This window comes from Anastrepha ludens, chromosome 2, assembly GCF_028408465.1.
Source record: "Anastrepha ludens isolate Willacy chromosome 2, idAnaLude1.1, whole genome shotgun sequence".
NCBI lineage: Eukaryota > Metazoa > Arthropoda > Insecta > Diptera > Tephritidae > Anastrepha > Anastrepha ludens.
Window position 1 is genome coordinate 25,099,974 of NC_071498.1, and position 72,089 is coordinate 25,172,062.

Consider the following 72,089-nt stretch of genomic DNA (forward strand, 5'->3'; position numbering starts at 1 on the left):
AGTTCTACGTTGCTGGAACGTCTCGAATTTATATCCGACCAACGACTGTCACTCCGACAGTATTCCCCATACATACCTACATACATATATGGGGAATGTTAATGCTATTACAAAAACGACCTAATAAACTGGTCAAAATAAAAAAGACCTCCGATATTCTTTTCAAAAACAGTTGATGAAAACTTTTGTGAGTCAGTATTTGTTTATATTTTTATTAATTATTGTAGGCAGATTTTTAAGTGCTTAAAGTATACAAAATATGATAGTGCCAAACTTGTAAGTGGCGAAACTTACAATTACACCAATTACAAATATTGATTACATGTTTAAAATGGGAATGCTGCGTTAGGCTACCAATGCTTATAGAGCTAAATGCAATAGTTTTTCTTACTATGTACAGGCAAATATTTATTATACAATGAAATATTAATAAATGATAGAAATGTCTCTTTTAGCTGCTAAATATATAATTAAACAACAGTGAAAGTTGTGACACACAATTTAGCAAAAAAACAAAAACAAATTCAAAAAAAGGGAAAGGAAAACCAATTATATGCACGTAAACATTTATCGCTGTCTTACAGCACTTCATAAACTAAAAGTGTGACTGTATGTGACGATATGTAATATAATAATGTAGTTTTAAAATTATTTAGCCACTTTCGCTCAATCTCTACACACCCCCCATTCACCAGCTTAACTCTTCCGGAAGCCCGCCGGGGTATTCGCCGGTCAAACAGGCCGTACAATGAGCGCCTTTACGCGGACTCGAAGATTTCTTATTCATTTCCACAGCCTTCACTAGCCCTTCTACGCTCAAATATTCTAAACTGTCAGCGCCTACGTGTCGTGCCAATTGCTCCGCATTCAAATTGTTAGCAATGAGCTCCTCTCGCGTTGGAATGTTAATGCCCATATAGCAGGGATACTGCAGAGGTGGACTGGCTATTCGGATGTGCACCTCTGCTGCGCCAGCATCGCGTAGAAGCTTGATAATGGGTCCGATGGTGTTGCCACGCACAATTGAATCGTCGATTAACACTAGCCTCTTGCCGGCCACATTCTCGGAGAGCGCACCAAACTTCTTGGCAACACCAAGTTTGCGTAGGCGCGTCGATGGTTGAATGAAAGTGCGACCCACATAACGATTCTTGCAGAGTACCTCAGCGAATGGCAAACCAGACTGGTTGGAAGAAGAGAAATATGAAATATAGTTAGTTATAAGTTAGAGTTTAATTAGAATCATATAGTAAGTTGAATTTTATTTATTGGATTTGTACGTGAACGATTCAGATCAGAAATTTCATATCTATCGTGGATATGAAGCCAAAAATTTTAATAATTAAAAAGGCTTTGTCTATTCAAAAGCCGTTATTCTAAGTATGTACGTCCATCTTTTTGGAGGGCTCGGACGAACACCTAACAAAGGATGCAGAAAAATGTGAAAATACACCCGACAGTTTCAGCCAATAATTAGAGAAGAGGGTCGATTAAAAATTTAAATATCTCAATTAAGTTGCGTGGAGTTACGGCGACCGCCGTAACCGAATGGGTTGGTGAGGGACTACCATTAGATAGTGCGTAGTTTCGAATCCCCGTGCATGAAGCAGCAAAATAATAGAAAACGTTTTTTCTAATAGCGGTCGCCCCTTGGCAGGCAATGGCAAACATCATAAAAAAACCATCCGGAGTTTGCTTAAAACTGTAGGTCTCTCCATTTGTGGAACAACACCAAGACGCACGCCACAAATAGGCGAAGGCGTTCGGCCAAACATCTAACAGAAGTGTACGCGCCAATTATTTATTTTTAGTTACGTTAAATTTAAACTAAAATAGGTGATAGCATTTAACTGTGTAACAGAATGACTCGGTTTTCCCCTGACCAAGGGCAGCCGCCCTTTTTAGCACAGCTTAACCCTGGATCCGAAGTACATATATTTCTGCTGTATTTGCCATAGAAGGCTATACCCGAATTTATCTTTGGTTAGATGCAATCAATGCAGCAGTAGGAGCCACCTTAATCCCTAGGGAACGGATTTATATGAGAAAATGTTTGCATGTGGAACGGATTTAATTTTTGGTTGCTTGGAGTAGTTTGTAACATATATAGAATTAAGATGACTTCAGATAATTAGAATTGTAAAACAAAAACACGTCATCCGCATTGTACGCTTTTATCAGCAGAAGAAATATAAAAATGTTCATACCCATTTTAGCGCGATGGACGTGACAAAAAAAACAAAAACGATTTAATTTATTATATTTTCAGTATTTCACAAATAAAAAGGTATGCGGGCTCTTATAACTATAAATTAAATTTTTACGCGTCAAACATTGTAAATACAAATTAATTTACTAAATTAACATTGTTTTTTAATATTTTCTTAAAGCTGCGGGATGAATAAATTTATTTTGATGCATATATATACATATATTGTATATTATATATATATATATATAATTGGCACGTACACCCTTTTTGGGTGTTTGACCGAGCTCCTCCTCCTATTTGTGGTGTGCGTCTTGATGTTGTTCCACAAATGGAGGGACCTACAGTTTCAAGCCGAGTCCGAACGGCAGATATTTTTATGAGGAGCTTTTTCCTGGCAGGAATACACTCGGAGGTTTGCCATTGCCTGGCGAGTGGCGACCGCTATTAGAAAAATGTTTTTCTTAATTTTGGTGTTTCACTGAGATTCGAACCTACGTTTTCTCTGTGAACTCCAAATATAAGTTACGTAACCCGTTCGGCTACGGCGGCCGCCATAATAATGATGTATATATAATAATAATAATAATATAATGATATAATAAATTGAAATGATCATATAATGTTTTAAACTTTTAACTCAACAAATATGATTGGTATATGTCGTAAATTTAAAACAAAATTTATAACCGTTATTTTTGCACAAAAAAAACATTAAAAAATTAAAAAAATATATATTACAAATTATTAAAATTTATTAAAATTCTATTTTTAAATATTTAATTTGAATTGCTTCACTGGACATTTTAATGAATTTTTTTTTTTGAGCTTATTAAAGAAATATACAATATCTTTGTACGAAAAAATAAGAAACTGGTAAATTGTAAGAAAGCCTAGTAGTCCGGGAGCCAGGGGTCATTTTGACCTCATCATTTCATGTCGATTGATTTTAATACTAAGGGCAGACGCCATCCATTGGATGACGAAACCAACCGTCAACTGGTCCAGTAGCGGTGGTTATGGGCGTAGGATGCTGCGAAACGTGTCGAAAAAATTTTTTAACAACTCATTTAATACCGGCTGACATTTTTTTTGTGTATTGTTGACATTTAGTAGAATAAAAAAAATAGTCAGCTGCGCGGTAGAGGGGGAGAAATACGTCAGCTGAACAGGCAAACGTGTAAAATACATTAAAAAGTAAAGCTACTTTATGCCGATTGAAATTTTTTTACATAATTTTGGACACATATGAAAATATAATAATGATGATTAGCTGCGTTTATAGCGGTGGGAAGACCTTCAGCCGAAGCAAGAATGTATCATTGCGGTCACACATCTCGGCGGCGCGCGGAATTTTCAATGTTTCGGCTGCCGGTCTTCCCACCGCTATAAACGCAGCTAATCATCATTATTATATTTTCATATGTGTCTAAAATGATGTAAAAAAAAATTTCAATCGGCATAAAGTAGTTTTAATTTTTAATTTATTTTACAAGTTCAGCTGACGTGTTTTCTCCCTCTACCGCGCAGTTGACTTTTTTTTATTCTACTAAATGTCAACAATACATGAAAAAAATTTCAGCCGGTATAAAATGAGTTGGTAGAAATTTTTTTTCGACACGTTTCGTACCCTCCCACAATCACACCCACCGCGGGTGCGCCGGCTGACGTTCACTTTCGTTATTCATGAAAGCTAAATCACAAGTATAGTCAAGAATTTAAGGGTATAAAAACGCAGTCCAAAGTCGACCTCTGGCTCCCGGACTATAGGGCCTAGGTAAATTGTAAGAAAGCCTCTGTTTTTCCTAATTATTATTTAAATGCCAAATCGGATTATATCTGATTATTGTCACCTTCTGTATATTTTAAGCTCTAATTTAAAAACACATTTTTTTTTTGATTTTATGACAACTAAAATGGCAATAAATAAATTAAAAATGATACATAAAACGAGTTATTTTTCGTTAAAACTTATTTTTCACTTTCAATTTGAGTGAGTTTCCAATTTAATGTAATTTTAACTTTTTTAATATTAATTTAAATTTGTTTTTTCACTCATACGTTTGTTTATCAACTTTTTGATAAAAGAATATCTAATTAACTAAAATAAATATAAAACAACGTTGAGGAAAAACTTTTTCATTTAACTCAAAGTATTTTTTTTTTTTAATATTTATAAACAAACGCGTAAAATGTAACACTCACCTCCCTGGCATAGCCGTGCGCCGCCGCTGTACCCGACTCCGGCACTGAACTCACTATATCAGCATTGATAAGCGCCTCGCGTGCCAACTGCCTACCGCACTGCATGCGTACCGAATACACCATCTGCCCCTCAAAGATTGAGTCGCCGCGCGCAAAATAAACATATTCGAAAATGCAGAACGCTATACGCTTGTAGTCTGGCAATTTTACAATATCAATGGTGCGAAAACCGTTACGCGTCAATTCTACTATTTCACCCGGTTCCACTTCGCGCACATATCGCGCTCCAATCGACAAGAAACCGCAACTCTCACTGGATACCACCCAACCATCGGCGGAGACATCGTCGACCTTGGCATTTGAATCGATATTTATAGGCATTATTTTACCAAGGCAGAGCGGTCGATTACCGTATGGATCGCGCGCCGCATAAATCTTATCTTTAAACATCATCACAAGTGAGTACGAGAGAGGCGCCAATTGCATAAAGTGACGTATGCGTGCCGGCCAGTCTGGCCCCTCCAGCTCGGAGACACCTTCAGGACATAAGCATAGCGATTGTCCAATTAATTCGCTATCACTGTGGGTTGACAGACCAACGCCTCGGCTAAGCAAGTCTCGCCTAAGCGACTCAGAGTTAACCAGTTCACCGTTATGCGCTACAGCAATGGCTCCATGTAGTGTGTGCACAACAAAGGGCTGACAATTAACCACCTCCGAGGCGGCAGAGGTAGAGTAACGTGTGTGTCCAATACCAAGGTTGCCCTTGAGTTTCTTAATGGACTCGTCATTGAACAGCGTACTGATCATACCCATACCCTTGTGTGTATTAAAATTTTTCGAGCATTTGCCTCCACTTGTCACAATGCCAGCCGATTCTTGGCCGCGATGTTGTAACGCTACCAATCCCAAACAAATCACGTGCGCCACATCAATCTGTGTTGGCCAATCGCCACAAGCGATGGCGCCAAAAACACCACATTCGTGTGTCAAACCGGTTGCTGGCTCTGAGGTATCCAATGCCTTCGCCCCCATATTCTCCTGCCCCAATGCCAAGCCCACTGACAATCTATTCTCCGCCTCTGTTGGTTGCATTTCTGCGGTGCTACCACCAGCCCTACACCCATCGATCTCAGCTGTTGCCATGTTCAATACTCACTTGTTCAACGTTTGTTGATAGATAGCTGATTGTAAATTTATTGTATATACGCGCTTGTTAGCCTTGACGCACTGCCTACGGTTTCCGGTTTGTAACCTCTTGTCTGGTTAGGTCAACCATGCGTTACGCGATCAATTTGCGAATTTGCTATTGGGCTTTCATCCAGCGTAGCCAGCATATAAGAATTACCATGTGCGTATTGTTCAGGCAACGAAATTCGCGCTTCACACAAATGAACACTTCTTCTCACCGTAACAAATCTTGTTGGACTGATTGATTGTAGAGATTGTAGACGAGTCGAATTGGAAGCACGCGAAAAGTTGAGATCAAGGCGAATTCATACAAGGTGCCATCCATCTTGTAGAGAATGCAAAGGTGGCGCCATCCCAAAAATGATAGAGTACAAGACTGCAGCTTCCCTAATGCCGTGACGCCAGTACAGAAATTAAAAAAAGAAAAAGGAGAGGAAGTAAAATCGAAAGTGAGTGGAAAGCCAAGAATATAGAATAAATCGTGCACACATCAGCCTGCACGCGCATACATTTGTAAGCAAAGGTTTATTTAGTTTCTGTGAGTGACGTCATTACTCAATTTTAAAATTCGCCAAACAAAGTAGAGGTTTTCAGAAAGCGTCATCTTCTCCATTTTCTACATCGTGACGCCATCCTCAAACCACTACTTTGCTATTGGCGAATTTGACAATTTAGTAATGTCAGTACAGAAACTAAATAAACCTTTGCTTGCAAATATATGCGCGTGCGGGCTGATGTGAGCACTATTTATTCTATGTGTGTCTTCTATCCTTCTTAGCTGAATGTCGAAATTCAATCAGAATGAAAACAAACTAAGCAATAGCAAAAAAGCAGGTCACTTTGATAGTCAAAATACCAAATCGCAAGAAAAATAACAAATCAGTTGCTCTACCGACATCACCTTGTATAGATTCGCCGCGGTGTGGTGAGATCAAGGGGCATTCATGAATTCGCCTTAATAGAGATCAAATTCAAACGAGAACTCCAAGACGAATTCAAAGGAAGGTGGCTTCGCTAGAGCCCCAACACATTTACATGCACTTTGCTTTTGTAATTTATTTGCTCTATTGTTAAAATCTCAATAACAATATAAAGAAACAAATAAGGCAACAACAAAGTAGCAGAGCGCTTCGAAATTCATACCAGCAAATTGCAAAAAAACCCTTCAGGTACTATAGCGAACTGACTTTATGTGGTGAGAATGTATGAACGTATTATTAAAGATCACAACCACCAAAAACTACCTGACTGATTTGACAGCATCCGTTACCTTACAATTTTACTTTTGTTTTTGTTCTGATTTATAGCCCATTGAATTTTGATAAATTGCAAGTTTGAGGTGACTGAAAAATCCTGTTGATTTTTCAAATTTTATTGATTGTCGGTTTCTTTTTTGCTTTTGAGCAGTAAAATAATTAAATACTCTTTTAATCAATAATTTAAATGGCAAACAGTGAAACCTTGCATGATCTTCGCAGTTATACCCATAGTCTGGAAACCACTGGTCGGTACTAAGCTAAGTAAAATGAACACTATCCGTTTTTTGATTTTCCATGTATGGTAAAAATAAATTAATGTCCCGACTTTTTATGAATGGTCTTGTGCTTATTTATGATCATTGGGAAACTGTAAACAGTTGAATTCAAATGGCATGTTGGTGCGGATCGAACTTTTGTTTGTTGCTTTATCGCACAAGCTCACGTATACACGCATATGCAGATATTATATATGTATATATATAAATATACATACATATCTAATTGTCACTTACACCCTATTTGGGTGTTTGGCCGAGCTCCTCCTCCTATTTGTGGCGTGCGTATTGATGTTGTTTCACAAAATGGAGGAGCATACAGTTTTAAGTCGACTCCGAACGGTAATGATTTTTTATTAGGAGAAATACACTCGGTGGTTGGCCATTGCTTGTCGAGGGGCGATCGCTATTAGAAAAAACTCTTTCTATCGTTTGATGTCTCATGCACGGATACTCGAACCTGCGCACTTCCGCATGGTACTCAAGCTCCAAACATTTGACTACGGCAGCCGCAGCGTTTATTTTTATAATAAGTCTTACCATATTTCATTACGTGAACCAGGTGGATTTATATTTCAACCGCATTCATGCCGCTATGTATCGATTTGTACCCCATTCACCTGCCGTCGACTTGTACATGAATTAAATTATTGACTGGATTGGATTTATTTTACTCCGAAACTGTTATATGTAAGCTTGTGAAAGACAATCTTCTGCCGAAAATCTCAATCTACTTTACGTTATGTCGTTATGTCTTTTAGTGTTGCTTAGGTAAATTATAGCTGATCCTGTCTTAGTTAAGAATGCAGCAACCAATCATATTTTAACCTTCATTATTTGCTATTGAAGTTGCTTTATAGATTTCGTACTAGCATGGCAGAAGTGTGCCTCGACTGTGTAGTGATGCTACATTCAAAAGCTGACATAGAAAATCGTTTGAAGGCAATGACTGTGAAAAGTTCAGCGACTGTAACGCAAATTTTTTAAAAACTTTTTTTATACTCTCAATTATTTTTATGTGCTCAATTATTTTTATACGCTCAATTATTTTTATGTGAGTGGCTTGGCAGCGAAAAGTGTATTACTTTAAATATTTATCTTAATCGCGGTTCTATTTACCGAACTTATTTTTAACAAAAATATTTTGATCACACAAATTATATCTCATCTCGTAGGGTAAATATGAATCAAATGGAGCCTTCAATACGATTTTTATGAAATATCTCGACTCCGAAACTACCTTCCATTCCATTTTCTTTTTTTGAAGAATGTCTAATTTAATGGAGTAAGTATGCATAGATTATTAATAAATATAATCCAACTCTAATTATAAATAATGATGCAGCAAAAAAAAATTATTAAAATATCAAATATATTTTATGGTACCTACATATATCCATTGCAGAAAAAATCGTATATTTTTTTATTGTTAAATAACATGTTTTATTTAACAACAAATAAAGAAACGTGGGATGCTTGATATAGTAAATATTACAATCATTTTATTGGCAACTACCTATGTACAGAGGGTTATGAAAGTGAAGCAAAATGCATCCCACGCTTTTAACTCTAATTTGAATTACTCTATTTGTATCTTAATTTTTGTTATAATTCTGTTCTGAGGTAGTTGACTATGACTGATCGTTCGATTTGCTATTACTTCATTATAGGTCTCTTTGTCATTAAAATTTATTTTCTACTTTTTAGTTCGATTGGCAATAAAAGCGTGTTTTTTTAGTTTTTTTAAACTATTTTTTATTTTCTACTTTTTAGTTCGATTAGCAAACAAGCGTGTTTTTTAGTTTTTTTTTTTTAAACAATTTTTTATTATGAATGAAAATTATTGATATCATTGCAGTCAGTGAATAAATGATTCGGTATATTCGTGTTATATTTAATTCCTTTCTTATCGACTGTGAGTATAAAGCTATGCAGTTATCGGCCGTGATAAAGAAGTAATCGGGATGAAGAACTTATTTCGTGGAGGGAGCCTGAGAAACTGATTTACAAGAATAAATAAAGATTTTTCATTTTACAACCAAATTCACCTTACTTTTTGCCCACAGTAAAAAAAAGAAAATATTAATCCTGGCAATGCTAATAAGGATAATGGAAAACTTTTATCAAATTATTGCATTGTCATCGGTCCTTGATAGGTGTGCAAAATTTCAAGTCGATCAGATTTTTAGAAGCCAGTGAAAATTAAGCTCAAAGATTCCGTTACATACATACATACATACATACATACATACAACCCGAGCTAATAAAAGTGTGTTAAAAAGGTTTCTTCATAAGAAAGATATGGCAAATTAAAATAATTCAGTTAGAGTTTTGAGGTCACAGCTTAAATGATGCACTAAATTAAAAGTACAGGTATCCCTCGTATAACGCGATAGTTACGTTCCAGAAGAATTTCGCGTTATGTAATTCCGCGTTATCTAAAACATAGTTTTCATATAAATTTGGGGGTTATGTTCCAATAGGTTTTTTTTTAAATAAAATACATACAAAATAACAGATGCACATCTATTTCAACTCAATACTAAAGTTCAGGCTTTATAATACAATTAAAAACACAAAACAAAAAATTTCAAATCAAACTAAAACAAATTAAAGGTTTATTAAAAACTTTATTGTTATTCTTCAAACTTCATATGGTAATTAATCTGTTTCACTGTCTTCAAAGATCTTTGCACGTGGGCGTTTTGGGGGAGCAATAGCTTCATCAGAAGATATTTCTTCAACATAGTTTTCGCTATTGGATAAGAAACTAGTTGTGGGACCTTGTGGCTCTTCTACTGGTTTTATAATTGCAAAATCTGTTATCAGTTTTTGGTGGGTGGTTTTTTTAAGCTCCTTTTCAATTTCGTAATAAGGTGCTAGATTAATATCTATTCTATCTATCTAAGGCAAAAAAGGGTAATTCTCGGTTTACATTAAAAATACATTACATATTATAAATATGTGGTACGCAAATTAGTGTTACCAGATTTTATAATTATGTATTTTCGCCTTCGCATTATATAAGCCTAAATTTCGCGTTGTACTGAAACCTAATTTTTCCAAATCGCGTTATATCGAAACCGCGTTGTATAAGACCGCGTTATACAAGGGATACCTGTATTCAAAAAACATAAACACATTAATATTTCGATGTCATGATTACGGCTAATACTTAGTGGGGCATTACATTTGATTCAGAGCAGTTTTTCAGAACAGGGAATTCATAGATTCTACAAGTTTTGCTGTATAACCGGAACTAATTTTATCCCATTCTTCCTGTAGTGTCCGTTTCAGATCAGAAGCATTAGAAATATTTTGGTTTCCTATTTTATTTTCCAGCACTGATCACAAATTCTCAATAACGTTGAGATCTGGACTCTGTGCAGGTGTCTGTACAACATATGGGCAGTTCCAGATGAGCCAAGTTTTTAAAATATCAGCCGTATACTTGGGATCGTTGTCTTGGTGGAACCTAAACGAATCCCTAATGCCCATTTTATCCGCACTTTGTAATAAATTATCTTTTAGCAGATCGAGATACATCTCTTTATTCATATTTCTTTCGATAAATGTTAAATTTCCGACGCCTGAATAGGACATGCAACCCCATACCATCACACTGCCCCCGCCGTGTTTAACTGTAGAGCGCAAAATACATGGTTGAAGCGCGGTGCTTGGTTTTCTCCAAACGCAGGACATCCCATCAGACCTGAAAAGGTTAAAATTTTCTTTCATCTGCAAAAACAACGGACTTCCAGAACAGATGTCTTTGTTCAAATGTTATCTGCAAAACTCTATTCTTTGTTTTCTATTACGAGCATTAATCAAGGGCTTAATGAAAATTTTCTTCGCGCAGAACTCTACGAAGAGTTTCAGGGTTACAGATCTTGCCTAAGTATTTTTCGACTTCGTTCGTTAATTTTGGAGCACTTAAATTGGGGTTTTCTTTAACTTTCCGAACAATCCACCTCTTATCGGCATCATTAAATATTTTATTTGGCGCAGATCTGCCCATATCTTCTAACCTGTTTTCGTGGCGAAACCTTTCTATAATGTGATAGACAGTTGAGTAACTAATAGCAACAAAGTCTGCAATTTTTCGTTGGCTTTTACCCTCTTTACAATGACGTCTTCCTTTTTTTCAAGTAAGGTGCTTTTTCGCATTTCAAAAAATTTTAATTTTTCAACTTTTCTTTACAAAAATTTTTTGTGAATGACTTAACACGCTACGCTAAACAGAAAAAAATACATTTCACCGTTATTGCATGCTCAGAGAAATATAAAATACACTGCATCATTTAAGCTGTGAGCATATTTTGATGAGAAAACTATTTGTTTCTATATTTTTTTAGCAAGCTTTGTTTTTGTTATTGCTCTTTCTGCAGTGGTAAACAGTAAACAGTACATACATATGTACATATCTCATTACAAGACGTCTACATTTTTTTATTAAATTTAATAAGCATCGAGTCATTTTTTTTCTTCTAAAAATCTATTATCTGCATCAAATAAGTTGTGAGTCTATTGTACCTGTACATGTCTCTACAATCTACCAGGTTACATTTACGGGATTAAAGAACGCATCTACCTGTATATGCCAGTGAAAGTACCGCCAAAATCTGTTCAGCTGTCTCGGATATTACCCCACGCAGACTGGCAAAAACAAAAATAAATAAAGAAAAACGTTTTATTTAATTGCATGCAAATAAGTCTATGAACTTAAATTGCCTTTATTAACACACTTTTATTAGCTCGGGTTGTATGTATGTATGTATGTATGTATGTAACGGAATCTTTGAGCTTAATTTTCACTGGCTTCTAAAAATCTGATCGACTCGGAACACACAACATAGACTAGATGGGGAACTCTTCTTCTCGTGAGAGCGCTGAAAAATGTGCATTTTTTATAACATTTGCCAATATTGGCACACCGGTAGAAACATAAATTGGGTATGTTTTTAAACAAAAAATGGGAATTTTCAGTTTCCACACCACCATTGAGGTTAGTATTTAGTGTGCGGTTGTGTAATAGTATATTACTCGTAAACACCTACATATACTAAAAATAAATAATAGTTAAAAAAACTAAAAAACCCGCTTTTATTGCAAATATTGCATTTTGCTTCACTTTCATAACCCTCAGTACATAGGTAGTTGCCAATAAAATGATTGTAATATTTACTATATCAAGCATCCCACGCTTCTAACTGATCGTTCGATTTGCTATTACTTCATTATAGGTCCCTTTGTCATTAAAATTTATTTTCTACTTTTTAGTTCGATTAGCAATAAAAGCGTGTTTTTTTAGTTTTTTTAAACTAATTTTTATTTCAAAATCACAGACAGACACTTCAATTTTATTTATATGTAGGTATAGATAAACAGTTTACTTCGAGTATTCACTGTATTTGTACAGCACTTAATCACACTTCCACACAATGTACATATTGTCGCACCCTGTTAATTTTTATTAAGAATTTTAATTCAAATTATGTTTAATATACCTATTTAAAAATTGCTCCATATTATTTTTTCGTTTTGTTTCAACAATTTACATTTTTATTTACAACACAATTTTCTTATATGGTTTTTTTCATGAGTAACTGCATTTTTAAATTTATACATTCGTACAAAAATACACAATATCATATACTACATAGAAATATAAATATATTCAGCAATATATTTTAAGTAACCATTATTTTTCGCATTATGTAGCATTTCCATTTTATTAAGTATCTTATGGTTTAGAGGAATAGCGGATTTTTTCTGTTAATTTTTAAGCAAAACAAAAAATTTTACATAAAAGAATTGCACTACAATTTAAATTACACATTGTACACATATACTGAGGTGAACATAAAAATTTAAATACCACACAAATATTATATAATTTAAGTAATTGTGACGGTCAAACTTTATGCGGAACCATTTTTCATATTGTCAATATTTAAATGCGTCGTCGTGGGTTTTGTACTTTCATTGCATTCATTCGCTTGGAAAAATTTCGAACATTGCAATTGACGACTCTCCTCATCGTTGTCCAGCAAGTTTATGGCTTCTGCGATATCTGCTTTTATAGCGCTAATTAGGTCTTCAAGTGAGTCGAAATTACGTTCCGGACGCAGATAGCCGACGATGCAAACCTTAAGTAAGTGGCCATACAGATCGCCATCGAATTTATGCAGAATATGAGTTTCCTGCAAGGTAAAGCGCCTAAGTTGAGTAGACATTTTATAAAATTTATAAATAGTATGTAAAATGTTTTAGATAATTAGCCTACAAATCACTCGAGTGCTACTTAAATGCGTGCAAATATACTTATTTTGTAATCTTGATCTACTTATTGTCGAAAGGTTGGTATTTTTGAATACTGGTCACTTGTCTGTATTACGTGCATTGATCGCTTGGGGTCGATAATTTATGGTGGTTCGTCAAGATACTTATGTTTACATATATACAGTCGTGGCCACGCAAACCTTATCACCTCATTTTTTGCACTTTTCCCCCAATTACTGCGGTTTAACTTACCAAATCTTTCTTAAAATTACGACATCTACAAAATACAAAATAATGCTTCATAAACGAGTATTTTTTTAGCAAAAAATGATTAATTTTTAACTACGAAGGTAATTTTTCTGTTATATACACTTGCGAATTTTTACTATACATTCAAATGTTTTAAATGCTTTAATATGCAGTTGAACCGCCTTTGGCAGCAATAACTGCTTGAATCCGGGCAGGCATTGAAGCAACGAGGTTTTCAAGAATTTCGTTTGGAATATCCTGTTCCCATATCTTTTTCAGCACTTTTTCAAGTTCTGCTTTAGAGTTTGGTCTAAGTTGAGTCACTTTTTTCCATCGCGTGCCATACATACTCAATCGGGTGCATGTCGAGATAATTTCCTGACCACACCGTATGCGAAATTCTGAAATCTGCCAACATTTTCTGCAGCTGCACGGAACAAAATGGTGACAGATGGCACTTTTCTTAACCATAAACATGGGAATGTGTCGATGACTAAATATCGTATAAAAGCTTACCGATTTAGCTCAAGCGACATGGAGCAGAGTTGTCCCGAAAGATAGCCTCAGAAGTATACCCATATTGTACTTCTACGACGGACACGATACAATTGGATACAACTTCTCCATACTTTTGGGCGTTCATCATTTCATCAAGAAAGAGTAAAGAACCCCGTATATAGAAGGAAAAGCATACCCAGACCATTTGGTTTTCAGGATCCTTAACCGTTCTCATCACACAAAGCCTTCTTTAAAGCGTTCCCTTGGAAATCGACGGGCGTACCGTAAATGGTCATTGTAGTGCTGCTTTCATCCGACCACCTTACTATTTCCCATTGCTCCACGGACCAGTTACGTTACGTTTGTACCTATTCCCACAGGGTCTTATTTTTTAGACAAAAGTGGGGTTTACGCGGATTTCCTTGTATTCAAGCCGTACTCCTGCAGCTTCTTGCGTACGGTTCTTGAACTTATGGCTACATTATGATGGTTCTTTCTAATTTCTGTGGAGTTTTTAAAACAGTTCTTTAAGCAAATCCTACGATTAACACCATCTGTTCGGGGAGATGGCGTTTTCCTAGTTCCAATTCTAACTCTTTTGTTTTTTTTTTTTGGGTAAATTTATTATTGTTGGATGACTACATCCAACTTTTCTCGCTTTCTCGCGAATAGGCACTCGCTATTTTTCTAAAGTAAAAATAATTTTTAGTTACGAGTTGCTTATATCTGCGCACATTTTTTAATTATGAAAATGTTGATTATAGAGCGCGCTGCAGGCGATTTCTGGAACCTCCTTTAAAAAAAAACGAGTTACGGTGTACATCGTAACTCAGGATTGGATTATCTGAAATCAAAAAACCAAACAAATTTTGTTAATATATTAGATTATCTAGTAATTAATCGTTCGGCTAATCAAAATAGTGAATTTTCACAAAATGGCAGCTCTTAAAAGAAATGATTTCGATTTTTACGTTAAAATTTGGCCGTAAATTGATTATAAAATGGAAAATAAGTATCAGATTTACAAAAGGAACGATTAATTACTAGAAAATGTATCTCTAAAGATTGAGTTAAAACGGTTGACCGATCAAACAAGCCGTTTTCGAGATATCGTGTACACCGACTTGAAAAATGCCGTTTTGAAAAAAACACGTTTAAAGTTTCAATACCTACCTTAAAACGTGCCGAAGCATCTCTACATATTTAGGTATAACTCCGAAAGTATTGCTTAGATCTACTTCAAATTTCGTGCGTATACTTTTGAATATATGTACATTACAAAAATGCAATAAAAAAATTGATTTTTTTGAAAGTCATAACTGCGTCGTTATGTTTAACGCACGATTTCCCACAAACTCCTAAAATACATTTGACAATATTTTGCATTTCAATTTCAAATAAAAGCAAAAGAATAAAAATTTGAATCATTTCGACTAGAACCGCTGTAACTACGGTTGAAATGCATATTTACACGAACAAATTTACTGCTAAGCTTTGCGTGGCCACGAGAGTACATATTTGAAAATTAACTTTTAATGATAAGGTTGTACGGAATGGAAGTGCGCGCACAGCGCACATGATGAATGACTTCAAAATACAGTACGTAGTACATGTGTGAACGTATGTATGTATATTTGAATGTATATGTATATTTACATCTCTGTTATACAAATATTTTAACGTAGGTAATAATAACATAATTCATGTTTAGTCCAAGATTAGCCCGAAACTAACTTTTCACTTTATACTAGAAAATTTGTACAAATACGGAAATTAAGAATACAATGATTTTATTCTATTCACAGTATATCAAGATGTCTGTGCACTGCAATTTTGGCCAAGAAATTCTATACACTTAAGTGTATTATGTACATATACATACATATATGTATATCCTTTGTTCTCAATAATTTCCACTTATACAAGTTTTTAACTGAAATGAATTATGAATGCAATGAATGTTAATGAAAGAGCGCATTGTTTTAATTTAAAATTTTTCTTCAGAAATTATCGAGGTAATTTACAGCGCGCATTCCATAGAAAAATGTATACTTCACTACTTGCATCGGGACACAGGAATCTTCTTTGAGATATGGCCAAAAATTAAATGGCATTCGAATGAGAGAAACAGCGTTCAAAGTGGCTGACCATTGACAAAAATTAATGAGATCTCAAACTCGCATCGAGTGGAAAAAGAACTATTTTAAATTAAATCAAATTGTTTCATTCAAAAGACTTTCGTGTTATTATTTTTCCTGTTGCTTTAGGGCCGTAGTGGTTGAATGCATGTGTTGCCGAATATAGTCTATATTTCTTTACGGAATTACGTATACCGCAATGATCCGGATGTATCCGTACATGTATGGGGGAAGTTTATGTTGCTACAACAACAACTTCATCTATATTTAAGTAAGTAATTGCATAGTCTTCTTTTAAAATAGCATTTGGACACGGCGCTCAATAACCTTCGATTCGCGGTGCCGCAACAAGCCTCATGCAACAAATTGGACGTTTTGTGGATATGAGCGCCAGCCAGTATTTTTAATAAAATTTATTCGCCTAAGTTTAAGAATGTGTACGTGCATTAATGCCGGGTACTGTGGAAACGGCCACAGAAATAGGTAAACTTTTAGTTCAGCGTTACAATTAACTTTTAATTGGTTTTAAAATTATACAGAGCTTAATATATTTTTCAGAACTTTACAAAACACTTGTGCTGTGTTACACTTAATAAATTTTACTTATAAAATATTATAGTCTCAACGAGCTATTTTGTTTATTTTGTACAATATGTTTTGTGAAAAAAAAATATTAATTATTAATATTTACTTGTTGAACTGCATATAAGTATACGAGTATACACACGTGAAATAAAAAAAAAAAACTTGTTTATCAAAGGGTCGAAGGGAATAGGCTCTTGGAAAGTTGGCCGAAGATCCACTTTTTTACCGAAAAATTGTGTTCAGCAACGAAGCTCATTTTTGGATCAATGGGTACGTAAATAAGCAGAATTGTCGATTTTGGAGTGAAGATCAGTCAGAAGAATTGCATGCATACCAATGTATCCAGAAAAGATCACAGTTTGGTGCGGTTTATGGACTGGAGGCAACAGTAGGGTCCTTCTTCAAAGATGCTGCGAATCGTAACGTAACTGTGAATGGTGAGCGCTACCGTAAAATGATATCCAACTTTTTTTTGCCCAAAATGCAAGAGCTTGACTTGCATGACATGTGGTTTCAGCAAGACGCTGCCACATGCCACACAGGACGCGTAACAATAGACTTGTTGAGAGGCGAGTTCGGTGAACATTTTATTTCACGTTCGGGACCTGTCAATTGGCCACCCAGATCGTGCGATATAACGCCTTTAGATTATTTTTTGTGGGGCTATGTTAAAGCTCATGTCTATTCAGACAAGCCAGCTTCAATTAACGCATTGGAAGACAACATTAAAGCATTTATATGTGAGATACCGGCCGAAACATTGGAAAGAGTATGCCAAAATTGGACTAAGCGGATGGGCCACTTGAAGCGCAGTCGCCTTAAACATTTGCATGAAATAATCTTCAAACATTAAATTATATGGACTGTACTATCGATTTAAATAAAAATTTCATGCATTTTTCTGAATTTTACGTTTATATACACTAGGATCGCCCGTACGTCGAAATTTCGAGGTTATATAATATAAATACGGAGAGCAAAATTGAGTCATACCTTTTTTAGTATAGCGTTTTTCAATAGGTGCGCCTCAACTTTTTTCCGATAGGGAGGGCGAACGACGCAATATTTTTTATTTTTCGCTTGTCATTTGTAAACTTCATTAGTATACATTTTATCATGGAACGCTACACACTTGAGCAACGATGGCAAATCGTGCAAATTTTTTATGAAAATTTATACATTTTCCAAAAAATCATCTCCAGTGATGAAGCTCACTTTTGGCTCAATGACTTTGTCAACAAGCAAAATATGCGTTACTGGGCAGAAAGCAATCCACACGTGATTCATGAGGCACCGTTGCATCCCGAAAAAATCACTGTTTGGTGCGGTTTACATGCCGGCGGCGTAATTGGCCCATATTTTTTTGGTTGACGAGAACGATCGGCACGTTACTGTGAATGGAAATTGATACCGCGACATGATAAACGATTATTTTTGGCGCCAATTGAATGGTATGGACTTAGACGACATGTGGTTTCAACAGGACGGGGCCACAAGCCCCACAGCACTCGCTACAATTGATTTGTTGAAGAGTAAGTTCGATGAGCGCATTATTTCCAGAAATGGACCGGTCGAATGGCCGCCGCGCTCGTGTGATTTGACGCCTCTAGACTATTTTCTTTGGGGTTATGTGAAGTCATTGGTCTACAGTAACAAGCCGGCGACGATTTGTGAGGTCAGAGCCAATATTGAACGCGAAATTGCTGGAATTTCGGCCGATTTATGCAAAAGAGTGGTCGAAAATTGGGTTCAACGATTGGACTTCGTAAAACGTGCACGCGGTGGCCATGCTAAAGAAACCGAATTTCATACTTAAATGTATATGTTCAAACTCGATAATAAAAAAAAATTAGTTAAAAAAGTCAAACCGTTTCTGTTTTATTCAAAAAAAAGTTGAAGTGCTCTTACTGAAAAACGCTTTATTTATAGTCATAGAAAAAAGTTGAAACATATACATAGGTGTATGGCTTATTTTGAAACTTTTTACATGATATTATATATGTGAATAGATGTAGTAAAATTAAATGTGAAAAATATCCCATTTGAAATGTATTAAGCGATCCTATATTTGTGTATTTCAAATATCATAATTTTTTTTTTATTCATGAATTGGAAACATTTAATTTCATGTATTTATATATAATATTTTTTTTTGAAAAACCATAATAAAAAGCAATCATTAATTAATCCATGACCATCATAATTTCTGAAACAAATTTATAATAGTATTGATTCACAATATATAAGTTTCCAGTTGTTTCCTCAACTTTTATATCATGATACATATTATAACATGATATATCATAATACAGGTAAAATAGTGTGATTCATTTTACCTGCACCCATTCACTTATGTATCTATTTTAATACATTGTTCAAACCGTCTCCACATATGCTATCCATTGGTATATGTTTCGACTTTTTTCCTGACTATAAATACTAAAAAAAGGTACGATAAAATTTTGCTCTCCGTATTAATACGTAGATATAGTAGGGTATTGATCCAATTATATATACATATACATAGTAGGTAGTAGTATATATGTATATATAATTCGAAAATACCAAAAAAACTTGTGTTAAATGGTTTCATATCGAAAACGAAACTCTTTGCTGTACAATTTTTTTGTTGATTTACAAGCCAACTCAAAAAAAAAAAAAAACTGTTAACTATTAACTGCAAATAAGCTGACTGTTGGTGCCATTGTCATATAAAAGTTTTTAGGCTAAAGCAATTAAGGTAGTGGAAGCATCAGTGACAAGTAGTGAGAAATAGTGTTATTAAAGTGAACTTAAGTTTGTTGAATTCCCTGAACTATTTTTGCCACATATATTCCAGACTAGGTTAGGTTGAACTTGGTTGATCCTGTAAATCGCACATAGATCAATGCCACATATATGCTAGGCTAGGTTTGGTTGAACTTGGTTGATCCTGTATATCACGCATAGACTAGAAATTGATCCATAGTGATACCAAGTGCTTGTAAGGAGAGTTTAAGATCTTTATATTTTGTAATTAATACGCAGTTTAGATAATTTCTGTAGACTGCTAATTTTTTGGTATGCAGAATCTAAGCAGTTTATTCGTGTTTTGCTAAGTACAGAGCAGTGACAGAGTAACATAACATACGCTAACAGAAATATAATCTTGAAAATATGGTATAATTTATAATTTATAAATAAAATAATACTAAGTTAACCGCAGGAGGATATAGCATATCTTTGGTATGGTACACATTATATCTACATACATAGTGTATATTACCTAGTAGGTGCAATCGGTCACCGCAGCAAGCGCATTTACACATATTATACAAAATAATTTATATAATAATGAAATATAGCCCAGGTCACATACAACCTCATTCTATTTCTTGGAAATTATCAAATGTAAAAGATAGCGGAGCCTGAGCTTAAATGTATACAGTTAATACAGTTATACGGTTATTCATGCTTACATATCCACCTTAAATGAAGCATGGAAATAAAAACATGCTTATGGAAATTGGAAAGCAAAGTACTAATCTACAATAAATTAAAATTACTTCAATTAGGCACGCTTGAGTGCATTCCACTTCAAATCTTTGGAAACAATTTCAACTGATAGTTTTGTTTTGTTAACTCACCATACTCTTCTCCTTATTGTCAAAGTACGGATTTGTTCCTATGCTCATCACCATTTTGTACACTTCTCCATTATCCACATTTGCCCAACCATAATAGATGCCCAACGAAAGTGCGGCTGGTAGGGATTTCACCACTTCTAATGGGAAATTCGCTGTAGATATTACATAAAAGATATTAATAAAATATTTAGCATAAATCAGTACAAAAAAGTGTTGAAATGTCATCAATTATTTGCCAAAGCCACGTTAAAAACTCGTGAGGTGATTATTGTTAAAAATGCTGATTGTTTATAGTACATTGTAACACGTACCTGTTGGTATGCCCAGTTCTCTGGAGCCGCGACCGAAACCGCGTATAATTTCTCCGCTAGCAAAAAATGGCATATGATTGAGCATTTCGGCAGGGGTGCGTTTACTGCGGCTACTGTTGCGTTTTACAATTGTATGACATAAAGTGTCCAAAACAATATTGCTGTTGCAACTGAAACGACTGGTACTACACGCGCCTCGATTTCTCTGGCAAAGGAAATTTCGGGAAGTAATTAATTGATCACTGAAGCACGTCAAATTTTTAAGAGCAATGTCAAACACTTTTTGAATAGGATACGCCGACAAGCGCATTAGGCGCATTGAAACCTTAAATCAGAATGATGTGTTATTTTACGAGTGTCTTTTTATATCTATAAGATTGTGTTATACTCGTCAACTTGATTAGATACTTTAATTGTCTACAGACGTAAACAATATATTTCACAGTTAACGCGAAACACTCGTATAAATACACTCCGCAACCACTGCCAAACACGAGATGAACTATTGTGAATCAAAAATTTTATTATTTGTTTTCTTTTATACTTCTAGTTATTCTCAAAAACATATGATTTTGAGCTTTTAAGGAAAAGCTTTGCTATGGTGTGCATTTTTTATGCCCACAAAAATGAAAACATGCTGTAAATGGTATAGTTTCTGAAGCAGCATTCAAATAATTTTAACCTAACAGAGTTTTGTTTTGTTACATAGAGAAATATGCAAATTTGACATTAAAATTGCATACTAATTCAATTCTGCATCCGAGTTTTTTTCGTACAAAAAATTTTAAATTCAATCAGGTAGATGCAATTTTGAAAATAAGGTGTTAAGTAAGCGAGGTGCCAACATGAGAAAACAAGCAAATGTCAAAACAGAAATTTGGCAAATGTTAAGACACATTTAGTAGAAGATGTTAATGTGGAATTATGAAAGAAATGCATTTAGCTGTTTGACATAGCCAGCGCCATTAGCCAGTGGCTTTTAAACAAAAAAATTTAAATTGCATGTTTCATATTCGAAGTAGTTTTGAGCTTAATAATTTCTCAAAAATACATTTTACTGCGGCAGTCAAAATAGTTTAATTCGAATTTTCAGCTATATTACATATTTATTTATTATTTAGCAAATGACTAGGCAACTCTATACTTAGTTCAGTGTGCTTTCTCTTTCCTGACTTTTGAAGTTTCCAATTGCCATAAAAGCTCGCGTAATTTATTTTACTATTTGTTTTGTTTTCCATATTTTTCGTTATTTATCCGATTCAGCGATTCATTTCAGGTATTTTATTTATCTTTTTTTATGATAGTGTTTTCCGAGAATTGGTACAACTAGAGCTTAAATTGTATTTTCAGTTGAACAATTATTGAGTGAACTACGTATGAGAACGGGCGTATGAATTGTAACTCCAACCGAAATATAAAATTCAGTTTATGTATTTTTAAAAAACATCAACATTCATCTCTGTTGAAAGTTAATATATATTAAGGTGACTACTGGTGGTTTACCGCCGTTCTATGTAAATGAGCGCATCAGCAGTGCATCCCATATTTAGATGAGTCAACCACATTCGACGTCATTAGCAAAGAAAACCATCAAATTAAACAGCTTTTGTATTGATACTTTGTAGAGGAATGTCCGTGTCACGTTCGCGTAGTGCATTGTCGCCCAACAACAGTATTACAAATGGAAACAGCAGCGGAGGCAGCGGCATAGGCGTCGGCGCTGGCGGCAGCAGCAGCAGCAGCGGCTATGTCAAAGACCGATACATACATGAGCTGCCATTGCAGCAGCTACGCCTGCTTTGTGAGCATTTGGACGAAATGCAAATTTGGATGCAATTAGCCGAAATCATGCAATTACGACCAGCAGATGTGAAGGTAAGCAAGTTAAATAGGCGGCAACACCATGTATTAATGCCGGCGTTACAGTTGCTACAGCAGGTGCCGATGCGTGCGCTGTGTCTGAGTTTTTTAAGTCATTTCGCTTCTATTTGCTTATTACAGTTCATAAACCAGCAGCAGGAGTTGGGTAAATCACCATCATGGCAGTTGATACAAAAGTGGGGCATTGAATGCAAACATACAGTCACTGAACTCTTCATGTTGTTGTGGAAGTAAGTTGGACCACTCTCTAAAGTGGAACCTGTTTTTCACGATATGATATTTAAGCTATCAACTAATTTGTGTCTAACATATATATATATTTGGCAGAAAAGAGCAACATCACGCCATGCGTATGCTGAAAGACTTTGTGGAGCGCAAATATCAGCTGCTTATACCCCGCAGCCAACCGCGCTTAACAATGCTTATGGCCGCTAATTCCGATATTAAACAACTCAATGGGCCCATAAACACTTCTTCATCTGGCGTAAGCAACTCCAATAATAACACTTCCTACTCATCCTATGAACAGACCGGTCCTACATCCACACAACGAATCGAACGAGATGTGCGTGAATTCGCCCGTTATATGATCGAAATCAGTTACGACGAACTAACAGAAGCTACTGAAAATTGGAGTGACCGCTTAAAGCTCGGACGAGGCGGTTTTGGTACCGTTTATAAGGGCACATGGAAGTGCACAGAAGTTGCTGTCAAACAGTTGCAATACAACGCGGTAAACGGACGTGACAGCAGCAAAGTGCAGCTACAACAAAGTCTCAACGAGCTAAAACATTTAAGCCGTTACCGTCACGACAATGTATTGCCACTTTTTGGATATTCTTTGAATGGCGACAAACCCTGTCTGGTGTATCAGCTTATGAAGGGTGGTACCTTAGAGCAGCGTTTGTACTCAAAAAAAGAAACCCCGTTGACTTGGGAGCAGCGTGTAGAAATTTGCTTGGGTGCAGCGCGGTATGTTAAAAAAAGACGCTAATACAGTATTATAGTAATACTAACAAATTATTCACCATTTCTAGTGGCATTAACTTCCTGCACGTTTGTGATGCAAAACCGCTCATACACGGTGATATCAAGCCTGCCAATGTACTGCTCGATGTGTGTTTGACGCCGCGTATAGGGGATTTCGGTTTGGCGCGCGAGGGCCCGGCTGCCGTGAGTCGTTCTGTGACAGTATCACAAATTTATGGCACTAAACCATATTTACCGCAAGAGTTTTTGCGTGGTAAAAAGCTAAGCACAAAGGTGGACACATACAGTTATGGTGTTATGTTGCTAGAAGCATTCACCGGCTTGCGTGCAGTAGACCATAATCGCAAACCAGAGTTGTTGGCAGAATATATCAAAGGCATACGCAAAGATGAGCTAGGCAATTTGATCGATGCGCGACAACCGATACAAAATGGCGAGCGTGATATGTGTAAGAACTTAATTTTATTAGGTACCCAATGTGTAGCTTTTGAAGCCGACGACCGTCCGGAGATGGAATACGTCTACGATACGATACGTTTTTGTAAGATATACCCCGATTAAGAAAAGTACAAAGAGTAAAAGAAAATACAAATACATTCCTGTTGTGCCTTAAAATGCAAAAATCTCAAAGTTTTGTGAATTTTTTTTTTCGAATATGTTTCTTATACATAAGCCGGTGGCAGCTGTGACTATAAGAGCCAGTGACCAAACGATGAAAATTACTGCTCTGTACTTAATTGGAGAAGCAATAAAATAGAATAATCCAATTGCATTTACTATTTACGCAGATGCTACGGCTAAGCATAAAATATTATATAATTATTGTTAAAATTTTTTAATGGAAAGCAAGTTTTTGCTTTTTAGCATTCGTATCAGATTGTTGATTTATGTACATGTAATGTTTAATAAAACAACTAGTTTGTTGAACCTTAAATTTGTTTGTGTGAATTCCTATGTTGCACAGGCGATGTTTATTCGACTGGGTTGGCTATTAGTTTTAGCAATTAAAATTAGCAACTTGCTTTTTGAACTAGGATTATACATATTTTATTTCTAATCGAAATTAAATTGAAACTTGTTATCAAAAATTAAAAAAAAAAAATATGTTTTTTAAGCATTTAGCAACCATTTTGACTGGTGGAGTCAAAATAACTGGTTATACGGCTTTTTTTATGCTTGCTTTATTCCGAGACATGCGCTGGGATTTAATTTTGAGCATTTGCGTTGCTTTAATATAAACCACTATTTTAATTGGGCCATATTAGACTACATGTATATGTGCATGTGTGGTGGCCGCCGTATCTGTGGCTGCTATGATTGTGCATGGCATGGCGGCAGTTGCACCGAAGGCTGTGGTTTCGATCTCAGCCTATAAACATTTGAAAAACTAAAAAAATGTGTTCGTATACAATAACGGTATTCCTTGTTAGGCAATGGTGAACTCGTGAGTCCCAACTTTCGAGCGCACCAATAGCATTATTACGATTCAGTCGCTCCAGTCGTTTACCGTAGTTAGGCTTAAATATTTTTATTTTTAAGTCGGTGACGAGTTTCTAATACCTTAAAATTAAAGATGAAATACAACAGCATTGTAAAATTGGTAAATAGATATGTAAGTTGCCCAAAATAGCGAAATCATTATTGAGAATCCGCTGCTGGTGTCTTGTTCGTGTCGACTACATTTTTTCCACAAATGTCCTCCAGTTTAATCAATTCAATGGCTGATTAATCACTTTACTATTTGGCTTCTTTAAGTTGTTTAAGTGATATCCTGCGATCCCTTGTTGTTGTGGCAGTAACTTTGCCCTGTCAGGGTAGTGTAATCACCGGTCGTCTTCGTATAGCTCATCTAACGATAGACCCAGGAAACTTGCTGCGACGGGTTGGGTCCAGAGGGAGAGGGGTGTTAGATGAGTGGGTTTGATGGGGCATGTGAAAAGATATTTAGTTAGACGTTCACTTTGGCGCACAGGCCATCAATATCATTGCCCGACGCCATTATCGTGCAGTGATCAGTGTATGAGACCGGGGAGACTCTTTCTGGAGGTTGGGGGAGTTCAATAGATAGAAGTTGAACAGCAAGGGTGAAAGGACACCCCCCTACGGAACACCTTGCTTGATCTTCCTCTGCTTGGATGTTTGGTCTCTAAAAAGCACTGACGAGTGACGACCGCTCAGATAGTTGGCGGAACACCTCTTCAGCCATGGCGGGAGTGTCGACTGAAAAATATCATCTAGTAGCGTGGAATGTCTGACAGCATCGAAAGCCGTCTTCAAGTCCAACGCTACTAGGACCGTTTATGACGGTGAGTGCTGTGGTGATGTTTCGTGAAGAATGGGAGTAGCAGGGCTTCAAGTGTCTTCACTACTGGGGAAATGAGAGTTATCGGCCGATAAGATTGCCCTGGTTGGACCACTCTCCCTGCTTTCTACTTGCCAGGAATAATGAGAGTGGCCAAAGACAGATTGAAAACCCTTGTGAGAAATGCCACTCCCAAAGGACCCAGGTGCTTCAGCATCAGCACGTTTAGTCCGTCAGGGCCAATGGCCTAAGATGATTTGGTTTTGTTGATGGCCGCCTAAACCGCATCACAGGAGAAAGTAAATGGCGCACTGTCGTTTGTCAGTTTGTGCAGCCGTCTGGTGGAACGACGCTTGGATCTGTCGGCCGGAGGATGCAATGTGAATAGTCGGCTAAAATAGCTCACACATCTCTTCGGATCCGACGAAGTGAAACCGTTGGAGGTGATCGTTGTGCTTCGTCGGGCTCGACAGCGACTTTACGGTGGACCAGAGCTTACTTACACCAGTGATGAAGTTACAGGTCTTCAAGTGCTCAACCCATTTGGTCCGCTTGTGTTGATTTACCAGTTGCCGGATCTCCGAATTGAAATCCCTTATGCGGGGATCCCCGGGATCGACCTGGCGTAGGTGGTCGCGCTTGTTTGCTAAATTGGCTGCTTCGGCTGGGAAATTAGGACGTACTATATGTCCCTGATATCCTGCGATCCGTCTTCACTTGTGTTGCTTTTGGACTTATTCTGGAACAGTATAAATTCAAACTTATAACATCTCGAATTTTCGTGGCAAAATTATTTTGTAGTTATTGTTGTTGTTTTATATATATATATAATTGGCGCGTACACCCTTTTTGGGTGTTTGGTCGATCTCCTCCTCGTATTTGTGGTGTGCGCCTTGATGTTGTTCCACAACTACTACTAAATGTTGTTTTAGTAGCATAAATATTCCCTGTATTTGAACGAAAAAGGCTGCTGGAGTAATAGTCATTGGCCGTATATAAATTCGGGTCATTTCGGTAGCGGAGAACCGACTGTCGTGGCAAAATCATGTCTTCCACATCGATGTCTAATGACCGGACAGTGAGAACGACATGTTGTTATAACAGCTTACTGGGATCTGCCTAGAGCGATTTAACCATCATTTGTCGTCTGTGACATCATCTAAAGATATCCCCGAGAGTTCGTCTGAGGGGGCAAATGTAGAGGCATTTCGAGCCATGCGGGCTCCATCAAAAGCAGGACATATGCAGTTATGTGTGTCGGGGTTAATTCTGATTAGTATAATAATATGAATAATGAACCAGTATTACGGCGGCCAAACGAGGCAATGCGAGCTCTTCATATCACCGCATCCTCGAAAATCATGCTATTTTGGTCCAGAAACACCTTTCTATGAATGACGCTCGAAAGCATCAGCAGGTGCCTGGTTTGCACGTGATAGTATTCCCCGGGGACCAGTATTGTCTGTGTCCTTTTCTTTAATAAAGAGAACAATTTTTCGACCCACAGTACGTGGACTTGTCAACCTCAAGCTTGACCTCCGTCGCCCATAGGATGAATATAGTTGCTTTCGACTTATTAGCGGAGAGTGTGAGACTGCTTTGGGGATGACATGGCTAATGTGGGTTTTTTACAATTATATATTCCTTCAGTTGATTGAGATGTCACCATAAATAGCGCGCGAGTAACACTCTGTTAAGCAGAAAATCTTAATACGTTGCGCGAGGTCACTAAACTATAAAGCCACAAAAGGATTTACTTAATTTTTCGAATCGAAAACCTCTGATAGGTGTATATAGTTGCTCGGAAAGTTTGTAATGTTGCTGTTGCATCTTTACCAAATCCCCCACAGAAAAGTCTTACAAGAAATATTGCATTGAAGGTAATATTGCGGTAGGCCGAAGAAAAATGTTTTTACAGCGAGGTTGTATAGGAAGAAATAATGTTAGATGAGTTGGTGACATAAGTGTAGAGAGGGTTGGATTGTAACGGTATTTGATTACAGCATTCTGGGTTACCAGTCCGACTTCTAGACGGTGTTACGGTGGGGTTCAATACAGCAGGAGCTACATACTTATATTATACTCCTGAACTAGAAGCATGAATGCTATTCAGAAGTTGCCAGCGGGTATTTTCAGATCCAAATAAGCCTCGGGGAGCCTTCGAGAGAAAAATTCTACGTAAGATCTTTGGCCCCCTCCGCGTTAGTGAGGAGTACCGCGTACGGTGGAACAGCGAGTTGTATGAACTATATATGGTCATGGACATAGTTAAGAGTGTAAAAATACAGCGGCTATGCTGGCTTGGCTATGTCACCCGTATGAAAGAAGACGCTCCAGCAAGGCGAGTTTACGACATGGTACCCCAAAAAGGAAAGCGTGGAAGGGGAAGACCACAGCTCCGTTGAGAAGACCAAGTGTTGCAGGACCTGTCTTCACTCGAGATTTCCAACGGGTATCAACGAGCATAGGGCAGAAACTGCAGGCGCGCCATTTTGGATTCGGCCAAAACCGATACCCGGTTGTAGTGCCACATAAGTAAGTAAGTAAGTAAGTTGTAGATATTCTTCTTATATGGCTCTACAACATAAAAAAATAGATCACACTTCTGCCTTAAGATCTACTCCCCACAATACCTCATCCAAACCCATTTCCCTCAGTGAACCTAGTATGGTGCTGGGTTGGGCTGAGCGTATGTGTTTTTTTCTGCACGTGCCAGGCCGAGATGTCTACTCCTTCTTGCAATGACAACCTATCTGAGAAGAAAGTGTAGTGGGGTTTCCGGGGGCAAGTAACCCAAACGGCAGGAGCCATTGGATATATGGTTCACTAGACAAGGCTAGTGTACTGGGGCGGCAGCCCTTGTTCGGGAAAAACCCGAGTCATTCCGGTAACGTAGAACTGACTGCCATGGGAATGGTGTCCTCCTGATGTCCCCTCTTCAACACCTTCACAATGAGGCGCAGGTGCTCTCTGTAATGGAGCACAACAAACTGCTCAGCGAGCAGTTCCTGTTAGGGTGCTACCGCAGGTTTCACCCTTGCAGACACTTCCTTGAGCCAGAGCCGCCTCCCATGCACGTCAGGAAACACCTATTAAATTACACCGACGAGATCCAGGGACAAAACTAACAGACATTTACTGGACCAGACAGTGTTTAAACAGATATTAAACGACATTCATCGGGAGACCGTTACCACCTTCCTAAGCTCCCGACCACCGAATGCAGTAATCCGAGTCCAACCACCACCTACAGCATATGAAGAGCTCCAGCTTCCCCGTGAGACCCGCGTAACACTGGCACAATTACGTTCTGGATATTGCAGCAGGTTAAACTCCCACTTATTCAGAATTCACCCCGACATACCAAACATATGCCCAGCAAGTGAAGGCCCCCCGCACGACACTAACTACCTTTTCACATGCCCCTTAGAGCTCACTTCTCTAACACCTCTCTCCTTCTGGACCCAACCCGCATATTTCCTGGGCCTACCTTTAGATGAGTTGCACGAAGACGACCGGTGATATACCTCACACTGACGGGCTTTTATTAATGCTACAACAAGAACAACAGGATGGACTATAGATGGATGTGCACTCTTCAGTGACCTGTGAGAATGCCAGTAAGCACTATGAGGCGCTAAATCTTTTTTGATTATACCTTCTCAGTAAAGACTTAGATGAGCGTAGTTCTACCATTTGGTACCAGTTTACGTCTCGCAGCCTTTGCTTTTAAGCTCTTACTTGACGGTACATTCTCCCATGGTAAGGAAGGGCTTCGGTCCTATAAATTTCGAGGTCGCAGCCTCTCTAGCCAATGCATTCTGTACTTAATTTCCAGGTACAGCCCTACGCCGGGAGATCCATATAGTCGAATTTGGCTGTCCGTTTCTAGTAGATTTAATTTTTCTACGCTCTCAAGAATGACAAGGCCAAACTGTCGCTTATAACCGCAATCCGCTCATTCCGGAGGTATATACTTCTGCTTGGAAAATATAAGAAAAATTGCTTATCGGCACAGACAGCTTGTTTTGGGTCCATATATCCCATGCCTTCGGGTGTTTGGGAGCCATCTCTATAAAAGTGCAGGGTATACTCTTGGAGTATTCTTTTAAGAATTGGTTGCTCCAGTTGAATTTCTCAAGTTGTATGACCTTAATTATATCATCTCTAAGGGGTTGGGCAATCCGGAGCTGCAGACTCAACGATTCCATATTTACGCTTTCTTTGCCAAAACCTTCGCCAGCAATTTTAAGCAGGCTACGCTGGCTAACTGTGTATATGAAGCCGTGTCAGCTCAATTACCACCAGCCGTCAGCTTGATTCGAGGCTAAGAAATTCCACCAGTGAAATACTTGTATATGAATATTTTCGACGAACTCGTATGAAATTTCTGAACGCCGTATGACCTTTGATATATTAAACAAAGTGGAATAAGTATTTGACGTGCACTGATTGGATAAAACGAAAATAACCACCTTGTTTATTTGTGTACATTAACCCGTTTGTGTTTTTGTACCTGAGGTATCAAAAGTCACTTGTTTTATATGTATGCGTATGTATGTATGCTAGTACTGTAAAAGAGCGACCAACAATCCATTCGCTCTGAATCTTAGAATTATTTTAACAAGTGGTTGGCATTATTTTTTCTAATAAGTGCCTTTTTCGATTTAAAATTTAACTATTTTTCGTTTTAAAAACTAAATTTTTTTATTGAAAAAAAATTATTATTATTATTATTGATAGGGGATATAAATATACAATATAACCCTAACTTAATTAGCACACTGGCTACTAGGGCCTTCAGTGCTTAATGACGATTACAAAATTACCTATTTCCAACTGTACAATTTAAATATGGTCTGATATATTAATACATTTCATATAATTGTAAACTTTAATCACTTTGTCAAAGGTAAAATTATTTAATAAAGTGGATGGTACCATAGTTCCAAATGCAGTAGTCCGTTTTGTGGTTAGTGTAGGACAGAGGTCTAGGATGTGTTGGATTGAGAGATGCCCTCCACAAAACTGACAAGTCCGGGAAGGAAAGCCCAGGAGAAGATGTTCGTGTGTTAGTTTAGTATTGCCGAGTCTCAGACGTGATCAGGTGTTTGGAAAGGGAAGTTGGGAATAGGGATAATTGAATAATTGTAGGCTTTATAAGAGTGTATAGATGATTAAATTGAGACCATTCAACCTTTTTCAAGTGGGAAGAATGGAGGTTGATAGTTTTAAGGATGTCATTCGAGGGGTTGGTTGTATTTTTGGCTGCTGCATCAGCTTTTACATTTCCAGGGATGCCTATGTGGCTAGGTATCCATGGAAGCTTTATTTTGTTAGGCTATTTTATTAATTTATCCCTGATTCAACAGACGATCTGATTACCATTAAATATATTTTTTAGCGCTAGACAGACTGACAAGCTGTCTGTACATATTGAGAATTTGCCCTTATTATTTGTTGTATACTCTGACGCTTGAAGGATAGCCAATGCCTCGGCAGAAAAAATAGAGCTATTCGGAGACAGTCAACCACCATTGGATATTAGGCTTCTGTCATTCTCTACCACAGCAAAAGTTGTACTATGATGAGTACGTGAACCATCGGTGAAAATCGTTACCCAACCCTTTACGACTGCGAATGAATTATTTCCATAAAACGCTGTATAAAAACTACCGCATTTATTTTAAGTTTATGGAGAGCATAAAGGTCGACATTTATTGATGCAGAAAGGAGTTTCCAGGGACACTGACTATTAACTTTTATCTTACCGAGTTTGTTGCAGTTGTAGATGCAACGACGGATGACCGACCCAATTTTGAAAGACCGATTATGCCGAGAAGCGGTTTTAAATGTGCTGAAAAGAAGTTTATTTGTAGTGCTTGAAAATTTGGCTATAAGTTTAAGAGTGGTTATTTGACATCTTTCAGTGATAGATGGAAGACCAGCTTCAGCTAAAACACATTTGATAGGAGACGTTGGGAAGGTGTTAAGGCTACGCCTGACCGTTGAATGATAAGCGGCATTGGTTTAGATGCTGTTTGACACATCAGCCGCAAATGGGTAGACAGAAATCGATTTTAGATAATACGAGGGATCGAGTAATGGTGATAAGTGTATTTTGATGTATACGAACGTGCTTTGATGCCAAATATTTAGTAATGTTCAGCCTGGTGAAAAGGTTAGTTCTTAATGTTGAACAACTTACACCAAGTGTTTTAAGATTGGCCACGTTCTCTAATGGCGAATTTTTGAGTCTCAGGTTTATACGTTGACAATTATGCTGTCGTTTTCGCAGTACCTTGCATTTGCTATAGGTCAGTGTTGTCCCTGAGTATTGCCCCCAAGCTTTGATATCATTTAGCAAGTTGACGAAATTCCTTTCGACTGTTAAAGGATTAAATGGGTTAAGTCAATGACAACATACAAGCCAAATAGGCATATAGAAATATTAAATGTCATATATTTATTTCACTTTGTTTAATAAACTTGGACTAAAGCAATAAATGAAAGTGAATTTGGATAAAGTGGTAACAAAAACGTAATTTTTTACTTAAATTGTAACAAATTGCGATCGGTTTAAAAATGAATGCAAGTAAATATTTCAATTTAAATAATATTACATAAATAAATATGTAGTAGAACCAAAAGTTATTAGCGCTTTAACTTAATCCAAGAATTTTTTTTTGTAAATTAATTCTTAAATTAAAAGCCGATACTTGTACTTATTTAAATTAATTTTTATTATAAAGGGTGGTTAAGTTTCAAGGGCCGGTGTTGATTTTGAATAAAATAAATTTTTTTTAGAAAATTATTGTCATTTCTGTTTATTATGATAATATTGGTAAGGCTCAATTACGTTTGAAACAAAACATCGGCCAAATGGCCGCCACGGCTTCGGCGGCACACCTCCATTCCGATTCCAAATTTTCGATGACGCTGAGGCATAATTGAGGTTCTATGCCGTTAAAGTGCCGAATTATCTCATCCTTTAGCTCTTGAATTGTTGCTGACTTATCGACGTACACCTTTTCTTTCAAATAACCCCAAAGAAAGAAGTCCAACGGTGTCAAATCACATGATCTTGGCGGCCAATTGACATCACCGTCACTATTTGTGGGTGCATTGGTTTTTCGGCAATCACTCTTGGATTATCATTCGCCCAAATGCGGCAATTCTGCGTATTGACGAATCCACTGAGGTGAAAATGTGCCTCATCACGAATCACGAAGTCCGCGAAATGCATTTTGATTTGAACGCCCGTTTTCATAATAAGCCTGAATAACTTTAACGCGTTGCTCGATTGTGTATCTTTCCATGGTTCAAATTGAGCTAGTCTGAAATTGAAAAATTGTAAATGAAATGCAGAAAAAAACTTGACGTGTAGGTGTGGTTCACATTCAACATCGGCCCTTGAAATTTATTTAGAGGATTTTTTAATAATTTTTATTTTGAATTTATTTCTGGAATTTTTCAACTAATTGATACATTCTTCATTTCGTAAAAAGGCGTCTTGCGTTCGGCACAAAATTTCACGTGCTCGGGACACTTCGCCTTTTGGAAATATGTTCCGTTAATCCCAGCTTTCTTATAATGAAGCCTGTAATGTATTCGATCGTGAAGGCTATTCAACTCGTCTCCCTATGTTAGCTCTCTGTTAAATGCTGACTCGTTGCAAAACATGAACTTCTTCAAAATCAACTCATCGTCAGAAACAAATCTTTTTAAATTCTCCCTTTATGTGTAACTTATGCGAAGCCACTCGGCTGGATTTAAACGGTATGTGAGAATGCATTCGAAGTCATTCTGGTCCTGGACATACCGATACAAACCCCTGCGCGATTAGTTACTTCTAAGCGCACTTTTTTGAAATCGAAAGGCTTTTTCCACAAATTTTACTCTTCCGCCACTTCTATTAAAATTTTATAGAGTTAGCAACCCTTTGCCTTGCTAAGGGAGTCGATTTGTCAAGAGGGAGCGAAAGATCCAAACCTTTTACTATTGCATAATGATAATAGTATAACATAAAATAATTATTTCTTAAAGCGAATTTTTTGATCAGGAAGCCATATTACAGTTAAATTTTATTTAGTTATTTATATTTATAACAATTTATACAATAATAAATTACAGTAAAAGGTAACATTTTATTTATTTATTTTAGACGTATAATTTATAAGTAACATGTTTGAGGGAAGAAGGGTCCATATGTCCTGCTTAGAATTGATTTTTCTCTCCATCGTTAATGACTTATATCAGTAAAATTAATTAGCAAATTAGTTTGAACGCAAAAGCTTGGTTTTTCTCATAATAAAAAAATAAGAATTTGCTAAAATATTATTAAATTGGTACTTAACAAAAGTTTACTAAATTTAAAATTTTGATTTCGCCTGGCTATCGAACTCGTTGTCGTAATAAATTCAATATTTTAGAAGCATTATCGAAAAAATCCCATCAGAAGATACAAAAAAAAATTGTATTCAGTTTGTTTCTTTACAAAGGCAGAGCGCAAGAAGATTTTCTTTTGTTCGTCAAAATTTTCGACAAAAACAAATTTAAAATTTGTAACCAAGAAATGCTTTAATATTTACCGGGATTCTATATTTGTAACATTTTTAAACAATATTTTATAATACAAATTCGCACAGCAATTTTTGACTAGCTGGGTAGTCAAAATTAAAAAAAAGAAACCGAAATAATCCATATTCAACAACAGCCACAGTTGCCTTCGACTATCAATCCATATCATCTAAAGCGGCGAAAAAAAAACCAAAATCAGCAGCATTTGGAATCCTTGAATCTGGGCCAAAGCTACACATACATACATATCTATTCACAATTGTAGATTATAGATCAAAGGATCTACGAAAATGAATTTGAAAAATTCCAAATTCTTCAGGCGTATTCAGGAGTTGCGTCGTCTCTCTAAGGAGAAATTGCGCAAAGAGAAAAATCGCGGAATGCGCGTCGATTTCGAGTTGGAGAGGATCTTGAAGGAGCGAAACGGTAATTGTGTGTGCATGACGCAGCTTGATAAGAGTAACGACGACGAGATGAAGGGGCAGAATGAATATTCTAATGAAAGCGAAATCATTGAGAAAAGTGAAAGCATATCCGATGGCTTAATCCAATTGAATAATGTGTGCTTCCGTTTGAAATGTGTGAATTCGCTAAAATCATCACCGGCAATACGAGATGAGGTGCCAGTTATGCCGTAAGTTGACATGATTGATAATGACGATGACATGAAAATTTGTTCGTGATTTTTATATAATATATTTATTTCAATTTTTTTTTTCAAATATTGGGTTGGGGTTGTCTGTGTTGCAGTGATTATTTAAAAGCAAGCAAACACTGGGATTTGATATTTTATATTGGAATGATTTGATAACTGAGATGCTTTATTTTGATTGGTCGGTTCTTCATTGCTTATTAGATACACGAAGTGAAGCGAAGTTCATCTCCGCTTGTTTCGTCCAATACGAAGATGTTCTGCTTTCACGACCACCACCCACAAGTACTTAGCTTACGGGCTTTACTTTATCTATTAAAGGTGCTGCAAAACGCAGCAAATGCAATCACATTCATCGGCTAATACTATATAAATGCAGGAATGATTTACCTATATATTTGAGAATATTCCTTAACAATTTAAAATTGATTTATTACTTTGTACATTCTCAATACAAGTGAGAACATGACTCCATTTCTTATCCAATGTTAAATGCCAAATGTATCATACATGGATGTGGATAACAAATGAAAAATGAAAGACGAAGGCTGAAGGCTGAAGAATCAGTCCATGAGTAAATACGAGTTGGTGCTGTTAAACAACGAGACAGACGATGTAAAAGATGTTAATTTTTATTTTTTTGATTTTTTATATATTTATTTACCCGAAGATCTACTCAGTCTTGGTGAAGAACCTCAGCCTTTCTAAGTCACTTAATATACCAGATATAACATAAAGTAATTCAAATTATTTACAAAACTGATGCTACCTGTCATGTCCGACCGACTGTTACAGTTCTTCCTGTCACTAAGCAGAGGGGACTGTGGGAGTCTGGTTGCACTGATGACGTGCCACTTTCTATGGGCAAAGCACATGGAAAAGGTGGGCATCTCACACAGTGCACTCTGCCCAACATGTGGGGAGGAGGATGAGACGGCGGACCACTTTCTGTGCGTCTGGCCCGCCTTTGCTTGAATCAGGCTTGAGGTCTTTGGCACTGATGTGTTAAGGAGCGACCACCTTGGCTCCTTGGCACCACAAGATCTACACAGATTTCTTCGGAGGTCGAGTAGATTTACAAAAAATTAAAAAGGGAATCCGAGTGCAGTACAATGGATTTAATTGTGTCTGAGTGCTGTACTTGCTAGACTGTCCCGGCAAAAAACAAAAAAAAAAAAAATCAAATTATAAACTTCTATTTCCATAATCTCTATCTGAAAAGTTTTAGTGGCTTCGACTGCGGCCTGGTCATAAATAGAAACTGATTATGAATAAGATTTCAAATAAAATTTTGTTAGTAGGTTATTTGCCAATTTTCCTCACCATATCACAGAAGGAAGGCTTCGTGGCAGGCCACCTCATCCGCTATTTCATTTCTTTCAATGCTCCGTGAGCGATACCTTTATTGCCATGAGCGTATCTACAGGGTCCGGCACTCGAAGTGGAACCAACTTCAGACCGCTCGTGCAGCTGGCATTGTGTTTTCTTACGCGAAAATTTTTCAACTTGCGCAATTCGTAAACTCGCAAACGATAGGGTTTATTTGACCGACCGTTCATACGAGAATTTGAGCCATCCATTGCCCACCAGGAGGTAGCACCCGCCACAGGTAATGGTTTGGGCCGCTGTAACCGCAGATGGGGGCTCTCCAATCGTGTTCAACGAGCCTGGCATCAAGATAAGTTTGAAATATTATCGGGAAAGTATCCTGGAGGTTGCTTTGAAGCCGTCGGTAGGCAAACATTTCGGTGGCAGGCCATGGACGTTTCAACAGGACTCGGCACCGTCTCACAAATCTCGAGTGAACCAAAAATTGAAAAAAAAGAACGTTCCGAACTTCATAACGCCCACCAAACGGCTCCCAAATTCCCCAGACGCGCATCCGATGGATTATTCTCTTTGAGCCATTTTGGAGAGCAAGGTCCGAACTAAAAGATTCACCAGTCTTAAGGCGTAAAAAAAAACCATGGTCCGCAAGTGAGCAAAATACCTGAAATTTCCATTTGGGCCCTTACGGTTAATTTCTGGGCGAGCAAAAGTATTCTTAATTTTGTATTATTTTCACATATTTTTTTACTTTTAATTGAATAAAAGTAATTTTCCAAATTAAATTTATGGCCTTTTTAATTGGTTACACTTCGAGCGCTGGACCCTGTTTGATATATTTGTCGAAGCCAACAAAGTAGCTGCCAAAAGTCCGTCTCTGAAGCCTTCTTCTTGCATTCAAAAGTCTTTATACAAAGTTCTTTTTCTACCTGGCAGTCTTACGCTTCCCTATAGTAAAATAAACTGAGTCCTATGAACTGACGAATGGATCTTTATAGGTTATGGTTGTTTTCTACTACACCCTTCCAAAAATATCGGCAGAAATATTGGAAATTTCTGCTCTAATGAACTGACTGCTTCAGTTATATACAGTTAGAAGGCCGAAAAAAGCGAATTTTTCAGAATTTTTTCTAAGAAAATTTTTAAATTTATTGATTTAAAAATTTGTACACATATTATGTTATCTTTTAACTGTATTTTAAGACTTAGTATTAGTAAACACATTTATTTGGAAAGGAGCAACAGGTGATCTCTAGGAGCTCCTCTCAAAAAAGACGTTTTGCGGTAACGGCTATATCTCTGAACTGGATGCTCTGAAATTAAAACACCAAACAGATTTCGTTAATGTAATGTTAAATCTAGTAATTAATCGAAGGAATAGGCAAAATGAATTTTTTTGACAAAATGGCGGTTTCTAAAAAAAAAAAATGGTTTTTGACCAAAATTTCGGCCTTAAATTGTTTATAAAAAAATTTTGTGGTAAGAAAAAATCTTCGACTAATTACTAAAAAATATATTTAAGAAGCTTCTGCTAAAATTTGAGACTAATCGGTTTAGCCATTTTCGAGTAATGTTGGTCACCGGCTTTTGAGTAAAACGCGTTCAAAGTTTGCCTTGTACTTTCAAGCACTCTGAAACGCCTTTTCAAATTTGCGTGTAACTTCGAAAATATTCACCGGAACGATATTCACTTTTCTGTGTGTATTCTGAAATATATGTACACTGGCTTTAACCCGCGGCCCCGCTCGCGTAGGAGTAGTTTTGAGGGATTTAGGATATGTATAGAAAAGAATTACAAACAAAAATTTCATAGAAAATAAATTTTATTAATAACCATAATATTACAATACCCGGCATCCGCTGCTATGCCTCGTTGAATAAAATCAAAACAACCAATCAGAAAAATATCAAGCAAAATTAGTTTTATTAATTTTCTATCTCAAACCGTTTTTGAACTTTGCATTTGGGTCATAGTTGAACAGCTTATGCGGATTATGAAGTCTAGAGTGTGCTATAAATAGTGGGAAATAAGAAAAACTAAGATTTTTTAGATTAAATTTAAGCAAATATTCGATTATTAGTGACGAATGAGAGTGGTGGCGCGGCCTGGGGGCTGTGGGAAGGGAGTTCCATCATAAGAACATGCCTATAACCTTCATTGGGTGAAAATATGAATATATACAAATTTGTACATCATTTGGTGTTGTCGTTTCGTAGTGATGCGTGGACAACGCACAGATATTCACCTTTATAGTATAGATTAAGAAAATGAAAGATTGAATGATTTGAATCAAAACACTTCCTAAAAATGTTTCTGGAGTGATGCGTCATTTGGGAGGCTTGGTAATGGTAATGGTAATGGTTGTACGGGTTAGGATAAGGCCTTTATGCACTGCGACTGCGATTGATCTATTGTGCGCCTCTAATTACTTAATTATAATTATTTACTATACCGAGGAATCGAACCAGCTCCAGCTACACGGAGCTATTGTAGGTCTTCCTCCTCTAGTAGGTACGAGCCCAGGATTCTGTATCTCCTGTGGCCTAGCGCCTCACAGTTGGTGATTAAGTGTTCTATAGACTCCTCTTCATCACAGCAGAACCTGCATAATCTTGTACTAGATAACCCTATTGTCCTAAAGTGTTCATTACAGGTAAAGTGACCCGTAAGTGCTCCATAGAGTACTCTGAGGTCCTTTTTATCTAGGGTTAGAGCAGATTTTGCTCTGTTGGCATTGAAGGTCAAAAACTTTTTGGAATGATTAAGGCCGCTTGTGCCGTTACAGTATTCTCTGATTTTAGTTTGGATCCATTTTTTGGTTTCCTATTTTATATTATTTTTGTTAAAGCCGAAAAACTGGGTTGGTCCAATAAATAGCCTTTCTGCCCTTTTTTTTGGTATAAAAGTCTGCCTTCTCGTTTCCTTCGTGCCCCTCATGTCCTGCTACCCAAATTAGGGAGACCGGATTATGAGTGGCCAATTTGTTGAGGACTTTTGATTTGAATGTGAAGCTATTCAAGGCTTGAAGAACCGATTGGCTGTCCGAAAGTATAATTTTTACTTTCTCAAACTCTCTTTTAGATATGATTTCCATTGTTTCCATTAGGCGAAGAGCTACACTTGGAAAATTTGCGTTCTGGTGTGCTTAGTGTTAGGGATTTGTGTGCTCTAGGCCCCACTATTCCTGCTCCTACGTTTTGGAACCATCTGTGTACCATTTTTGTGAGCCATCATTTCGGAGACTTAAGCCCGACTTTTATGAGAAAGAGTAGGTCTTCGCTAAGTTGCCTTGCTTTTACGTTTATTTTGTAAATGGAAAGATGGGTTTTAAGAGGGTAAACACTTTTCGGCCCATAAAAGAATTACCGAATCATTAGATGGCACGATAGTTGAGTTGGTGCATCTCAACATCATGCCTGATTTTAAATATTTTGCGTTGTTGATTTGAAATGATTAAATAATAGACTATTAATGAATGAATGTTGAGTTAGGGACTTTGAGTCGTCTGCGGATTGCTATAGTGTTGCACTATGAAAATTGGGAGGTCGAGTGAAAAGTAATAGCAATTGCAAGGTTATGATTCTGCTATTTACCATTGATCTAATTAAAAAAACATTGGCAATGTTATAAGTAATCTGACTTACTTCATATAATTCCTTTCTTTTTCAGTAAAATCAAAGGCACCATTTGTGTTTCCAACTCTCGGTTTAGCATGATTGGTCGAGTGTCGAAAACGCTGGGTTTCAAACTAGTTAAAGAATCCAATCTTTGGCATATCTTGTGGATGGACTCACTGCCGGGGGTAGAATTGTACAAGAGCATGAAACGTTTCCAACAGATCAACCACTATCCAGGCATGATGGAGATATGTCGCAAAGACTTGCTCTCGCGCAATTTAAACCGAATGCTGAAATTGTTTCCACGAGAATATAAAATATTTCCGAAAACATGGATATTTCCAGCTGAGTAAGTAGACCTACGTAGTGAGTAGCAGTTACGCATATGAAGAAATGTTGATCCTCTTTTTGCATCCTAGTTATGGTGATGCCTTAAATTATGCGAGCAACAATAGCAAACACAAGCAACGCACATTTATTATCAAACCTGATTCGGGCGCGATGGGTCGTGGAATTTGGTTGACGAACGATCTGAAACCCATAAATCCTTCGGACCGTATGATTTGTCAAACTTACATTAATAAGGTATATCGTACGTAGGCATGAGGATTTTCGCTTCACAATAAATGATTACCCATTCTGCTTTTTTACGTAGCCCTTATTGATTGATGGCTACAAGTTCGATTTGCGCGTCTATACGCTTATCACTTCAGTCGATCCATTGCGTATCTTTGTTTACAATGAAGGCTTGGCACGCTTTGCCACCAACAAATATGTCGAGCCCACATCGGAGAACAGTTCCGATTTGTTCATGCACTTGACCAACTATTCGGTAAATAAGCGCAGCTCTCAATATGATTTATGCGACAATGACGACTGCGGCAGCAAACGCAAGTTCAGTGCCATCAACAACTGGTTGCGCAGACATAATTACGAGGTTGACGGGTTTTGGGGGAAAATCGACGATATTATAATTAAGACAGTGCTCAGCGCTTGGCCAATGCTGAAGCACAACTATCATGCCTGCTTTCCGGCACACGACAAGATCCAGGCATGTTTCGAGATTCTCGGTTTCGATATATTGGTCGATTCGAAAATGAAACCATACGTACTGGAAGTGAATCACTCGCCGAGCTATCACACGCACGAGTTGGTCGATCGGCAGGTGAAGAAAGCGCTGATACGAGATACGCTATTGATGGTTAGTACGCCTTTGGCCAACAAAAAGGAGATACTACGTGAGGATCGCAAGCGGATTAAAGAACGGCTGCTCAAATTGAAGCAATGTGACACGTAAGTGATCTTTTGCAGGCACACTTTGGAGCAAATTAAATTGATCGTAGTTTGTATTTTGAGCAGAATATTGAACACACAGCGACAGTCGCCAATCACAAGCAATAACACCGCATTGGAGGGTGTTAGCAACAGCGAAACAACGGCTGTCGGGGTACCGCCACCGCAAGAAGAACCGCCTCAAGATGCCGGGCTCAGTGCGCTGTCGCAACAAATTGCTTGGGAAGAGAGTCATTTAGGAGACTTTCGTCGTATTATGCCCCCTCAAGATCCTGATCGTCTCAACTACTATTGCCAATTCTTTGCGCTGCAGAATCAGGCGTCAATATACAGTGAGACTGCGGCAAGCAAGAAACGCGAAGAGGTTGCAAAGAAAATGCGTCTAGAAATTGAAGAAAAACGGCAGCGCCAACTGGAAATAATCTCACGTCAGAGACGGCGTATAAAGCTTGAGGAGCGACGCCGAAAACGTACCCCCATTCCACGTGCGATATCCGAACGAAATCGACTGACGCGTTTTCGAGTGCAAGAGAATTGGACGCCTGGCTTTATATCAGAGGCAGAAGAACGCTTACGGCGCACTTGGATGCAGATGCGTAGCGAAATTTTGCGTAACAATAAAATTGTGCAAGTGGTAAGTAAAAAGCAGAAACAGAAACAAGCTTTGAAAGCGCTCTGCGGCCTATTCGATTATTATCTATTCCATGACAGATCTACAAAGACTTCTACGATGGTGGCAATCTAACCAATGCGGATATCATTACTTATTCAGAATTATACCGTTGTTTAGAGCGCGGTGTGGATATTATGAGTGAAAACTGAATTTTTGGCAGAGTCGTTGTATGGAAAAGGTTTTTGATCGAACGTCAATGGTAATGCCAATTTTGCTCAAATGTTCTCATTTATACAAAAATACTTGTATACTTTGTTAGTCCATGTCTATTCTTGCCTTTTGACTTTTAAGTTTTCTTTTTGTAATCTGAATTTTTGGAGCTTGATAATGCACTATGTGGCCTATGCCTAAGACCGATTTGTACATATCGCAATTCATTTGTAATTCGAATTTGTAATGTAATAAAAAAAATATATATATATATAATACGTAGGGATTTCCAATAAAGGCGGTTCGAAACGGAGAAGAACAAGTAGAGTGCGAGGTATTAACGAAATAATTGTTTTATTTGAAATGCCATGCCATGGAGATCAGAGACGTTTACTTATCAATCACACACAACTCTGTTTTTACAAGGTAGATACGTTCCTTAAAAAAGCGTGCAAAAAAACGGTGTAAAAAATACATGCGACATATTTAACTTTGGGGGTATGTTCCACAACTTTAAAAATCTTTTAAGATGAAAGAACTCTAAATATTTTCTCAAAGAAGAGTGCAAAAGAAGTAGTAATGAAATCCACACTACATAAAATGTCAACGAAAATTCAAATTGATTTGGCAATCTTTATTATTTTCGTGTAGAACCATTCACGCCAATTATTTTTTTACAGATAATCCCTTTCAAATATTGTCCGTAAACACCAATTTTGAATGACTCGCTGGAGGACTTCGGTCGGTATTTCTTTTATAACTTTAGTCAACATCAGGGTTCCAAAGCCTCAACCCAACCTGGTTTATCCATAAAGCATTTAGACTTTACATAACCCAAAAATAAAAGTCCAAGGGTGTGATAACACACGATCTGGCCATGCCCCGATGCGAGACAAGATATAAATTGTATGGCTGTTTGGCAAGTAGCGCCGTTTTGTGCGAACCACCTGTTGTGGAGATCATGGGCTTGAATTTCCGGCATCAAAAAGTTGTCTATCATAGCGCGATAGCATTCGCCATTCACTGTTACATTGGCGCCAAAAACCCTATTGGAAGAAGTATGTTACCTCCAATCTGATCACCCGTTATATATATAATTAGCAACTGGGTTGCCATGGAAAGGATCACCAACTATTGCCCGGAAATTAAGTAATGGTGCTCACACTCACCAACGTTTCGTAGTCCTTTTCCGTTGCCCGTAGGATACAAATTGAGCAGAAAACAACTGTGAGTGTGAGCACCAAAACTGTGTCGTAAACTCAGAGCGATTTACGTACTGAGTGGTGGCAGAGAGACAGGTTTTCGGTTACTCATTTTACAGAGAGGAAATGGAATTGCTGGTTGGAGCTGATATCGCATTGCTTCTGTCACAATCGACGGAGTTTCCACACAATAAAGATATTCAGGGTGATTCAATAAGACCGCACATTTTATTTTATAAAATAAACATTTTTTAAATAAAATAAAATTGAAGTTAAAATTTTAATTTAAAATAAAATTTAATAAAACGCAACAAAACTTGTCGCAATGATTTTTTTTATTTCTCAATGATTTATTGTCTGTGGAATTTATATATGAAACATAATATCCTATTAATGCCCACCAGACTTCTCTGGCGAAAGAGGAAGCACATATCAAAGTTAACTATGACTTTTTGACTTAGTTTGGGGTGAATATAGTTTAACACGCGTTTGATTTCGTTTTTCAGCTCTAGAATTGTTTCGGGCTTATTGGCATAGTTCATGCTTTTCACGTAACCCCAGAGAAAGAATTCCAATGTTTTCGCGAGGTAATGCGTCCTGGGAACTTCGTTCGCAATAGGGTCAATTGCAAGTGCACTGTCCTGTTGAAAGCACATACTGTCCACGTCCATGTCATCTAATTCAGGCCATCCAAAGTTTGTTATCATGTCACGATAACAGCGATAGCGGTATCAGTACGGTCTGATGAATCCGGCATTCCAAAAACCCCACCAACCAGTGAATCGTTGTGGGCGCATAGGTTTTTCTTTAATGACATGCGGATTTCCAATACCTTCAATTGGAAGTTTTACTTGTTAAAGTATGCGTTTAGGTGAAAATGTGCCTCATCGCTCGATGTACAATGCTCGCAACGCACTTCTTGTAGAACAATCATTTTCATAAAACGTTTGGATCACTTCTAAGCGTTTTTGCCAAAGCCAAAATTAACCCATCACAAATAGTTGCCGCAGACCATTGACAAGATAATACAAGATTACGCAGATCCAAGTCGAAAAATTAGCAAACAATACCGTGACGTAACTGTAAATAGATCAGATAGGTGAGAGATGTAAAGAGAGAGAGTGAAAATAAGGAATTTTTTAAAGAAAATTCTTATAATAATTTCGGCCCTCGACTATAAATCAGCTTCAATAATATTTTTATTACCATATCCGAGGAGAGTTTTCTCCAATTTTTATGCCTGAGCAAATGACAAAGTTACGAATGACGGTTTTAACCGACGTTCGTTAGCGAGAACGCGAAAACATCGATTAATTTGAACTGGAATTTCAAAAATACGACGTTACATGACATGCAAGCGAAGCAACGTTCGAACTTGTGGAGGAGAAATTTTATAATTGACAGTACGAGTCTCCGTGCATGAAAGACCAAAATGATGAGTGAGAATGAGAAAAAGTTTGTTTTAATAAGGGTCGCCTCTCGGCAGCCATGACCATCCTCCGAGTGTATTTCTGCCATGAAAAAGCTCCTCATAAAAACCATTTGCCGTTCAGGGTCAGCTCCCATTTGTGGAACATCAAGACGCGTGCTACAAATCGGTCGCGGATCTCGATCAAACACCTTTCAGTTGGATTTTTCTATCAATAGTAATATTTAGAATAAAATTGGATTTTGAAAAGCTTTATATTTTCGATTTTTAAAAAGTTAAAGCTACGTCGGCAGCTCTCAAAAACGCGAAAGCTTTTTATAAACAACTCTATTGAATGTTTAAAAAAGTTTCTATAATAGGTTAGAAAAGTATGTATATGTCACAGTGTATGTATATTTATGCACCCTATGTTCAGAAAGTGCTGGGAATGTTTAGATAAAACAAAGCTAAGTTAAATTTCAGGCAAATTTATTTTGTCACCTTCAAAATATGACCAGTCTGCAGCAACACACATGTGCCAACGTTTAGTCCAGTCTTCCATGCACCCCTGGTAGGCCAACGAAGGGATGGCCTTCAGCTCCTTCGTCGCATTCTCTTTGATCTCCTCTATCGACTGCAACCTCTTTCCACGAAGTGGTAACTTCAACTTGGGAAACAAAAAGAAGTCGCACGGGGCCATATCAGGTGAACACGGTGCTTGAACGGTATTTACTCGGTGTTTGGTCAAATAATCCAGCACAATTTGGAATCGGTGCGATTTCCGGCCGTTTGCGACGTACAGCATCTCTCAAACGCTTCAAAACGGATAAATAATATTCTTTATTGACTGTTTGGCCCGATGGAAGGTACTCATGGTGTACTACGCCTTGGCAATCGACAGTCAACATCACCTTCCTGGTACTTTTTGATCATAGGGTATGTATAGGGTGGGCCATGTAAAATTGGCTTTTTGAATCGGCTATAAAAAAAACTAATCAATATTTTTTCAAACTTTTTATTTTATTTTGAAGATTGAACATTGTCATTTATGAATGAAAAATAGTATCGTTCAAATGACTGCCACGACTGGCTTTACGGTAGGCCATTTTAAGCACATTTTCTATTGTTTGGGCTCCAATTTCATGAATGGCAACTTGGATTTCGTGTTTTAAAGCATAAATCGTCTCTGGATGGTTCGCATAGCATTTGTCCTTAACGGCTCCCCACAAAAAATAGTCCAACGGGCTTAAATCACAGCTTCGGCTGATTATTCGGTTTTCAAAAACGATAGCCAAAAGTTCGAGTGTAACTTTGGCAGTGTGACAAGTTGAAACCAAATGTCCTCCATGTCATCCTCTTCAATTTTTGGAAACAACTCGTTGAGCATGTCACGGTAACGCTCGCCATTTACTGTAACCGCGGCTCCTCGCTCATTTTCGAAAAAAAAATGGCCCGATGATGCCGCCAGACCAAAAACCGCACCAAACAGTGACTTGTTGTGGATGCATTTGCTTCTCTACAGTAACGTGTGGATTTTCTGAGCCCCAAATCCGACAATTTTGCTTATTGACGTAGCCACCGATGTGAAAATGAGCTTCATCAGAAAAGAAGAAGAAGACTCACCACTTTGGAAATACGTTTTCAATATTTCCCAATTTTATTCAAGCGTATAGCGTCCCATTTCGTAAATGTCAAGCCTTTAAGTAAATTATGAACACATTTGACATGTCATTTGTATTACCATTCTCGAAAAAATAGGTGGTTCAAAAAGCAAACGCTACATGGCCCACCCTGTATATATCCTTATTTCTTGACGTCAACTGAAAGTCAAAAGCCTCTTAATATTTTCTTATAAATATTTATTCAATTATAGTAATAAAATTCAGCTAGAAATACTGAACCGCCAACAGCTACTTTAAGGAGTTATCTATAGTTAGAAGGCCGAAAAAAGCGAGTTTTCCAAATTTTTTTCTGAGAAAACTTTTAAATTTATTGATCTAAAAATTTGCACACATATTATGTTATCTTTTAACTGTATGTTAAGACTTAGTATTAGCAAAAATATTTATTTGGAAAGAAGCTACAGCTGATCTCCGGGGAGCTCCTCTCACAAAAGACGTTTTGCGGTAACGACTATTTCTCTGAACTGGATGCTCTGAAATTAAAAAACCAAACAGATTTCGTTAAAGTAATGTTAGATCTAGTAATTAATCGAAGGAATAAGCAAAATAAATTTTTTTTACAAAATAGAGGTTTCTCAAAAACACAAAAAAAACGCTTTTTAACCAAAATTTCGGCTTTAAATTGTTTATAAAAAAGAATTATCACTGAGAACAAATCTTCGATTAAATACTAAAATATATATGTGTTCTAAGAATCTCGTTTTAAAATTTTGGACTAATCGGTTTAGCCGTTTTCGAGTAATGTTGGTCACATACTTTGAAAACACCATTTTGAGAAAAAACGCATTTAAAGTTTGAAACACAGGAACGATATTAAATTTTCTTCGTGTATTCATAAACATATCGTCCCCTTAGTATTAAAATAGCCTATAAATGTTTTGATGTTTTGAGAAAATGAATTTCAAACTTTTTGTCGAAAGTAGCCCTCACTCAAATCTCGTTATGTCTGTAAATATTTATTATTTTTTGACTGACGTTTTGACCCACTTTGTGGAACTAGAATTTGACAAAATTTTGACCACATATAAAATCGACGATGGAGAATCCAAAAATTCAATCAAAAAATAATAGCCTATGAGCGCATAGGCTATTGTTATACTAAGGGGACGATATGTACATACATTAAGAAAAAAATAAATTATATTAAAAAAATCGATTTTTTGAAAATTCTAACTATTTCTATAACCCCTGAAGTGAGAACAATTCAGATTTAGTAACAGAGTAGTCGATGTTCCCATGACCGTCGTTTCTTCATTACCCCAATTTGTATTCGGCCAAGTGCTGTCACTTCAGCAGAAATCCTCACAAATGTGTGGGAAACCTTTGACGCCGCTACAGCAATTCAATGCAGAACTGGTCTAGGATTTGAGGGCAAACAATGCATTGCATTGCAACAGAAATGCGGTGGACTAACCCTGGGTCGGTTCTACGTAACCGGAACGACCCGGATTTTATATCCGGCCACTTCAGCAACATTCCCCGTATATGTATGTTTAAGCTGCTACAACAACAACAACTAACCCTGCGCTCAGATTAGCGAGACATTTGCATTACTTAACTGCTGGTCTGTTCTCTGTTCACCTAAAAGCACCTGTTAAATTTGCTGAGAGCTGCTTTAAACAAGGAAACATCCAAGTCGTAGTAGTTTTGACGGGTGCCAATCGCTCCCGCATACTCCTATTTGAAATCGAAATTTGTAAATAAGGAAGAAGGTATTAGTAATTTTTTATTTTTGTGTATTTATTGAAGTTGTTTTTTTTTTTAAATTTTATTTAATTATAAATAACTTATTGTTTAATATCTCTATATTATGATTTCTTTGCTTTAATATTAATTTTTTTCTTCTCATCTATTTTTATAGTTTCTATTATTACTTTTTATTTATTCAGTATTATTTGCGATAACATTTAAAAAGAAGTCCATTTAATTGTTGCTTGTTGTTTCTTTTTGTGTTTTTAGTTTATTTGTTACAACTGCTTATTTCACGTTATTATTGGCTTTCCCAGTTAATATAATCTATTACTTAGGTTCTTTGTTTATTCATTGTTTGCGTGCATTTTGTGTTTGCATATTTTTGTTTACGCTCAAATTTTTAATTTTTTTAATCGTTTATTGCATAATATTTGCTTCGCTTTACATCAATCAAACTTAAATTTTTAATTTTTTTGTATAATATATGTATGTATATAACCTAAGTCTATGTTAATTTTTTAGTTAGTAAATTTTACAACTCGACAATTACAGCTGTTATTTTTTCATAATTATTTATGATTTCGTTTTAACGTTTTGTTTTTGTTTTTATGTTGCTATTATAACATTTCACGACTTATGCATGCATATGTTTTTTTATAAAATTATTTATATTTATATTTTTCATTTCTGTGAAACTTCTTTGATTCACAGTGTTATCATACATTACCGATAGGAATTGAACAAAAAAAAGTACATACACACAAACATGAAACTAGGGTGAACGAAAATAAGATATAAAAAAATATAAACTATAAAGAAAAAAAAAAGATGGTGCGATAGTGCCATCTTTTAATCGTAAAATAAAAATTATCTAAATGTAAAACGCAACACACACAGCAAGGCAGCAATAAGCGGTGGAGCCTTCCTCAAGTTTTTGCTGCACAAAATATTGTAACAAGTTGACCGCTTCCGATCGCCAATTAGATAGTTGACATTTTCAAACAAAAACATTTTTAAAGACACATAATTTTCAATTTAAAGTATTTTATAATTTTTAATTGCATACAAATAAAATTAATTTAATGAAGTACAATTTGAATAATGTTTTTTTTACCGTTGTATGCAATTAAAAAGTTTGCCAACCGTAAATTTTAATTAATAATTTACTTACTTCGTAGTAAAAAAAAAAGTATTACATTTCAAAAATTGTATTTTCCAAATTATGAAAAAATTTCCTTAAAAAGAAAAGCTTTATTTAATTCCGCAATAAGTTGAAATGTAAAATTTTCAACGTTTCTCACATACTTCTGGGTCATTAATTTAAATAAGTTTCTGAAACATTCAAACAAATAATCACGTATACAATATATATTATTTTTTTCCAAATTGAATTTCGTTAACAATTTCGCTTGAAATAAATTTCTATTAGTTATACCGACTCGTTGTAAGTGAATTCCGTTCGTAATAATTAAAAACCTGCGCTACGAAGAAAAATTAATATTTGGAATATAATGAAAGACGAAAATTAGTAGAAAGCGTTTTGTGTACTGCAAATGTCTACCAGCGACGTTGCGGCTTCTTTCAAACCAGGGCCTCATATGCCCGTGGGAAATTCAGCTCTTCTCTCTAGCTTAAACTTAGTTTGCACCGATTTGAACTTATTTTCTCCCAACTTCGTTTCGCCGGTTCGGTCGACTTTATTGCGCTTGCGCGCGTGTGTTACTCTTATTGAGCTGTGTACGCCTTTTTGCATCACATTTTCATCAATACTTTTTCTCAATTTTGTTTTGTGTTACTTCTCCTTCAATTTATTTTGTTATTAAACGGCTTTTTAAATCTTAAATCTAATTAGTTTCTTGCATTTCACTTTAATTTATACAAAGTAGTGTGTTTACGTGATTGTGTGTGAGCGTGTATATATAGTATATGTGTTTGTTTTTTCAATGGGTCGCACATTGCGTACCAGGTGCTGTCAACAATTTTCACTATCGCTGCCACTAACCGAACTTAGTTTATTTATTATTTTCTATTGGTGTTGTTTGTCGTGTCCTTGTTGTTCCTTCTCTCAACGTTTATCGGCACCATTAACAACCATTTTACTTTATTGACGGTCACATATGTGCGTTCCACCTCCGTCAGTTTGACGCCCTATATGTTTCTGCCTGTCATTTAAGTTCTCTGCCAACACTCTAGTGCGAACTCGGTATGTAATTTCAACACTTAAATTTCACCATTGGTATTGGCTTGGAAGACAGACACTTGTCACAGCACCACTCCGCGTACACTTCATCCTTCAACATTTGGAAGGCCGCCTCCGTAAGACCCACACACGTCCTGCCAATAAAATTGTATTCGTTATTATTAGGCGTGGTTCATTGGAAAATGTATCATTTTTAAATTACTCACCTATGAAAGAAGAAATTACAACCGGATTCGCAAAATACTGCCTCGTCATTGTCGTTCACTTCTTTGTGGCACATGCCACACGGGTAGATCGGTGGCGCATTTGGATTTTGTGGGTTAAAAACCATCGGTTGACCAGGAGGATACATTTTTCCAGTGCCCATAGACATCGGTTTCGGTCCGCTCATGCCACCCATTGGGCCACCCATGGGACCCATTGGACCGCCCATAGGTCCACCCATTGGACCGCCTGGGCCCATCGGGCCACTCATAGGTCCGCCTGGACCCATTGGACCACCAGGACCGAACATATTTGGATTGGGCCCACCCATCGTGTGTGGCGGTCCGTGTGGATGCGAATGCGGATGAGGTCCATGTGGATGGGGTGGTCCGTTCATGCCTCCAGGTCCACTACCCCCGCCTGGTCCTGGCACTCCTCCCATATGTCCTATATGCGAGCCTCCGCCATGCATTCCCATCATGTGATGCGGTGGGTGTGGATGATTCGGTCCTCCAGGGCCGCCCATGTGTGGTGGCATCATGCCTCCAGGCCCGTGCATATGTGCGTTTGGCCCGCCGCCCATCAGATGTGGTGGCAGAGGACCGGGATGGTGGTGTGGATGATTCATTAGCTGTTGTTGCGTCGGGCCAAGATGTGGTTGTTGAGGTGGTAGCATTTGATTGGGACCCCCGCACATACCCGTCGGGCCTTGACCTGAATTGGGTCCTTGACTACCGGGTCCGTGTCCGGGCATTAAGACCATACTGCCCGGTCCGCCGTTATTGTTCATTTGCATTTGACCACCAGGTCCTATACTCGCGGTGCCGCCGTGTGACATAGACTGTTGCTGTTGTTGTTGTTGGTGCTGCTGCTGCTGCATAGGAACATTCGCATTCAACGTTTGCTGCATTGGGCCACCCATTGGCCCACTACCGGGCGCGCTCATTGGCCCGTTGTTGTTTGTGTTACTGCTATTACTACTGCTACCGCTGCTTGGTCCCATATTGAGGCCTGTTGAGTTGCCACCCGCACCACAGCCCATTGGACTAGCGCCGATGTTTCCACTGCTACCGCCACCCCCCAATGAAGGTGATTGCAATGGACTCGGCCCTGGACCGGGTCCTGTTCCTGCATTATTTAACATACCCGGACTACGTCCGGGGCCTGCACTACCACTCCCACTTAAAGTATGTAGCGGGGACATGGCCGGATTAACGCCTGGCGCTGGTGAAGATGTGGGTACAGATATGGACGACGCCGATGACGTCACTGTCGTTGCTGATGAGGAAGCTGGTGGCATAGGTCCGTTTGTCAGAGACGGCGCTCCACCCATACGCGCTGCAGGCGAGAGATGATGGTTCTGATTGTTAGTATTGCTGTTGTTGCTATTGTTCGCAATGTTGTTATTACTATTACTCGAATTATTTGCTGGTCCAGCACCAGCTGGTGAGTTACCACCTGGACCAGCACCGCTACCGGGTACTCCCATGGGACCCATCATATTGGCGCCAAGCTGTTGTCCATGTCCTGACGGCCCAGGTCCGGGTCCTGGGCCGCCCGGTAAGTGACTATGATTCGTCGGACCGTTACCCAGAGGACTGTGCATAGGTGGGGGACCCATTTGACCGTTGTTCATATGCGGCGGAGGTTGAGATTGAGACTGCTGCGCTTGCTGCTGATGATGTGGAGGATGGGGACCCAGTGGGCTGCCCATCGCGTTGCTCATAGGCGAGCCCATCGGCATTGAATTCATAGGCGAACCCTGACCAGGCCCATGAGACATTCCTGGTGGGCCTACTGGCGTTCCTACAGGCGCATTACCCATCGGTGATCCCATTGCACGTGGTCCGTTCGGTCCGGGACCGGGGCCAGGCCCCGGACCTCCCATAGGCGACAAACCGCCCATGCCCATGTGATGCGGTGATATGCTCGGTCCTCCCATGCCTCCCATGGGGCTCATGCCTCCCATTGCTGCCATTGCACCCATAGGACTGCCCATGGGTCCTCCAGCTCGTCCATGATTCATGTGTGGTGGTAATCCAACGCCGGGACCCATTGGATGTCCAGGTCCGCCCATCGGACTACCCATTCCCATCGGACTCATACCACGCATTGGGGGACCACCCATATGATGCGGATGCGGTGGACCGGGATGATGTGGGTGCATATGCGGATGCATGTGTGGTGGTGGGCCATGAGGACCGCCCATACCCATATGTGGACCGCCCATACCGCCTGGACCGAAATGTCCTGGTCCAACCATATGATTCATGCTGGGCATGCTGCTGCTCGACATGCTAGGCGGTGTGTCGTCAAAAGGATTTGATGCGACGATGGTATCACCAAAACCGCCCATTGGTGGCGGTGGTAACAAATCTGCAGGTGTGGGCGGTGCTTGTGATTGCATGGAATTGGCCGCTGCCGATGCCGCCGCCGCTGCAGCTGCAGCCGCAGCTACAGAATTCGCATTAGATGTTTTCCGTCGCTTTTTCGGATTGCTCGGCGCTGAGATTATATCCGTAGGTGGCGGCGGCTTGAAATCAGGTGGGCATAACCCACCCGCTGGACCCGTCAAACGATATGGAGCCATACCGAGATGGTGGGTCATATTCGTAGTATTTTTCTTCCGAATGGTGACGGCTTTTTATCTCACAGGCGCAAAGAAAATATCTAGTATGTGCGCACCTACTCTCTATAAGTGTAAGGGCGCTTTGAAGAGCAGCCACGAGTGGTATTAGTTGGTTACAAAATTTTCTGCTTTTCTAATATTTCTTTTACCACTGGCCGCCAGGTAATCAAATGTATTGCGAATCGAGTGATCTTACAGCAGGCGGATTTCTGTATTGGCTTCGTTTTAAGTAATTGGTGCAATGGCACATTTGGATGCACAATCAGGTGCTTAATTTCGTATGTCTAGTGTCTATAAAAGCGCTTTGCGCCACAGAATTTTAATATCGCATATCAGTGCACTAAATTTGTCGGCAATATAGTTTCCTTTAAATATATTTGTTGGCTGATGAGATGGCAATGCAATGAGTTACAATGGAAAGCAGGGCAAGAATGTCGGAACACACCAAATCTGAAAGATATTAATAAACTTTGATTAGATATTAGGATTTCAATTGGAGGAAAATAAACATGACAAAGTGTTAGTTAAGTTGAAGTGAATCGATTAATTTGTATAAAAATATGCTAGTCTACGAGAATTCATTCGACTTGTACACAATTCTATCATCTTAGCGAACTCTTTAGACAAATCGAAAGTATTAAAAATGGATTGCACTCACCTGTACATTTCCGGAAACGAGATTTTGATTTTATAAAATTTTTGTCTACGTAGTTTAAAAATCACCGTCGAATTGGAAGCCGGAGTAGTCACATCCACTTCTGGGTACATCCCGTGCGTCACTGCTGGTTTCTTATCGAGCAGCCTGCAGCCATGGGCTGCTGCTGGTTCAACGACTAAACTATTGATATTTTTCACTCAGCCATTTATTTCTTTAGATTCAATAGTTTAAATCCACAGATAAATTGAATGCTCTACAGAAATTTCTCTCGTATTGGCTCAAAACAATAATTGCTGTTGCTGCTACTGCTATGGCTACTTCTCATTCTAAAAGTCTTCTTCTTCTGTTTCCTCTTCACCTACCTTCCTTCTACACTTCTTCAACTTTTTCACTCTTCTACTCCTTTGCTTCTTATTGTTGGCCCTCTTTGCCGTTTTGTCTTCAGCAGCTCTGTTGGTGCTGCTGCTTCTTGTTCTTTTTATTCTTTCACAACGCAGCCTCTTTGCACGGCTCACATTTTTCTGCCTGCCTGCTTTCCTTCTGCTGTGGCCATAGCGGCTATTGCTGCTATCGTTTCACTTGCGCGTGCTACTGTTTAAAAATTCTCTAAGTGTTCTGCAAATGCACCATACACAGGCTCAAGAAATGCACTATCATGAATCACAAATCGTTAACTAAATGAAGAGTATTCAAATTAAGCACAGAAATCGAAATTTGTGCAAAGCGTGTATAACGCGATCTGGTGCATATCGTAATCACTCCCCGTTGCACACTTCACAGCGCGGTCGTGCGCCAACAATTTACAATGTGAATTATATACACTACAACACTTCAATCTTTAACCAGGCCAAATTCAGCTACAAATCGAGGAAAACAAATTTACCACCTTTATGGTTATTACCGTTTTGCATACGCTGACTGTTGTCGTCGACAACCAAAAATCCTCGCTTTCCCAAATAAAAAGTTCACATACGTACGCACGCACACACAAAACCGCCGCTAGAATGCTGGCACTTTCGATTCACGGCGCGTCTCTTTACATTCGCCACTGTGATTGGCAGCACGGTACACTCTTATGTTTTTCACGTCAATTTTTTGCAAATTTATGTAAACTTTGATATAATGGTTATATTTTTGACAATAAATTTCTGCCTTGCACTTTCAGTAACGCCATTCAATTCATAATTTGTTTTCTTCTCATTCTTCGTTAAAACATAATTTCAACACCTTTCGTTAAAAATGAATTCAACACTTTCGTTAAAAATACTTTACTTTTGAGCAAGGAGTTGAAAACGCTGAATGTGGGGAATTAAATGCTTATGCTTGAACTACAGGGTTGTATTTATTGCTCTTACGCTTAGACTGCGTTCAGACCGGGCAACTTTTGGTCAATAGAATCGTTTTTTTCGTCGTTTTCAATATTTTTTATTTTTGAGTGAATTTTTTTGTAATATGCGAGAAAGAGCGGTAAATGGATTTCCCAAAATTTTGTGATTTCTTTCTACTTTGACATTTTTCATTCAAGGAGAATAAAGCTTTGTACATTTTTTTAGTAAATAGTTTCAAGAAAATCCACATTATTTTCAGAAAGCTACCAGCGATCAGTGGGACAAGACTTTTTGGCAAATGTTTCACAAAGGAAATATGGACAAAGATTCATCCAAGTACGTAAAATTTCCAAATCAGCTGAAGACATACAAGCAGTGAGGGAAAAATAAGTTTTTCCGTTTAAGCTTAAGTTGAATTCCCTTTCCCAGGAGTGATAGGTACTATTGAGTGTTCCCAAGCGGAAATTTAAAAGTATTAAATTGTAATGCGCGATTTGGTGGAACTACTCGCGATGTTTCAATATGGAGATCGGGTGCACTTAAAGTTTTACTTAGTAACAAATATCGCAGGGAAACTAAAACAAGTGACAACTAAAAGCCAGAAACTTTGGTGTGCTCAAATTGATATTTCGGAGCCTTCTAAGAAAAAGAGTGTTATTGTGTGACCCCATTGCAGAAGGAAAAATATTGAATTCATGAATAATAATATGATGATTGTGAATAATATTGTTGGAGAAATTGAAAACAATGAAACCTTAAGGGGAAATTAAGTATTTTAGGAAGGTAGTGAGACAAGAAGTAGCGCCAATTTTTTTTTTTTAATATTTGATACTGTCACATCCATAGTGTACACAGTGCGCCAGCCATTAGCAAGATTGTTATTTGCCACCGTAGCCGAATGGGTTGGTGCGTGATTACCATTCGGAATTCACAGAGAGGTCGTTGGTTCGAATCTCGGTGAAAGCAAAATTAATAAAAACATTTTTCTAATAGCGGTCGCCCCTCGGCAGGCAATGGCAAACCTCCGAGTGTAATTCTGCCATGAAAAAGCTCCTCATAAAAATATCTGCCATTCGGAGTCGGCTTGAAACTGTAGGTCCCTCCATTTGTGGAACAACATCCAAGACGCACACCACGAATAGGAGGAGGAGCTCGGCCAAACACCTAACAGAAGTGTACGCGCCAATTATTTATTTTGTTTTTTTTTTATTTGATAATTTGTATGTGAAGTTATTTATATGTGTTAGTTGTTTGCTTCCAGTAATGACAATTTTTTCTATTACACTTAATGAAATTTTCAACCCATACATTCAAAGGAATTGTTAAATAAGCATACATATGCATATACATTTTTTTTTGGTTACTTGAAAAAGCTCCTCATAAAAAAAAATATCTGCCGTTTGGAGTCGGCTTGAAACTGTAGGTCCCTCCATTTGTGAAACAACATCAAGACCCACACACCATAAATAGGAGGAGGAGCTCGGCCAAATACCCAAAAAGGGTGTAAGCGACAATTATATGTATTTGTATATATATCCTTGGCTCACTGTATACGCTGTGGCCACACCCAACACAATATAATGACTGTCACAGCCAGTGGTATATAATTTTTGCTTTTTGACTCAAACAATTTTTCCAAATTATATGAATTGTACAGGGTGGGGGCCATATAGCGTTTGCTTTTTGAACCACCTAATTTTTTGAGAATGGTAACATAAATGACATGTCAAATGTGTTCATAATTTACTTAAAGGTTTGACATTTACGAAATGGGACGCTATACGCTTGAACAAAATTGGGAAATATTGAAAACCTATTTCCAAACTGGTGAGTCTTCTTCTTCTTTTCTGATGAAGCTCATTTTCACATCGGTGGCTATGTCAATAAGCAAAATTGTCGGATTTGGGGCTCAGAAAATCCACACGCTACTGTAGAGAAGCAAATGCATCCACAACGAGTCATTGTTTGGTGCGGTTTTTGGTATGGCGGCATCATCGGGCCATTTTTTTTCGAAAATGAGCGAGGAGCCGCGGTTACAGTAAATGGCGAGCGTTACCGTGACATGCTCAACGAGTTGTTTCCAAAAATTGAAGAGGATGACATGGAAGACATTTGGTTTCAACAGGACGGTGCAACTTGTCACACTGCCAAAGTTACACTCGAACTTTTGGCTATCGTTTTTGAAAACCGAATACTCAGCCGAAATTCCGATATCAATTGGACGCCTCGGAGCTGTGATTTAAGCCCGTTGGACTACTTTTGTGGGGAGCCGTTAAGGACAAATACTATGCGAACCATCCAGAGACGATTGATGCTTTAAAACACGAAATCGAAGTTGCCATTCATGAAATTGGAGCTCAAACAATCGAAAATGTGCTTAAAAATTGGGTTGATCGAATGGCCTACTGTAAAGCCAGTCTTGGCAGTCATTTGAACGATATTATTTTTAATTCATAAATGACAATGTTCAATCTCCAAAATAAAAAAAAAGTTTGATAAAATATTGATTAGTTTTTTTTTATAGCCGATTCAAAAAGCAAATTTTACATGGCCCACCCTGTAGAATAGATTTGTAGAAAATAAAATTGTATAGGCTTATGAAGAAAGTTTGAAAACTATGAGTTTTTACATTGGATTGTAATCAAAACTTAAAAATTGAAAGACCAAATGAATTAATTTTATTTAATTTCCTATTAATAATTTTTTTTTCAAGAAATGACTAGTCTACACAAAGAAATATATAAATGTTTTCTTTGATTTATTGATCAAAATTTCTAGCGCCAAATGTTAGGGTTTATTAAACGCAAAATGGCGATTTTTTGCGTTAGATGAGCTCTCAAAAAAAAATTTCACTCAGTTTATCCGGTTCATTTTGTCTATCGCTGGAGTCTACCAAAAAATTAACCAAAAATTTGGGTTTTTAGAGATGCTTTTTTAAGATAGAATCTCAAAAACCTTTAAAAACGGCTTAAATTCAGTTAGAATTTTTTGGCTCTGGAGATTTAACGATAACAAAAGTTCGAATCTTGGCTGCTCACTCATACCAGAGAATGTTAATGGAATGGGAAGGTGCAAATGTTACTGTTAACTTTTTTTAGTATAATTGAGATTTGAAAGATTTGTAGTAAGGGATTTCAGAACATCGACTTTATAGACACCACACTGAGTTTTGCCCACACAAAAATTGAAAACATCACACATCTTTCACCTCAACACATCTCTCACCTCGACATTAGACCAATTAAATTTTTACTATTTTCGTATTTTTTAATAGTAAGCGAATACGTAGAATTTATTACACAAAACTTTTTTTCAATTACATTAAAAAAAAACTAATTAAAAAAAAAATTAATAAAAAAAAAGTTTACATTCTCTGCTCATACTGTACTATCAACCAATATTTCCACTCGTAGTGTACTTTGATGACAGTTAGGCCCTGCGCACACGGCTCGTATCGCCATCGTAGCTTATGCGACAAAATGTACGTGATAGATGCGCTTCGTTGGCTCCGCTAGTACTCGTACTCGTCACAGCAAGCACGCAGCATAACGCCTATCGTACAGCAGTGCTTGTAGTTTGATTTTGATTTGCATGTTCACAGAAAGTGTATTAATTTATAACTCGCCAGTTCATTCGATTCGTGGTGAGCATTTATTTTACTACATGAAATATGGTGAATCCCATACTACCATGGTGAAAACAGGCGTCGCTGTTAATTTTTTCAGCGCCATCTGGATGTCAAATTTGCAAAAAAACCGGAAATGTTTTATTACCGCCATTGTAGAAAACGCAAAAATGAGAGGAAGTGCACCATTGTTTGATAATATGTCCTACCAAGGATGATAGATATGATAGAAAAAATTTTTCTGCTGTGAGAGAATGTTATAAAAGCAAATGTGTCGCCAACATCAAACCGTTATTCGGCTTGCAGGAGAATCAACGTATTTGAAGGAATCAACTGATTTGCTGGCATGAACGAATTATAAAGCGAGTCAGTCATGCACGAGGAATATCGTTTCAAACTCAAGTTGCAAACATGCAATGTTACGGTCAATGTTGCCCGTGTATGGACATGTTTGAAACAATGTTGAAGTTACGGTTGCAGTTATTTAAATTTATGAACTTTGACGCATGTGGGAAACAATGTTCCTGTGAGTGTATGGGCCTGTTTGAAACGTAACATCTGTTTAAGAAACGTAAAAATCTTGGACCACATTCTCTTCCTTTTTGGTTCATTGCATTCCTCTTCCAAACATTCATCAATAATTAATATTTTCAAGAATTTTATTTGCGCTTGTAGTTCGCGTTTTCTTTCAAAGTGATGTTTGAAACAATGTTCCTCGTGTATGCCATGCTTAAGAGATCACCACACTTTGGTTACCGCCATTTGTATGGTATACAAAAAACCATTGATGGATGTGACGAAATTTGTGCAATACATTTTTTCTTTTGTTTGTGTTCTGTTGAAGGTTTTAGAAAAATTCGAAAAAACTTAAAAAAATACTTAATAAGGTGCTTGCATATATAAAATATGTTCAATATATGTAACTAAGTGTTCTACTATATACGAATTTTATATTTATGTATTGGGTTGGGTAATAAGTTCATAGCTTTTTATTTTTTATTTATCTATTTATACATTCATTAATGTCTAACAAAATTCAGAACAGACATTTAAGATATAAATTCAGAACCAGGTCTCATGTTGCACAAGACGTCAAAGCCGCACTCCAAGAGCTCGAATGGAACGTCGTTTTCCGGACGTTGCTGCGACCAATTACCAATTACCACCTTTTCCGCTCCCTATCAAACCATATGAAGAGATCCTTAAAAACTGGCTCAACAACTTCTTTGGCACCAGACCAAGCGATTTTTGGCGGAACGGCATCAACAAATTGGTCGAGAGGTGGGAAAGATTGTAAACAGTAACAGCGAATAACCTCGTATAATTGATTAACTTATCGATATAATAATTGTTTTTTGGTTAAATAAAAGTCTTCGGTAAAAACGCTATGAACTTATTTCCCAACCTAATATATAATATATCCATAGCCGAATCGAACCGAATCAAGAGTATAGGAAAAGGAGTTAACTATTTTTAAAAAAATCATTAATTTTAAGAACATTCATTTCAGTTCACATCTAAAATTAACCAATGAAAGCCGAAGCATATTTCAAATAATTTGAAGAAACTTCACATAAAACGTTTATGTACTACATATATGCATACCCTATGATCAGAAAGTACCGGGAATGTTTAAAAAAAAACAAATAGAGTTAAATTTCAGGCTAATTTATTGTATCTCCTTCAAAATATGACCCGTCTGAAGCAACACACATGTGCCAACGTTTAGCCCAGTCTTCCATGCACCCCTGGTAGGCCAACGAAGGGATGGCCTTCAGCTCCTTCGTCGCATTCTCTTTCCACGAAGTGGTAACTTCAACTTGGGAAACAAAAAGAAGTCACACGGGGCCATATCAGGTGAACACGGTGCTTGCACGGTATTTACTCGGTATTTGGTCAAATAATCCAGCACAATTTGGAATCGGTGTGATGGCGCGTTATCATCATGCAAAATCCAAGAATTGTTTGCCCACATTTCCGGCCGTTTGCAACGTACAGCATCTCTCAAACGCTTCAAAACGGATAAATAATATTCTTTATTGACTACCAATATAAGAAAAAAATACGGATGGGTTCCCACGTGCGCGGTTCGTTTAAATTAAACATTCCCAGTACTTTTTGATCATAGGGTATATCTCCATATGTAGGTATAAAAACTTTTATAGAAGTGCTTAAAAAAAAACTCGTATGTTGGTTTAATTTTTGAGAGTTCATAATATATGTTTTTGGGTGTTTGGCCGAACTTCTTCGATCTATACAAATTCATCTTATAAGAATCGATTGTCTCATATAAAGAAAAGTCAGACTCTTTGGTTTGGGAAAGCAATCGAAAATTTTATAACTATTGGAAATTATTGTAAGTTGAAGACTTTAAAATTGGGATTGCTATATTTGTAATTTATGACAGATGTAATTGTAATTGAAGATGAATTCGATGGACGACTAAAGTAATTCGAAATTGAACTGGCAGCAATTCGACTTTCTATGCAAGGAGATTCGACCGCTTATCCAATTCTATCAGCATGGAAGAAAAGGTTTTCCTGGCCATATTACTTAATGGAAACCTAACTCACCCAGTATAAAACGTTAACAATAATAAATGATTTAATGGCAAGGACATGTAACAGAAAAATGTATCTTTCCGTATGTTAAAATTTGTACAAATCATATAATTATTTACTTAATAGCCTTTTTAATATTTTAGCCGAAAATTTGCACAGTAATTCTTCAACAATACTAGTATTATAGGACAGCATTGCAATGGTTTAACAATACGTTTTAGTGCACCACTAACTTTACTGCCACTCTATGCAAGTCTCGTCTTTGAAATCGATTGCGGAGAAGTTGAAAAAAACTGTATGCCTCTTCTATTCGCCCCTTTTCTGGTCGCTATCTCTATGCCCGATTAACCTGACGAAAAATTTGCATGCGAAAGCAACGGCAAAGTTATCGAGTAAGATTCGCCGCTAGCGGCTCACTGCCTTACAAACACCTGCAATCTAAGGAAGCAATCGAGTAATATTGGAATTTGCGTAACAGTCAAGCTGCACTGAAAGCCCTTGCTAACCCACGCTGCTCTTCGAAATTAAGACAAAACTGAACAGTGTTGCAAAACACAACAAAGTTAATCTTATTTGGGCGCCTGTACATTGTGGTATTACAGGGAACGAGTTAGCTGATAAACTGGCTAATGAAGACTCTGCAAGTGTGCCACTAGGCTCTGAACCCTTTCTAGGTGTTAATTCTGCATCGATTCAACTATGGATTGATGACTTCATAAGGTCTGTCCATAGAGGACGTGGTCTGGGTTGAAGTCATGCAGAGTAGCAAAGTGCTTTGTGAAAGAACCAAACAGGGAAATAGCGACCTTTCTCCTAAAACTCAGCAGAAAGGACTTGAGAGTACTGGTTCGTGTAATCACAGGGCACAACGCCTGTGATCGGCACATAGCTGCCATGGGGATCGTCGACAGCCCGATATGCCTAACCTGTGTTGGGGATGACGACACTGCAGAACATTTTCTCTGTAGCTGTCCAGCGTTTTCCAGAATCAGACTTAGGATATTGGGTTGCGATCATCAATGAGTCCAAGAGATTTGTGGAAGAGTGACCTCAAACTAATATTTCCATCTTACCACCCACATTTTATCATTCCTATCTCTATTCTTTCTACTGAATTCTATCCGGGTGTAGTATGATACAATGGTCTCCTGACAGAGTGCTTGAACTTGTTCGACTCCCTACAAATCTAATCTAATCTAATATATATATGTATCAATATATGTTCTTTTATACCAGTTGTTTCATCTATTCGTCACTTGCTAATGCTTGGCGAAAAGAAGAGGGCTTTTATCGAACTCCTTGTGTAGTGTTCGCCCCGAAATTAAAATTAAAATTTTTGTAGGTACAAAAAGGCGGCAAAAATGTTTGTTTTGGATATGGAAGATGATTGACATGCTACTGGCAAGTAGTCTATCGTATGGAAGTAGTAGTCGAAGTATTCTATGGAAGTAAACCAATAAATTTGATGCAATGGCTGCAATACTTCTTTGTGCTTCCTTTCATCATAAAATATACGCGCAGTTACACGTGTATTAATTTGTAGAACAACATCTAGACACACGCCACAAATTGGAAGAGAAACTCAGTTAAAACCTAACAAAGGATGTACGCGCAAATGTGAATGTATGAATTTCCTAGTTTTTATTTGTTTCACTTTAGTTTTCTTTACATTCATCCAATGTACAAGTACATATACCACCATATTTGGCAGAAATCGTGAGTGACTTTCAAGGGGCAAAAAAAGAAAATAGCAACGTAAAAGTTGTTGTTCGGTTTGTCGACCATGTCGACCGGCCTTTGGTGGGTTTCGTTAAATTCATATAAATGCCATTTGTTTATATTCTTTTTTCACATTTTTATTACTATCCACACATTAACTTATCTCGTTTTGTGCGATTTTATTTTGCATGAAACCGAGTAAAAGAAATCAGGAAGTTGCTGCAGTGTCATTGCAAAAGATAACAACAATATCTACAATGGCCATTGCCCGGAGACGGTGCTCTACCTCCATCGCCACTGCCACCAGTGGGAGCCAGCAGCGTCACAAGCGAGACAGCACAGTTGACGTCTTCAATTTTAACTGATCCAACGTGTTGATCCCAACTTTATTGCAAATCGCTGCGCGCCCTCTGTTTTGAGCACAGCATTCAATGTGAAATTTAAAGTGTACTCCAAAATGCTTGTCGTGCACAACAGACAACGTTGTTGAATAAAGGCGCACAAATTACAGTTTACAAAAATAAAAAAAATAAAATAAAAAATAACTTACCAAAGGCCATGATATTGACAGTCATTTCGCGTTGTTATGGCCATGGATATTGGTTGTCTTTGTTGATGGCTGCGCTCTGTGTGTATGTATGTAATTCAGTTTTGAGATTTCTATAACGTGATGTATGTATGTATGTATGCATGCGTATACTCGAAACGTATATTTTTAATGCGCTTTTAATATTTGATAGTTAATCGGTGCATGAAGTATTTTCCACTTTGTAATCATCTACTAGTATACAAAAGAGATGTAGTTTTGTTGTTGCATATATACTGTTAGTAATTTACGTATGTACATATGTATATATGTATGATCAAATAAAGTTGGTCACGGTAGATATCAAAACCACAAGGAAGTATTTTAACCTTTTAACTGTTAACGTCGAGTGAACTCGTCAAAGTGAAACGAAAAGATAAAAAAAATCGCATTCATATTATTATTCTACGAATCAAGTGTAATTTTTTTCTCCTGCAAAGGGACAAACATTCTCGTGATGTTATTGGACGGTTTTCTAAGCGTGTGACCTAGCCATTGCCACTTTCTGCCACTTGCTATAGGAACGCAAGACAAAGCCTCGGATATACAAAACATACGAACTCTCAGGGAAGCATTTAGACAAGCCCAACTTGAAACGAAGTATTTCCCAACTTCAAAATCATAACAATAGGCAGTGAAGTGGGTGCCGATATGCGAGTGCACCGACTGTTTGTTTGACGACAGGAGGTACTTCGTCTTGTCCCCGCTCATCCTCTAGCTTAGGTTCATCAAAAATCAATTTTTAGAAATAATATTTTGCCTGAAACTGTACTCATATTTTTTTTCGTGCTTAAAGGGTTATATACAGTTAGAAGGCCGAAAAAAAGCGATTTTATTCTGAGAAAGCTTTTAAATTTTTTAATTCAAAAATTTGTACACGTATTATGTTATCTTTTAACTGTATTTTAAGACTTAATATTAGTAAAAATATTTATTTGGAAAGTAGCTACAGCTGATCTCTAGGAGCTCCTCTCAAAAAAGACGTTTTGCGGTAACGACTATTGTTGCGTCCAATTAATATTAGTTTAAAATTCTTTAATGTTTTTCAACTTTTGTTATTTGTTATAATTTTCTGTGAATATAAGTAGGTTTTGATTGAAATAATTGTGTATATATAGGGAATGGTTTGAAATAAATTGTGAGAAAAAATTGTAATTTACATTGAAAAACAACGAGTTCTTAAATTTTGGGATTTTGCCGCACATCATCGTTTTGTGTTCATCAACTATATCTCTGAACTGAATCCTCTGAAATTACAATAAAAAACCAAACAGATTTCGTTAAAGTAATGTTTGATCTAGTAATTAATTGAAGGAATAGGCAAAATAAATTTTTTTTGACAAAATGGCGGTTTCTCAAAAAAAACAAAAAAAAACAACAATTTTTGACCAAAAATTTAATTGTTTATAAAAAAAATATTTATCAGTGAGCAAAACTCTGCGATTAATTACTAAAAAATATATTTCAGAAGCTCGTGTTGCAATTTGAGACTAATCGGTTTAGCCTTTTTTGAGTAATGTTGGTCACAGAGTTTGAAAACACTATTTTGAGAAAAACGAGTTTAAAGTTTTAAAAGCATTTTCAAGCACTCTGAAACGCCTTTTGAAATTTGGCGAAAATATTCACCGGAAGGATATTGAATTTCCTGTGTGTATTCTTAAATATACCTATGTGCATTAAAAAAAAAAAATAAAAAAAATCGATTTTTTGAAAATTCTAACTCTATAGAACCCCTTAAAAGAATCTCGTATTTGCTACTATGCTTTTATTACGAACATATGACCGATATTCCGAAACAAATGTCCTTCATATTAGCTTCAGCTGAAATTGTATACACTCTTACACTCTAGAATTTATATCAACCGTCAAAGTGCTCTGTCCCACTGTGTAATGTTGGTATGCAGACGAACAAAGTGCATCAAATGAACAAAGAAATGCCAACTGAGCTTTTCTGATGAATGGCGTGAAAATGGGAACACCAACGCCATCAGCAACTACAAACTGTATCAATGACCATTTGAGGGTACGAATACTCGAGGTGTTAATGATGACGGTGAGCAATTAACGTATCTATGTTAGTTAGATACTTTTACTTTCGTCTACATTTGCAGACAGTGCCAGCTGGTCGCCCGAACATCCAAAACATGTGAAAAGTCAAATGCACTTTTATGCAATAGTTAAATGATTCGTACAGTATGCCACATTTGTATAACTACTCTACGACATCTATGCGGGCAGGTGTCATCATGTTTGCATTGCAGACAAAACGAAAAATTATGTTTTTCTCCATAACTTTGGCAAATACTTTCGCACAGCTGTTCGCATGGGCTTTTTTGCACACTCTTTGTGGACCATATCTACCCACCACACATCTCCGTCCAACTTTAGCTAAAGCTCCACCAAGGTGTTTGCGTTTCCTTAATTATCAAACTGGTATTTGTGCAACGTACGCTGGCGTTGAAATTGCATAAACCCTGCTACCCATATGGGATAAGACGACAAGGCACTGTATGCTCATGCTTTCATGCCTCTGATAAATATCATAAATGCATAGTTTTTTGTACACGTGGGGTGTTTTTTTAGTTGCATGTGAACTACCGATATCGATAACTATGGTTTGACAGTTGAGAATGGCAAATTGTTTTGAATTTTATATTCAGTAAGGTTTGGCAAGTCATAAAAAGGATCTTTTAACGCCAGAACAACGCTTCCAAATTGTCGAACTTTACTTTAAAATAAAATTCTGTTCGCGAAGTTCATAGAGCACTGGCGGCATCATTGGCCCTTATTTCTTTCGAAATTAGGAAGGATGCCGTTACGGTGATTTTTCGTTTCCAAAATTCAATTGACCAAACATCGACGATATTTGACGGCGTAGTTTGACATACAGCGCGCTTAACAATTGAGTTATTGCAATACTCAAGCCACCATTGATTGGAAAAATTAGTCAGAGATTGGACCATGTCGGTTAGATTAAATTCTTTATGAGGTTTGCCCTTCGACCTCATGGTCTTCTGTGACCTCTACTCAACACAGTATCTCATTCAGACCCAGTGTCCTTATTAAACTCAGGATAGAGCTGGGTTGGATTGAGCGAATGCGCCTTTCTTCTGGCTGCAGTTGGCCAAGATGTCTCAACCTTCCCCACGCTATATCCCTGCATTCCACTAGAAGGTGCATTAGAGTCTCCTGAGATTAGTTGCAGAAACGACAAGAGTCCGTAGACCAAATTCCGATCATTGCAGATGACTTCGCAGTTTGCAATCTGCCTGCTCACGGGCATTCTCAGTTTATCCTTGAAAAGGGTTGTGAGTTTTTTAAACCTCTTTTGGTATGATTAGGAGGGTACATCTCAGTAGGGATATTGCCTGGTGCAGGAGTGAAGAGCTAGGGCTAAGGGAGGTTTGTTGGCACCAAACTATGGGGCTGTGAACCATGTAACTCGTGGTCGCGGCGCATATATGCCGGATGCCATATTCAAAAAATAAAAGCCATGATTTTTTCTACCAGATTATAATGAAAAAAATCATGCTAACAATATATCTGTATTATTATTTTTTCTCTATTGTTATTTTTCCTGTACTATTATTTTAAATTCTTAAGATCTTAAAAAGACACCCGTTATATGATTGATTACTTGATATCCCCTAGGAATCTAAGTATGCATGTATGCGCCTCCATGAACCCACATTTAATATTTTACTTACATAAGTTTTTAACTTTTGTTTTCAGCCACCATTCCCATTTTCTATGTTAAAACTAGCAGTACTTTAGCAAGCGAAACATGCTTTTTTTATTCTTCTCCATATAACGTTTCTCCATGGGCTGAATGCAGTTTAAAAACTGAAATACGGTAGCCGCATAGTGGGACAGATTGAACTAAAAGTTGACATCAATTGAACGGCTTAAGCGGCGAAGCTGCAAATCGGTCCACCGGTTCTTGTTGATAAATTAAGTAAGGGGTATTTTCAGAAGTGACGCCTAGATGTCAGCAGTGAATTCCTAGACGTTACCTTTTTTATGTCGTCTTTGGCAATTGTCAAGTAAACAGAAACAAAATTGTTGAAACTTATGAAAATTGTCGATCTATACGAAGAACATATCGCCAAATTCGTGCTCTTTTTGGTGGAAATAATCGTACGAATGAGTCGACAACTCAAAGTAAAATAAAAAAACAAAATATTTTAAGAAATTGGTTCTGTCGGGGATAGAAAAAGGACTAGCAGACAAAAAACTAAACGTTCCTTTGAGAAAACTGCTGTTGCTGACTTTCAACATCGATATCCCGACGTTCTCAACAATTAGGCATTTATGAATCGACTGTTTGGCGAATTTTACCTGTAGACGCGCTCATAGTGGACATTTAAATAATGTCATTGTTCACATTTAATTGTTGAGAGCCGTATTTTAAATAAAAATAGTGAAACTTGAAATAATCTAAATTTTTATATATTTTATTTTAAAACAACGCCTAGGTGCGTATTTTGAAAGTTACGTAAATCAAGTCTAGCCTAACGGAGCTCTAAAGTTTTCTGCAAAACGGAGATGTCTTAACAATGGAAACTTGCGGTCTTCATCTCACGATGTTTGGTAGGGTTTTGAAAATAGTAGCAATAAATCGAAGGCGAGAACCATTGCTTCACTTCTTAAAATGCCGATTTTGGCAGCGACTTCGGTAAATGTAGACAGTGCTAGTCTTTTTCAGGCAGAAGTCTTTGCGATCCTACAGGTGTGTAGAATGCTTAGGAAACGTAACAGCGAGGGAGATATTAAATTTGTTTCCTATAGTCAAGCTGTGATCAAGGAACTGGCAACGCCATGTGGCAAATCCAAACTGATAAATTCTTGAAAGAAGAAGATCAAATCTATTGGATGTGCAGGTAACATTTCTCTGATCTCGACTCCAGGACATAGGAACATAGAGCGAAATGAATTTGCTAATAAGCCTGCCAGGAAGGGTTCCCCTGAATTGGTTTCAGAGGTCTCCTACCCGGTCATCGGCATTTCTCTGATTTTTGTTAAAGGGGAACTGCACTACTTATTTATCAGAAAAGCCCAGAACAGATGGGGTTCCATTTCTTCGTGTGCTATTTCGAAAAGTCTTTGACCCCAGTACAATAGACGCAGGACTCAGAAAGTTCTGGGGACTCCAAACCATTCAATTTCCAAACTCGTAGCTGTGCTTACCGGCACATACGCAGAAAAGCTAGGTTTGCGCTTTAACCTCCATTGCAGAAGCTGTGGGAACCTTTCAGAACAGGAGACTGTTGAGCAGTTTCTCTGTAAATGCCCGGGCTTGGCAGCTTGACGATTAGGGTCACTGGGTGTTCCTTTCTTCGACAACCTTGGGCAGAGCTCCAACCTAAATCCTATCAACAGCTCTGGTTGGCAGTAAATATCTGCCCGTTAGAGGTATCAAAATGGTATCCAAACGGCGTTTCAGTGCTACTTGGGGAGTGCCAGACTAGTATTTAAACCATTAAAGAATCGGATATACCGTAAGAAATTACTGTATTGTTCACAAACTCAAATTGAAAGTAAAAGTCTTATGGGACGCAGTGACCATAGATGTCGCTTAAAGCTGTACACATCAGGGCAGTCTATAAACTCGACTGCTCTTCTGAATGCTTTTTCAGGTACCATAGTTGTTATTTGTCATGCCATTGCGTTCCAAAAATTTTCGTCTGGTATATAGAAACTTTCGCTTCATTTTCATCTATCTACATACGAGTACATACGTGTAACAAATATTTGTTTAAAACTTGAAACTCTTCTACCTACCTTTGCAGATGCATACGCTGCTGCAACAACTTCGTTTTCCCAAGCTTTTTCCTACATTTCCATTTTTGCATTTCCCTCAATATGTGTTGGGGTTCACATGCTAACAGAGAGGCTCGCGTGTAGTCGTTAAAAAAGCCACCTCCACTCGCAAGCAGCTGTCTGCCTACCAGGTAGCCATTCAATAGGCATGCACTCGTACGTTACTCGCAGCTGAATGAAGATTTCATTTCTTTTCCTATGAATATTTGGATGCAGTTCGTTTGTACATCAGTTGCCTTCTGGTGTTTATCTAAACACATATTTACATTATATGTACCTATGTATGTATGTGACCATGCGCCTGTTGCTATTTGCTGCCCGTCGTCTCTTACGTAAAGTGAAGAAGATCCTTGTTGTTTTTGTAATTTATTGCCAAAGGTAATTGCAACTGCAACTGCAACATAAGCATTTGTTGCGCTATTGTGATATTGTATTGGGATGTTTACGCTGTTATTGTTGTTACTAAAATTGCCGATTGACCGAAAACCAGTTTCACATCGTCTGAGGTTTTTACCCATTCATCGTCTAGTAATAGTAGTTGCCGCTTTCATTGTTTTTGCTTTTATTATTTAGCGACTTAGTAAATGCACAAACTGTTACGTGATTACCATAACGAACATCCAAGCCCCCCATCCTTTTTAAGCACTTACCAAACCAGCAACTCATCGGTGGAATCATAAAATATTGCGTAAAAATATTTATCGAAATACATAGTTAAAAACATATGAAAGTTGCAGAATTTTCATTATTTAGTGCCTTAATTTGTGTACCTTCAACGACAGGCATAGATTGATTTGGGGTTTGCACTTGACCTCATGGTCTTTTGTGCCCTCTACTCATCACAGTACCTCATCCAGACCCAGTTCCATATTAAACTAAGTGCAGAGATGGGTTGGATTGAGCATACGTGCGTTTCTTCTGGTTGTAATTGGCCGCGATGTCTCAACCGTCGAAGCAAAACTAGTAAAATTTAAAAAAATCAAAAAATTTGCCTTCACAATAGTCTCCCTCTAGCTCTCCAATGTTAATCCTATGATTGATAGCACCTTTAATAATCATCCGAAGTCAACGCGCCTGCATCGCGATTACAGTCTTCTTGACTGCCTGTACGCCACTATGATTAGTCGGCTTGACGTGTGACTTATGCTGCAAACAGTCACCGACGTAAACGCAGTCCCCTTTTTGTTACGATCAAACTAATGAGAACCCCATGTAAATGAAAAATTACCTCCCTTCCGTATCGTAGTATCGTAGATTTTATGGCAGGATTTTTGAAAAATCCTCTCAGGATTGCTTTCTCATCACACAGTGTTGCCAAACAGTACATTTCGAAATCATTTACAAAATAAAATTGGAAACATTTTAATTTTTGTTAAACTAACTTAAAAACAAAGTTGAATAATGTTAATTATAGATATACGAACTATTTGCATTTGTTGGTTTTTGGCTTTGGTTTGTTAAACAAGGAAAACTTGTAACTGATAACTCGGATGTGTGAAAAAGTGTTTAAGCAAAAATATCAATGACAATATTGTGTATATAATATGTAACTAAAAGAACCCAGTTGGTCTCAACGGGATGAGTTTTGCTCAATTTTGTGCTCTCTAGGGGCTGCGCTAACGGACTACGATACGTTGGTCACTGTTTGCAGCATTAGTCTTGGGAAGTAAAACAGGCATAAAGCAATATCGGATTCTTTGGTAGCAATTCGTCCCACCACCATCCCTGATGCATTATAGGTAAAGGTTTATCAGGGGAAAGAAGGAATGATTTATTTAATTTAATTTGCAATTTAAATTTTACTTTTTTTCGGTCATTACCAACAACGTTGCGCTTTGAACTGCCTTCTTGCGCACTTACACTTTTTTATAATTTCAAAAAAAAAAACGAAAATAAAGCAATTCCGTCTACTAATACCTCGTTGAATTTTTTTAGGGAAATCTGCTAAGGAATATTACACTATTTTTTTTAATTCACAAGCAATTTAGAACATAAATAGATGAAATGTTTTTGAACTTCGGCTTCAATTTACAATATCAAATTTAAGACTCAAGATTTTTCTTTATCTTCTTATTGATTTTACAAATGCTCTAATCACTTCATTCGTTAAGACAAACTGTTGCCCCAAGGCGAATATATTAAAGGTTTTATTATTATTATTATTATTATATTGTATATAAGAAAAGTAGAGGAATGGAGCACTAGTGTAAACACCTTCGGCTCGCTTGTTAATAAATTTACCAGAGTAACAATAAATAGTATTAATATCTTATATTATACGCTATTAGACAATTAACTCTAAATTAACTTCGTAAGCTCAGCTAACGTAAGGTTAAATCAGTAGGACAGCTGATTTGTTTTTTTTTCTTTCGCCGCGTACATGCACATGTCAGTACAAAATTAAATTACAAAACGTATTACTTATAATCAAATTTGTAGTTTGAAACAAGGCGCATCTATTAAAGGCGGTGTTGGTAAATCA

General features: G+C 37.5%; 5 protein-coding genes across 7 annotated transcripts; 2 read left to right on the forward strand and 3 right to left on the reverse strand.

Annotated features, from left to right (window-relative positions):
• Positions 1-424: 424 nt before the first annotated feature.
• LOC128865758 (amidophosphoribosyltransferase) lies at positions 425-5,852 on the reverse strand. The gene is made up of 2 exons (XM_054106084.1): positions 4,415-5,852; positions 425-1,183 (listed from the first exon to the last, which is right to left on the reverse strand). The coding sequence occupies exons 1-2, from the start codon at positions 5,558-5,560 to the stop codon at positions 689-691; spliced, it is 1,641 nt and encodes a 546-aa protein (XP_053962059.1). The 5' UTR covers positions 5,561-5,852; the 3' UTR covers positions 425-688.
• A 6,611-nt stretch (positions 5,853-12,463) lies between these two features.
• On the reverse strand, positions 12,464-21,332 carry LOC128865765 (putative riboflavin kinase). The gene is made up of 3 exons (XM_054106098.1): positions 20,829-21,332; positions 20,518-20,669; positions 12,464-13,342 (listed from the first exon to the last, which is right to left on the reverse strand). The coding sequence occupies exons 1-3, from the start codon at positions 21,145-21,147 to the stop codon at positions 13,061-13,063; spliced, it is 753 nt and encodes a 250-aa protein (XP_053962073.1). The 5' UTR covers positions 21,148-21,332; the 3' UTR covers positions 12,464-13,060.
• Positions 21,333-21,997: 665 nt separating this feature from the next.
• LOC128865772 (serine/threonine-protein kinase pelle) lies at positions 21,998-24,633 on the forward strand. 3 transcript variants are annotated; one of them, XM_054106121.1, is made up of 6 exons: positions 21,998-22,104; positions 22,179-22,312; positions 22,454-22,703; positions 22,830-22,939; positions 23,037-23,681; positions 23,747-24,633. In XM_054106121.1, the coding sequence occupies exons 3-6, from the start codon at positions 22,458-22,460 to the stop codon at positions 24,258-24,260; spliced, it is 1,515 nt and encodes a 504-aa protein (XP_053962096.1). In that variant the 5' UTR covers positions 21,998-22,104; positions 22,179-22,312; positions 22,454-22,457; the 3' UTR covers positions 24,261-24,633. The 3 variants fall into 3 exon arrangements, with proteins under 3 accessions (XP_053962096.1, XP_053962086.1, XP_053962102.1); XM_054106111.1 differs by having other exon boundaries at positions 22,179-22,703; XM_054106127.1 differs by lacking the exon at positions 22,179-22,312 and having other exon boundaries at positions 22,006-22,104.
• A 9,850-nt stretch (positions 24,634-34,483) lies between these two features.
• LOC128856875 (tubulin polyglutamylase TTLL13) lies at positions 34,484-42,582 on the forward strand. The gene is made up of 6 exons (XM_054092296.1): positions 34,484-35,215; positions 40,230-40,526; positions 40,597-40,762; positions 40,833-41,470; positions 41,537-42,104; positions 42,182-42,582. Exons 1-6 carry the CDS (start codon positions 34,872-34,874, stop codon positions 42,290-42,292), a joined length of 2,124 nt encoding a protein of 707 aa, XP_053948271.1. The 5' UTR covers positions 34,484-34,871; the 3' UTR covers positions 42,293-42,582.
• A 6,022-nt stretch (positions 42,583-48,604) lies between these two features.
• On the reverse strand, positions 48,605-55,169 carry LOC128865787 (protein pygopus). Its single transcript, XM_054106139.1, has 3 exons — positions 53,969-55,169; positions 50,684-53,760; positions 48,605-50,611 (listed from the first exon to the last, which is right to left on the reverse strand). Exons 2-3 carry the CDS (start codon positions 53,287-53,289, stop codon positions 50,491-50,493), a joined length of 2,727 nt encoding a protein of 908 aa, XP_053962114.1. The 5' UTR covers positions 53,290-53,760; positions 53,969-55,169; the 3' UTR covers positions 48,605-50,490.
• Between the last annotated feature and the right edge of the window lie 16,920 nt (positions 55,170-72,089).

Coding starts and splice junctions, on each gene's coding strand:
- LOC128865758 (XM_054106084.1), bottom strand. CDS start 5,560: ATGGCAACAGCTGAGATCGATGGGTGTAGGGCTGGTGGTAGCACCGCA. Junction 1,184..4,414: donor CGCACGGCTATGCCAGGGAG/GTGAGTGTTACA, acceptor TCTTCCAACCAG/TCTGGTTTGCCATTCGCTGA.
- LOC128865765 (XM_054106098.1), bottom strand. CDS start 21,147: ATGCGCCTAATGCGCTTGTCGGCGTATCCTATTCAAAAAGTGTTTGAC. Junction 20,670..20,828: donor AGAACTGGGCATACCAACAG/GTACGTGTTACA, acceptor TAATATCTACAG/CGAATTTCCCATTAGAAGTG. Junction 13,343..20,517: donor ACAATAAGGAGAAGAGTATG/GTGAGTTAACAA, acceptor TTTACCTTGCAG/GAAACTCATATTCTGCATAA.
- LOC128865772 (XM_054106111.1), top strand. CDS start 22,458: ATGTCCGTGTCACGTTCGCGTAGTGCATTGTCGCCCAACAACAGTATT. Junction 22,940..23,036: donor CTCTTCATGTTGTTGTGGAA/GTAAGTTGGACC, acceptor TATATTTGGCAG/AAAAGAGCAACATCACGCCA. Junction 23,682..23,746: donor ATTTGCTTGGGTGCAGCGCG/GTATGTTAAAAA, acceptor CACCATTTCTAG/TGGCATTAACTTCCTGCACG.
- LOC128856875 (XM_054092296.1), top strand. CDS start 34,872: ATGAATTTGAAAAATTCCAAATTCTTCAGGCGTATTCAGGAGTTGCGT. Junction 41,471..41,536: donor AAATTGAAGCAATGTGACAC/GTAAGTGATCTT, acceptor TATTTTGAGCAG/AATATTGAACACACAGCGAC. Junction 42,105..42,181: donor ACAATAAAATTGTGCAAGTG/GTAAGTAAAAAG, acceptor ATTCCATGACAG/ATCTACAAAGACTTCTACGA.
- LOC128865787 (XM_054106139.1), bottom strand. CDS start 53,289: ATGACCCACCATCTCGGTATGGCTCCATATCGTTTGACGGGTCCAGCG. Junction 50,612..50,683: donor TGTAATTTCTTCTTTCATAG/GTGAGTAATTTA, acceptor TTTTATTGGCAG/GACGTGTGTGGGTCTTACGG.